The sequence below is a fragment of the Peromyscus leucopus genome, chromosome 5 (genome assembly GCF_004664715.2).
Source record: "Peromyscus leucopus breed LL Stock chromosome 5, UCI_PerLeu_2.1, whole genome shotgun sequence".
NCBI classification, from domain to species: Eukaryota; Metazoa; Chordata; class Mammalia; order Rodentia; family Cricetidae; genus Peromyscus; species Peromyscus leucopus.
This window is the reverse complement of record NC_051067.1, coordinates 13,325,259-13,396,564: the sequence shown is the minus strand read 5'-3', so window position 1 is coordinate 13,396,564 and position 71,306 is coordinate 13,325,259. Positions and strand designations below refer to the sequence as shown.

General features: G+C 43.9%; 1 protein-coding gene across 3 annotated transcripts; it reads left to right on the top strand.

Moving 5' to 3' along the window:
• Window positions 1-13,226: 13,226 nt before the first annotated feature.
• On the top strand, window positions 13,227-66,817 carry Spin1 (spindlin 1). 3 transcript variants are annotated; one of them, XM_028863812.2, is made up of 6 exons: window positions 13,227-13,332; window positions 36,854-37,064; window positions 41,945-41,993; window positions 53,513-53,766; window positions 58,092-58,325; window positions 63,222-66,817. In XM_028863812.2, the coding sequence occupies exons 2-6, from the start codon at window positions 37,013-37,015 to the stop codon at window positions 63,419-63,421; spliced, it is 789 nt and encodes a 262-aa protein (XP_028719645.1). In that variant the 5' UTR covers window positions 13,227-13,332; window positions 36,854-37,012; the 3' UTR covers window positions 63,422-66,817. The 3 variants fall into 3 exon arrangements, with proteins under 3 accessions (XP_028719645.1, XP_028719647.1, XP_028719646.1); XM_028863814.2 differs by having other exon boundaries at window positions 13,227-13,402; XM_028863813.2 differs by lacking the exon at window positions 13,227-13,332 and adding an exon at window positions 13,731-13,848.
• Window positions 66,818-71,306: the final 4,489 nt, after the last annotated feature.

The following is a 71,306-nucleotide window of genomic DNA, read 5'->3' as shown; positions in this document are numbered from 1 at the left end:
TTATTGTAGTTTTTTTTCTTTTAAGACAGCTAACCTCAAACTCACTGTTCAGCTGAGGCTAGCCATGAATTTCTGATCCTCCCACCTCTACCTCCCAATTACAGGCATGTACCACCAAACTCAAAAGATTTTGTTGTTGGTGGTGTTGTGTAGTAAAGTAAAGCTTTACATGTAGTAGGCAAGTGCTTTATCACCAGCCACAATTCCCAGCCCAATTCCTAGCCCTCTCCTCTTTGGGCATGGGTTGGGCAGGATCTGATATAGCCCCTGCAGATCTCTAATAAGCTATGTCGCCCAGGGTGATCCTGACCTTTTGATTTTCCTGTCTCCACATCTTAAATCCTGAAATTATAGATGCACACCATCACACTCCACTCTCCAACTTCTTTTTATTAAGAGAAATCCAAAGAAGATAGTTGGGGCACAGGCCTGGATTGTGGTGACACTAACCACTGAGAAAAACTGTCCCATGCCTTGCCTGCTGCCAGGGCCCTGAACAAACTGTGGACACTGTTGGGTTGATGGCCCTATTCTGCCTAAGTCAAGGTAGGCCAATTTGCCCAGGTTCCTCATCCACAGGAAAATCTCTCAGACCTTCTGGGTCTGGCAGCCGAAGGCCTATGATGTCCTGTATAGCAGCTGAAGATACAAGGCTGTCCTGCATAGCAGATGAAAACCTATGACCTCTGCCCCCAACCAAGCCATCAAGACCGCAGGAACCCATTAGGGTAATCTTCCAGGTGGCTGGTAAGTCTTTATCATTTTAATTTATACAAAGTCCATTTGGTTTTTTGTTGTTGTTGTTGGTTTTTTTGGTTGGTTGCTTGGTTTTTTTCTGCTATAATTTATCCTTCTCAGATCTCTGATGGTATTGATGGCTAACTGTAGCTTTGTCAGTTGGGCAGTGGAAGGCACCCAGCTCCTTCACCAAGGCTGCAGCTACTTTATTAGTTCATTTCATATGTAAAAATCAGGGCTTGCTTTTTCTAGAGTGACTAGGTCTATTGCTGAGAAAGATAGACAGGCTTGCCTTGCTAATAGGCTTCACATTAAAGGATAAACAGGTTTCAGGTGTAACTTTTTAGTACTCCTTTATTTAAAGGAACTTGCTTTGTAATTACTGCTGTCAATAATCAACCACCTGTGTCTCACAATAAATGATTGTATGAGAAGGTTTTAAGTTTATGTAAGTTCTGAGGGTCTAAGAAAGTGTTTTAAGGTATGTAAATGCAAGCTGTAAAGGTATAAGAAATTGATTTAAGGTAATAAAAAATGTTTCATATTTCTTCCCCCCCCCCATGACATTGTTATACTGAGATTTCAAAAGTTCAGAGGTTTTTTTTTTTTTTGTTTTTTTGGTTTTTTTTTTTTTTTTTTTTTGGTTTTTCGAGACAGGGTTTCTCTGTGTAGCTTTGCACCTTTCCTGGAACTCACTTGGTAACCCAGGCTGGCCTCGAACTCACAGAGATCCACCTGCCTCTGTTTCCCCAAGTGCTGGGATTAAAGGCGTGTGCCACCACCGCCCGGCTGAATTTTTTTTAATTATTTATTTATTACGTATACAGCATGTATGACTACAGACCAGAGGAGTGCATGTGGTTGCTGGGAATTGAACTCAGGACCTCTAGAAGAACAGTCAGTGCTCTTAACCTTTGAGCCATCTCTCCAGCCCAAGTTCAGAGTTCTGATAAGCTATTAATTTAGCCCTGGTAGAGCACTGACTACATCATAATCAAATGCTCAGAAGTTCAAATTTCCTTTGGTTGTCTTCTAAGTATAAACTCAACTTTGGTTGTCTTCTCATTGGTCTAAAAACATCTATGTTCTATCTATATATCCAGCCCTCTGGACAGAGAAAAGAATGCTCATACTTTTTAACCCCAAACCATAGCCTTTGCTATGACTTGAAGACATGAGTCTACTCCAGCTGTTTTACAGATACCTGTTAGCTGCTTTTTCTACAGCGTGGATTTCAGTACAGATTACAAACAGTGGTAACAGTAATATACCTAAAAGCTCTATTTGTTTTTGTAAACTAAAAAATTCTTGCAAGTTTAAAGAAGTTGAGGGGGTTGTAAGACATGGCTCTACCTTTCACAGGTCAACAACCTCAGTTTCCCCACCTGCCTATGCCTATTCTTGAGAGTGAGATCTCCCCCCCCCCCCCCCCCCCCCCCCCCCCCCCCCCCCCCCCCCCCCCGGTCTTGGGACTTCTCTCCTCCCCCAGTTACCAGGACTATGGACCTGGAAGTTTCAAATGTAAGATTTCCTTTAAGTTCTAAACTTTAACTTCTGTCCCTAGTCTGTATCTGGCCCAATAGATTTCTACCTGGAACCATGACAGACACCATCCAGGAGACAGCTGCGGGCTACAAACTGCTCCAAATTGTTGTGAACTCTGTACTTGCTGAAAGCTGATGTGGACCAGTCCAGCTGATATGAATGCTCCCTGTCTCTTCAGCTGGGTCAGCTAACCAGATGCTTCTGATGAATGCCTCATTGCCTGAATCCCCTCCTGGCCTTTGACTAGCATTCCAACCTTCCCAGCCCTGACAATGATGTCCTAATTTCAGCAGGAAGTAGTTACAGAAGAGAGAACAGTGCCCTGTGTCCTCAATAAAAAGCTAGACTGTTAGGTCCAAAGCAAACTCCTCGGCAAAGGGGACAAAATGACTACCTATAGTGCCTATTGGCACACCAGGACTCATGCTGGCTTCTAGGCTCATAATCAGAAAGGTACCTATTAAAACCAAATAGACCCAGATCTATCAACAGGTAGATTCATTAGCTCAAGTAGTTCTATAATATGATAGAGAACTCAGCCTGCTCTTTGCAGAACAAGGAGGTTATTGTGTGGTTTTAAGAATAAAATTGCCATTTCTAAGCAAACCACCTGGAAATCATTAGAGACAATCTGGCTGTACTCCAAAAAATCAGTGCAAAAATGGGGACTCGAGATGAAATAAATGACTGGTCTCCACTCTCATTTTCAGGATCTTCCTGGATAGTAACTCTGACATCAGCCATCACAGAGACTTTGACCTTTCTGTTTCTGCTAATTACTGGTGGCCTTTGCATCATTAATGCCTTAACTGGATACATAAATTCCTGTCTTTGTACATTAAGCTCATGATTATTAGATCCCATTATCAACAGGGTCCTACCACAGAGTCAAGGATTTGATGCAGGATACAACTCAAGGAGGGGTGGTTTGAGGCCTAAAGTTGTGCTTTAGGTTTAAATTACTGTGCTTAAGAGATCTATAAAATAAAAATACCCGTAATACCTGTAAGCCCCACCTGCCCTAGGACAGGTAACTTTCTGGAATGCTGGGGGCTGTTGTTCATGTAAGATAACAAGTCACATGTTTTGTAACTTCTGTAAACAAGCTTTGTTGCCCCAACTGCACAGAATGTGCTTGATTACACATAGGCAGAAAGCATGTAAGGATGTATGTTTGCCCCTTATTGGACAAAGGAGGGAAGTACACAGCCTTGTGGGCCATGTCTTTATAAGCTCCTGTCTAATGTAATTTGGTACCATACTCTGGGAATCCTGGGTATGAAGCTAGCCAGTATCCAGGGGACCTGGCCAGTATTTAATAAAGCTTGCTTCAAGTTTGGCTTAAAAAATTGTGGTAGTGGTCTTATTCTCACCCGGTGGGGTTAACAAATCTTCTCTGGTGAGAACCCCTCAGAAGCTTGAGGGCTTGACCTATGTCTACTGTGACGTCCTTGAGCTATGTCAGGATGGGAAGATGGCCCTGATGATGGTCCAAAGGTTCCTCAAGAACTTCAGCCAGTTGCTCGTGCTGACAGGACAGCATATGTGAGCCCAGTGAAAATGCCAGAAGTTCAGTGGTCACTGATCATGACCACATAAAAAGGACAATCTCAAGTCCTCTTGCCAATGGGTATGAACACAGTGGCCAGAGAAGCCTTGTCTTGGGAGCATGGCAGTGTGATCCTAGAGACCACTTCCAAAGTTCCAGTTTCTGTATCATTTCATTGGGCGGTAGCTTTATGCTGTAAGGGTTCACAGCTTTGGGTTGGTTAACTAACTCACATATCATTGCCACCTTCAGCATGTCAGGCCCTGTCTTGGGCTCCCTTTGCGAACTTCTTAGCAGTTCTCAAATCTAGGCTACCTTTAGATGTTACTGAGCTTGAAGGAAAGTTGTTCACAGCTAAGCCTGATCTAGGATTTCTTATATTCGTTTGTGTGTGTGTGTGTGTGGGGGGCGGTGAGTGGGTGTGAGGTAGGGGAGTCAAAGGTCAACCTTGGGTGTCATTCCTCTGGAGAGCCATCCACCTTATTGTTGGAGACATAGTGTCTCACTGGGACCTGGGGCTTGCCAATTGGACTAGGCTGGCTGGCCAGGAAACTCCAGGGATCCTCCTGTCTCCACCCCTCAAGCCCTAGAACTACAGGCCTGTGCCACCATGCCCAGGTTTTTTTTTTTTTTTTTTTAAATATGGAATTCTAGGAATTGAACTTGGGTCATCATACTTGTAGTACACACATTTTATCATCTGAGCTAGCTCCTCAGTCCCTTTTTCTTTATCTCAATTGATACGATGGGGAGAGCGAGAGAGGCAAAGTAAGTCAGGAGGACATAGCAGAAATAAATAGCAGTAGAGAGATTGAGTAGCTGGGGAAGGAAGGCCTTGCGCTGGATAAGTTTAGGGTAGGGGAGGAGGACTTTGAAATGTGTAACAGGTACTTGTGACACTGAGGGAGCCTGGAGACCAGCAGGTGCTTTGGTGGGCTAATAAGCACCACAGATAGCCAAGTGTCCCTTCTGCCTTTTGGAATCTGGGGAAATTTCCTTTGGACCTGACACATGCACACACACACATACCTAACACAATAGGCACTGTGAACAGAGACACAAAAGGTGTTCTGTACAGTGTGGAGAATGGTCTACAATAGTCACACTTTCTTTTTTGGACGAATTTATTAGGTATATAACAAGCAGAAGCAAGAGAGTAAATAACAAGAGCTAGGGAGACAGACAGGAGACAGACAGATGGGGCATCCAACAGAAATCAACAGACGAAGTCTCACTGAGACTGCCAGCTGGATTTCACAATAAAGAATCCCCAGGCAGAGCAGAGTCCCCTCAGGGAAACTTCCAAGTAAAAGAACAAACAGCACTAGACAGAGATAATATCAAACTGTGTGCTCAAAACTCGCAGCAGAAGCTGACTGGGAAGCTGAGGCAGTCAGCTGGAGTTTCTGATCAGAACTTTTCCCTCCGTGGCTGGGCTTCCCAGCTGTGAACTTCTGGCTTTTTTTTTTTTTTTTTTTTTTTAAATCTCCACTACAGGCACTTTTGTACCATGGAACAAACAATAGTAACCTCTGTTGGATGGTTCATTTTTTATCTGTTCTCAAGGACATGTTTTCAGTCTTGGGATGTTTTGTTCTTCTTTCTAGGGTTGGCCAGCCCATCCCTAAACAGGTGGCCTTGGAGGACACTTTTAGTCAAACATGTTTAAAAGTCTGGAATGGTAAGCTTCTCAGTGAGCACAAACAGCACATGACAATGACCATTCCCACCAGCTTGTTCATGGGTGCTGAGGATCCGAACTCTGGTCCTCACACTTGTGCAGCAAGTGCTTTGGCCACAGAACCATCTCACTAACAGTCTGAACTTTTGATATTTGATGTCATTCCTTAAAAGTGAATAAGTCTAACCAACCCCCCAATGTCCGCTATTTCCATAGGCTCTGTGCCCTAACAGACCCATATGACTGAGTATTCCCAGGACAATTCCCACAGTCATCTATGACAAATAGATCCCCAAGTGCTGTCTAGGGAGTAGACTGGCAATAAAATCGGATCTCATCCCTGCCCTTTGGCCTTTATAATGGGGGCGAAGGCCCAGAAAATAGGAAAGCAAATGAACCACCATGGTCTAAGAGACAGGCTCAGTGCCATCCAATACAGGTGAGAGAAGTGGGGAGGATGGTACACTCATGCGTGGTCGGGGAGCTTCTCTGAGGGTAACACTTAAAAGCATTTATTTGTGTGCTGTACAGAAAGTAACCTGATGGGTGGTGGCTGAGCACCAGGGGAAGGCTTCCTGGGAAGGAAGCCAGCTAGGTGGTTGGAAGGGTTGACCGCACTATTGCTGTGCATATCTTAGAGTTCTCCACTCAGTAAACATTCCTCACCACCATGTGATGTTCCTTGAACACAGCATAAACATGCTTGAACATGCATACTTAGTGTCCCCTCCTGGGGGATGATGTCTCCAATTCTCTTGTGGGTCACTTGATATATGTTTGGTCAGGATGTGGAAGGGCTATGGCCTCTATTCTGCAGTGATGTTGGGAGGTGTCTTAGAGTTTCTATTGCTGTGAAGAGTCACCATGACAACAGCAACTCTTATAAAGGAAAACATTTAGTTGGGGCTGGCCTACAGTTCAGAAGTTTAGTCCATATATGGCAGGAAGCATGGCGGCATGCAGGCAGCTATGGTGCTGGAGAAGGAGCTGAGAGTTCTATATCTTGATCTACAGGCAGCAGGAAGAGAACTGAGTCACTAGACCTGGCTTGAGCTTCTGAGACCTCAAAGCCTACCCTCAGCAAAGGCACACCTATTCCAACAAGGTCCCATCTCCTAAGAGTGCCAGTCCCTAGTGACCAAGCATTCAAACACATGAGTCTATGGGGCCATTCCTATTCAAACCATCACAGGAGGGAAGCCTGGAGCTGTTGGGAACTGTTCCTTGTGTCTGCAGAAACTCTAGTTGCTGACATTAAACTATGATAGAAAATGACTGTGTTGGGCTGGGGATAGAGCTCAGGGTGTGGACTGCATGAATGAAACCCTGGGTTCACGCCAGCACTGCATACACCAGGTGTGTGGTGGAATCTGTAATCCGACTCCTTCCATAGCCCAAACCATGCTGGCAAGCACACTGGGGCAGAAAACTCACTCGGTTTTTATTCTAATGTTGGCAAAGGCTGCGTCTTTTTCCTACAGGCTGGGGTCTCACAGTCTTTAATGACTGGCTAGCTTTAAAAGAATCAACATAAAGGATATGAAGGAAATGGGGAGACCATTAAATTCCAGGAGTACAGCAGGCCTAAACAAGTTTTACAAGATGGGAGAGATTTATGGATATTGGCCTTCATGACATTCTCTAGGTTCTCAGTAAGCAGGGGCAAGAGGATCCATTTCCTTCCCATGTCCTTTTCTATGGTCCCTTATTTTCTATCTTGCCTCTGCCTCTGTGAGATATGCCTGGGGATCAATTTTAAAATTTAAGGAATCCATCTATAGGTCCTAACTGGTCTTCAGTAGTCTTCAATGAGCCCTTCAGTTACCCAGTTTTTGCCCCCTTTAATTGGAAATGTGGCTCAGGATCAACTGAGCAGCAAAGAGACTTTCTCCTTGTGGTGATGTACTGTATCTCCCAATAAAATAAAACTTTCCTGGAGATCAGTCACTATATAGAAGTCAGGCAATGGTAGCACATGCCTTTAATCCTATCAGTAGGGAGGCAGGGATCTGTCTGAATCTCTGGGAGTTCAAGGCCACACTAGGAACTGAGCCAGCCATGGTGGCACATGCCTTAAATTCCAACACTAGTTAACAATGAAGGTCTGTAGGTCTGTACAGACACAGAGGAAGTGACAGAGCTGGCAGGAAGAGGAAGTGATGTAGCTAGACAGAGAGCAAATCAGATGGCAGAGCAGCAAGTCATATAGGTATGGGTAGACAGGAAGTAGTTCACCTTTTGGAAGTTGCAGAGTTGGTGAGATAAGGTTAGCTGTGGCTTTTCCCATTTCCCTGATCTCTCACGTTTTCACCCCTATATCTGGCTTCATTTTTTTATTTAATAAGACCATTTAGAAGTCTGTCTACATTTCTCAAATCAACTTTTCAACCCTTGAGATGATAGGCTATCTTTTCTGGAAATTTTCAGAACCTGTTCTTTCTCTCCTTTTAGTTCCTTCCTTGTTGTCATGGCAATTGTTGACTACTGTGACTTTGGAGGTATGTTGTCTGCATGCAGATGGGGTTATAATGAAGTTAGAGGTTGTATGAGATATCAGCCTGGCAGCCATCTTAGACTGAAACTAGTTTCATCCAGCCTACTTGAAGAGGGACTTCAGGTTCATAGTGTATCCTGTTCTCAAGGACATACAAGGTCAAGGTCAGGCTAGTTAGTGTTACTGTCAACTGACAGACTCTGGAGTCTTGGGGGATGGGCCTCTGAGCATGTCCCTGGGGGCATTAAGTTAACTGAGGTGGGAAGATCTGCCCTCTGTGGGTGGTACCATTTCTTGGTTGGATCTTTGCTCTCTATTCCTGACTGTGACCAGCAGCAGCTTCAGGCTCCCTCCACTCTGACTTCCCCATTGTGATGGAACCGTACCTCAAACTGTGAACCAAAATAAATCCTTACTCCCTTAAACTGCTTTTGTTGGAATATTTTATCACAGCAACAGAAAAGTAAGTAAGACAGCTGGGGGGAAATCCAGGGTTAACACCTTCTCTCAGCAAAGCTTTGATCTGGACAGTGTAGACACCACAGAGGACAGAAACAAGGGTGCTTTACAGGAAAAGACATGGGAGACTGAGGTAACAGAGTCTATTAATCCTACCAGGCAAGAATAAGACCACTACCACAAGTTTTGAGCCAAATTTGAAACAAGTTTTATTAAATACTGGCTAGGACAATAAATACTGGCCATGTCCACACCCAGGATTCCCAGAGAATGGCACTAAAATTACATTAGTTAGAGGTTTATGAAGGCAAATCTCTAAGGCTACATACTTCCCACCTTTGTCCAATCAGTGGCAAGCATACATCCTGACATACTTTCTGCCTATGTGTGCTCAAGCACATCCTGTGCAGTTGGGGCAACCACGCTTCTTTACAGAAGCAAAAACAGGTGGCTTGTTACCTTACATGAATAGCCCCCAGCATTCCAGGAAGTTCTTTTCCTCGGGCAAGTGGGGTTTACAGGTTAGAGGCATTTCTGTCTTATAGATCTGTTAAGCACAGTAGTTGAAACCTAACACATAACTTTAGCCATCACAAGGCCTTGGGCACACACACATCCTAACCTCCTTCAGCCTCCTATGACACCAAGTGTGACAGGCACCTGGAGAAGATCCTGCTGGCGCTGGCTGTGCTCAATTGTGTCTGATCCCAAGTTTCTTCCACTTTGGCCTTCTGACCTGTTTGATCGCCTGGACAGGCTCCGGTGGCCTGAGACCCAATGACTTCCACAGATCCCATGGTGCCCTTGTAATCAGTGTTAGAGAAACTCTGAATTGCTAAAGGTAAAATCTTTAGGGAGGCAGCTCAGTTGACAGAGAGGTTGCCTAGTATTCATGAAGTTCCAGAAGCCATCTCCAATAGTGAGTAAAATTGGTGTGGTATAATATACCTGTAATCCCAACACTCTGAGGGTAGAGAGAAGCATTTGCAATAGAAGTTCAAGGTCCTCCTTGGTTACATAATGAGTTGAGGCACAGCCTTAAACTATGAGATTCTATGCCAGAAAAGGCAATCAAGCAAGCAGCCTATGAGCAAGACAGAGGTTCTAGAACCAAGCACCATTCTGAACCAAAGTTGGTTCAGCATGTCTGGCCCTACCATACATCCAGGCTATGCTTGTGGCTAGAGAGAAGGCAATGCCATACAGAGAATACCTTAGAGTCCACTTTTGCCTTATAGAGCTTGTTGTGCTCAGTTAGTAGTCTGCAATCAGTGGAAGCTCAGCTGGGGAATGGCTGAGATTCGCTTGTAAACAGGAGCATACTCAGGTTAGGGTACACCTTGTTCACACATCAAGCTAGGGTGCAAGCTAGGCTGCTTTAGGCCAAACTTATTTATCCTTAGCATAAAGGTGGGTATAGGCCATGCCAAGTTTAACAAGAGTGTATTGGTTGTGGCTTTAAGAATTCTGTCCCTAGTACCTGTGCAGGCCCAACAGAATTGTCTCTGTTCCTGTGAGACCACTGTCATATCAAGATCCTCTTGTGAGAGGGGTATAGTTGCTGGTGCCAGTCATAGAGCTAGCAGGGATATTACTGTAGGTCATCATTTAACCGTGAGAATCCTTGTCAGCAGGCAAAACAGCCCAGAACGGCTGCCAGCAGCCCAAGGTGCGGCGAGCTCCTCAGCCAGCGAGGAAGAACGACCACCACGGGAGGATTCTTCTCAGATCACACTTTATTGGAGCGCCTCTTGATTAAGGGAGAGCGGGAGGTGAGGGGCCCCGAGGACTAAACTGCTGCTGCTTATAAAGGGAATCAGGCAAAACGTGCCATACTGTGATTGGGTCCCGCCAGAATGCAAACACGGGGAGCCACAGAATAGGCTGAGGACATAGTCAATTACCATACCCGCGCATGCGCAGGTCACAGGACACGTAGTCCCGAGAGCATAGCCAAATATGGAGTTGTTTACAACTAGGCTATCAGGAAGTCAGCGCCATCTTAGAATGGCGGCTCCCTACACCAAGGAGTTCACTTATCCCAAAAAGGCCCATAGGAATGTAAAGCAGAATCCTTGACTTCACTGGTGAAAAGAAACTTAAGAAGAGTCAGTAGGAAGCAAAGGTAGAGTTTATTAGATTTTTAGTTTTATTTTATATGGGTCAGTGTGAGTGGCAGTGATGTGTGGTGGTCAGATGACAAATCTCAGAAGCTGTTCTTCTCTTTCAACAGGTGGGTTCGATCAAACTCAGGTCTCCTCTACCTCCTGAGTGCTACCACCACCCAGCAAAAGGCCAATCTGAGTTGGATGCGGTGGTACATGCTTGTCATGCCAGCTCTTAGGAAGTGGAAGCACGTGGCTGAGGAAGGAGTTTAAGATGGTCTTTGGCAACATAAAAAAGTTCAGGCCAGCCTGAGCTATATGAGACCTTGTTTCAAAAACAAACAAACAAAAACAAAACACAAAAACCAAACCCCAAAACCAAAACCAACAAACCAACCCTGTCCCTAGATCCAGTTTAGGCATTCACAGCTCTAGGTTGTGGCTTACATATTTTTGACAGTTTGCTGAAGATCATCAGTAGAAGCAAATTTAAACCAAGGATTGGGAAGACGGGGGAAGGTAAGGCTTGGAGGGCTTGATTCGTCAGCATTGAGGAAAGTGTCTGCTAGTGGCACCTCAGGTGGGCAGGAACCAGGAATGATGCCACCCTACAGAGCACAGGGCAATCATCCTTAAAATCCAGTCATCCAGCCAGGCATTGGGGAGGCTTACACAGGAATATCTTAAGTTAAAGGCCTGCCTGGGCTTACCTAACACATCTAGGTCAGCTAGACAGTGAGAGAGACCCTGTTTCAAGCAAAACAACCCAAAACTCTAGTTCTCCCAACTACCAGGACCCAAATATCAACACTGCTAGGCAGATGTGATGTCAATTCTTGGTGGTCAACTTGACCACATCTGGAACTAACAAAAACCCCAAAAAATGGCTGGGCACATCCATGAGGGATTCTTGCTTAATTAAATCATTTGATAGGGACCTTTGAGGTGAGAAGATACAACTTTTATCTGGATCTTTTGAGGCAGGAAGAGAAACCTTTAATCTGGGGCACATCTGCTGGCAGCCTATTTAAAGGAGGAAGAAGGAAGCTTGCTGCCGTCTTTGCCTGCTTGCTCTTGCTCTCACTGGCAAGCCCACTGCCTCACTGACATTAGATCCTACTTCTTTCCGATTCCAGAGTATACTGAAGACCAGCTGAGGCAGTCAGCCTTGTGGACTGAACAACTACTGGATTGTTGGACTAGCTGGACCACAGCCTGAAAGCTATTCTAATAAACCCCACATACATATGTTCTGTTCCTCTAGAGAACCCTAATACAGCAGAGAAACCCAGGCGTTTCACCAACGAAACGGAAGTGTTCCAGACTACCACTCCAGCCTCCTTCCCATCACACCCTTCCTTGTTCCTGTCAGCCTCCACTACCAAATTTTAAACACAACAAAAGCTAATCATCTCTCAATGCTCACAACAAGGCTGGCTGTGTCTCTACTGAAATCAGCCCTCTTGTCGGTCAGTTGACAATGTTGCTTCTGCCAAGAGTGTCATCCGAGACAAGCACTTTAATTTGAGCAGGCACATATCAATCTTATTTTGAAGAAGAAGAAGAAAAAAGGTGTGCACAGAGCACTGCGAACTAACAAGCGTGCTGCAGGTCTGGAGTGCGCAAAGGGCTTTCCAATAATGTCTCGTAATTCGACCTGACAACACTCTGGCAGGAGGCTTATTACAATGAGGCAGTGCTGTAGCACTCGAGGAACCAGGTCCAGACCGCCTGGCTCCAGACACTGGGCTAGGGGAGGTTAAAAGACAGGAGCGCACCAGGCTGGGTGAGATCCAGACGAACCTCCAGGTTCGACACTCGACTCCCGCCCCCTCCCCCAAACCAAACCATTCTGGATGTTTCCTCTCTCCCTCTTTCGCACACAGCTAAGCAGATCCTCAAAAGGCGTCTTAACTGGAACCGAAGTCGCACGGATTCACGTGCGATCGTGCGAAGTCTCGGCTTGCAGCCTTGCGAGGAGCCCGGGGTGACTTCTAGGGCAGTGGCTGCAGAGAGGCCAGGCCAGGTGTTTGCAGCAGGTGCTCTCAGCCGTGTTTGCAGGAGGCCCTGGGCTCTGCAGCAGAGCCGAGCTTCCCGGCTTCTGCGCAGTGCGGCGTGCAGCAAGGCGGTGTGTCTTCGAGGGAGCTTGGGGAGCCCATTCATATTTTTAAAGGGCTCGCGTCCTGCATGCAGCCCTAAGCTGCTGCTCCGCAGGGTCGAGAGCGCACCTGCGCAGCGCACGGTCACGTGACCCAGCCCCACGCTTCTCCGCAGCTAGCCAGGCCCCGAGACAGCGGATGTACCGTCCCAGGACAAAGAGGCAGGACAGTTCCTGAAACCCGTCCTCCTGTGCAAGTGCAAATGCTGGCGCCCGGGCGCCCGCGGCTCGCCGTTCGCCTTCCTGACCCTGCTTCGTTCCTAAGGGAGACCAGGTCGGCGCGCGGCCCGCGGCTTCCCAGCGCGCACCTGGCGGCCACGGGTGCGCGCCCCACCCTCCAGGTGAGCAGCGCCAGGCCCCGCCCTCGCCGCAAGGCCCCGCCTCCTACCCGCGCCTGCGCAGTACGTCCGGCGGCGCCGGGCGCCGGGGCGGCGCGGCCGTCGCAGTTCGGCGGGCGCAGTGCGCGTGCGCCGTGGCGGCCGGGGGGCGGGCGGCGGCCGCGGCGAGGAGCGGGGGTGGGGAGGCGCCGTCTGGCTCGGGCTGGGCCGGCGGGGAGCACGAGCGAGCCACGGCTGCCCCGTGGGCGGCCTCGGCGGCCGGCAGGTGAGACGCGCGTGGGGCCGGGCGCAGGACTGAGGGAAGAGCGGGTGGGCCTCACGGCGCGCGGACCCAGGTGAGCGCAGCCCTCGGGCCCCGGGCGCATTGTCCGCGGGCGGCGCCCCTCAGCGCCCCCTGCCGGCCGGGCTCGGTGGGGCCGGGGCGCGGCGGGCTGGGGCCGGGGCGTGCGGGAGTTCCTTTGTTCGTCGCCCCCGCCCGGTCCCGTCGCCCCCGCCAACATGGCGCTCGCGGGGTCCCTGCCCCAGCCCCGCGGCCGCTTCCCGCGCGCTTTGTTCCGCGCCGGGCGGGGGGCGGGGGCGGCGGCATTGCGTAACCGGGCGGGGGAGGGGCGTGGCGGGACCCCCGCGGCGGGTCACCCTGGTGACGCCCTGCCTGCGGGGGCTCGGGGCGCGGGCCTGCGTGACCTTGGGTTTGCCTCCCGGAATGCGCCTGGATGGAAGTGCGGTGTGGGTACTGCGCAGCGCTGGGGGTCGCGGTCCCTGGTGGCTTCCTGCACGGATGGTGCGTTCTGGGCCTTTCCGGGAGGAGGGGGTGTCGGGTTGAGAAATGGCTTCAGTCATCCACGTCGTTGCATGCGCATCACAAAGTTTGTTTACGCAATTGTTTTTATATCGATTTGGTTTTTATAATCTGTGAATTGGGTTTCGGGTTTTGTAAGGGTATTTCCGTTTGAAGTCTTACTCCTGGCTTAAAGGTTTATTTATCGTGTGCATCCAAAAGCCATACAAGGTACGTTTAAGAGTAAAGGATTTCAGTGTGACCAGTGTGGAAGATGGGATCCGTACCGAAATGCGAATACCTCAGTAACTTTCCTTGGAATTTTCTGGAAGAAACTGCAGCCTGAAGGGATTGATGGAGAGTAATTGCCTTCTGCATAGCTTTTGTTAGGCAGTGAAAATGAAACCCGATCTTAGACGTTTTTACCTACACATCCTGAGCACACTTTCGAGGTGGCGAAATTTTGGAAAGAGAGAGGAGGCTCATCTTTAGCCTTCCTTTTCACCCCTTCAGCATTAGTTAATGGAAAAATAGGGGAAAAATTGGTGACTGATTTACAGGATGTTCATTATCAGATTTGACAATTATGTATTAACGTTGCCTGATACGTTTATAAAAATGTGTAGTGTTTCTTACAATAAGTAGAGTGGAATTAGCTTAAAATCCTACCAAAATGCATATGAAATGGATCAGGCAAAAGGGCTTTCAGTCTAAATTAATATGTATGAAGTCTCTTTTACTCTAGATTGGACTTGAACTCAGTATCCTGTCTCAGCCTGGAGTACAAGCTCACTATCACGAAGGGCCATCTTTTTATACTTAGGATTTTTGAAATATATGTTTATGAGTGCTTTGTGTGTGTGTGTTTGTCTGTGTACTGCATGTATGCCTGGTGCCCAAGGAGTCCAGGAGAGGGCACTGATCCCCTGGGACTGGAGTTAGACAGTTGTGAGTGCCATGTGGGTGCTGGGAATCAAACCTGGGTACTTAGGAAGAGCAGCCAGTGAGTGCTCTTAACCGCTGAGTCCTGCTTAAGATTTTTTTTTTTTTTTTTTAAATGTCACTGATTTCTGATTTCTGGAACTTGTCTAGTTAATTTCACTTTTAGTGTTCAAGGGAAATGGACTCTAAACTTTCTGGGATAGCCAAGAGAATAGTGTGAGGTTGCTGTCCTGCATTCCACATCTAGCCTTTATACTTGGTCACTCCTAGATTACTTACAATACTATCACCGGGCCTAGCAACCATAGGCTTGTAACCCCAAGGGCTGGTAGCTGGGGTTGGAAATTCAAGGCCATCTTGGGTAATTAAGATCCTGTTTCAAAAAGTCAGAAGGGGGCTGGAGGTAGAGGTTAGTGGTAGAGCAATTCCTCTGCACATGCTGGACTCCAGGTTCAGCCTCCGTTAAAACAAAGTGACTACCATGTAACTCTCTGCAGATAGTGCAGATTGTTTAGATTGCTTAGGGAATGAAGGCGTTTCTTTCCTGTTGTTGACCTGCCCCCCTCCCTGCTTGCCCCCTCCCTGCATGCCTCCTCCCTGCATGCCTCCAGTCGGTGGATAGGAGGCTGACTGTTTAGATAGTGCCTTTAATTACCAGCTCCAAGCAAGAAGACAATACAGAATTTCAGTAACACTTGGGGAAATCTGTGTGCTTGAGGTGCCTGCCGCTCTCTGTCCTGCAGTATGAGGTACCCTGTCCTTTTCCCCTTGGGGTCACAATTCACATTTTCATTTTGGAAACTCTGAAAAGTACTGCCATAGTGGGTTTGGGACTTCCTTTTATGGGACACAAAAGGGCTGAAAAACAAAAGAAGAAGGGGATTGGTGGATTTAAAGTTACTTCCCTTGCAAAGTGGAAAACTGGTTAAGTCAATAAAGAAACAGCCAGTCCCACATCAGATCACTTCAGGACAGGGTTTACCAAGCATTAAAACTGAGGATACTTATTGTCATAATGGATTGCAGAGGCCTGCTGGGGAAATTGGGTTGTTTTTTTCTGATTTTTCTGAAGGTCAGATAACAACTTAGTTTCAGTTTGGCTAACTTCAGTAGGAGTGACTCCATTTTGATTTGTAATCTGCTCTGCTGAAGCCTAATGCAAGATTGAGCTTCAAGACCATGGCATCTGTTGGTTTTTTTTTTTTTTTTTTTTTTTTTTTTTTACTGTCTTTATGCTGTATCTTAGGTAGTAGTGCCTCTCATTACTTGGGAATGGTGGTGTTAGGATTGATGTGATTTGTGTGTACCTCTTTGTTTTGGGGGTGGTCCAGAATTTCACCCTTACGGTTTGATAAGAGTTAGTCTCTAGGGAAGAACTTTTTTATATATATAGAGTTTGACCTTTGGGGTGACTGAAACAGTTACACCTGAACTAACTGCGTCGTTAATTATTTGCAGCATTTTTTCTAGTATGTTAGAAATACATGAAGGGAGCCAGGCATGGCACACACTTGTAATCTCAGCACTAAGGGATGGAAGAGGCAGGAGGATTACATTTTCAGGCAACACAGATGTATTGTGGCTTACGTAGAGATTGGAAATATGTCTGTATGTCCATTAGGAGACTCTCAGTTTGCTGAGGAACATTTAAATACAAATATTTTCAGCTTAATGTGTATTCTTTTCCTCTTTCTAAATGAGAATCTGCAAGATGCTGTTTTTATCTAGCTGTTTTGTTCAGTTTGGAAGCCTTGTGTTGTGAAAAGCATTGTACTGGAGAGTGGTGGCTGGAAGCCAGGACCTTTCCCTCTGGGTTGAACCCACCTCTGCAGTACTGGTCAAACACCTGGAGTGGAGACTTTAAAGCCTTCCGTTCTTGAGCTGCAGACTGGGAGGAAGCCTGTCCCAGTGCAGTTTCAGAAACACAGCTGGACAAGTCAGCGTTGGTCTTCCTCCTTCCTTCCCAGCTTTGCTACAGTTACTAGTGCCTGTCTTTATGATGAAGTAAAGAGCTTGCTTCAAATATCTTAATATTGAGTCTAGTTTAAGTTAAGTCCTTATTGGGTGCCTAAATTAGAATAGTCCTAAGTCAAAGCTGGAGAGGTGGCTCAGCTGTTAGGAGTACTTGCTGCTCTTGCAGAGGACTCCTGTCTGGTACCTAGCACCCATGTGGCCCCTCAAAAAGGTTCATAGTTCCAGTTCCAGGGACTCCACTGCCCTCTTCTGGCCTCCATGGGCATTGCTTGCATGTTGCACATGTAAGTATATAGAGGTAAAAAACATCCATGAATATAAGATAGAAATCAATATAGTATTAAGTCTTTTTCATGAGTCCTGTAGGACTTAAGTACATGGTAAGAGGTGTGTCTTTACAATCTAATATTTTTTATAAACTATTTTTATGTACGTTGGTGTTTTGCTTACATATTTGTCTGTGTGAGAGTGTCAGATCTCCTGGATTTGAGTTAGAATTGTGAGCTGCCATGTGGGTGCTGGGACTTGAACCTGGGTCCTTTGGAAGAGCAGCCCATGCTCTTAACCTCTGAGCCATCTCTCCAGCCCCCGCTCTAATAGTTTATTGGGAAGGTGCATATGCTTAGTGTGATGGCCTTACATGCTCACGAGTATCTGAGAAGAGAAAGATGCGCTACACTAGGACCAAGAGTATTTAAGTAGGAAAGAAAAGAAGTCCACATGGGGGGTGGGGACAGAAAGAGCAGAGTTGACATTGATAGGAGTTAATAGTCCTCTATGGGAGAAATTTATCCATCTATTCAGGCTTTGAATTGCAGCTAAAAGTTAGAAGAGGTTACCTTTTACTCTGAGGAGGCACAAGTACCTTATTAGGAATAGGTCAAAGGTCATTACAGTTCATTCTTTGTTTTTCTATCAGTTTAGTTGCTGCATCTGAATCTACTGATAGTTTAACTACTGTCTGCAGTCAGCTGACAACAACTGGCCACTCAGACCATGGCCTGGCCGGGATTTCTTGTCCTTCCGGCACTGGCTCAGCAGCCGCTGCCAAATGTAGATTTTAACATTTACCAGTAAAGACTTAGGAGTCAGATGTTGGGGTGAAATCCTGCTAGATCAGAGAAGCCAAGAGGCAACCAATAGAACTTCCTTTTTGGTCAGAGCCCCAACAAGAGAAGCATCTCTCCACTGGCCCAAAACAAAAAAACAGTGAATCTCTAAGTCCCTCCCTTCTCCTTCCTGTGTGTCTATCTGTCCCTATTCCTGGCTCCTCCCTCCTCTCTATGGCTAATTCCTGTCAGCTAGTTGCTGGCTCCACCCCCTGAGGTTAAATTTATTAACACAATCTCCGAGTTTCACAATGCCATCAAATGTCCAGCAGCAATTCCTGGCATATAGTAACTCCAGTGGACACTGTGATGTATCATCCATTACCTGTGGTTTCATGTGGCTGATTTGTATGAAAATAAATTTGGGGCCAGATTTTGAATACTGTATTTCACATGAATGTAGTTATTTGTAGTAGAATGTAGGTATTATTTGAGACAGTGACTCACTGTGCAGCCCTGGTTAACCTGGGACTTGCTATATAGATCAGGCAGGCCTTGAACTCACAAGAGTTCTGCCTGCCTATGCCTTGTAAGTGTGGGAGTTAAAGGAACGAGCCTCCACGCATTGCCAGATATTTATTAGGTCAAGAAGCCATCTTAACACTGGACTGGGACTAGACTTGTATTTTAGAGCAGTGTGGAAGGTGGGTTGACCTCTTAGAAAAGTGGTGAAGCCAGCTGAGGTCAGGATTCACTCATGTTCATGTTGTGCTGAAAGGAGGTCCATTCCATGTGGGCCTTAGCCACATTTTGGCAGAGTAAGTGGAAAACCAAAGGTTCGTTTTCTAAGTGCTGAGGATTAGGTTTTGTGTTGGACTAGTAAGTTTTCAAAAAATACTCTGGGTTTTTGTTTTTTGTTTTTTTAAAGTCAGGATCTCATGTAATCAGGTTGGTCTCAAACTTCTGCTGCTCCTGTCTCCCGGTCCTAAGTACTGAGAGTGTTGGGATTCCTGTTGGGATTCCAGGTTCGCACTGCCACACCTGGCATTCTGCCTGTAGTTACATGCTTGCAAAATCCAGGCTTTATGTTTGTAATGTTGGTTTTGTCAGTTTCATTGTATACTGAAATTGCTACTACTAGCTTGAGTTGGGTCCTGACACAGGTGATGGGGAAAGAATATTCTTTTTCCCGTTTGTGATGGTTCCCGGGAATTGTCACCATGACAGAATCTACAGTCACCTGGGAAACAGGCTTCTGAGCTGCCTGTGTTTTGTGCAAGATTATCTTAATTAAGTTAATTGATGTGGGGGAGACCCACCCACTGTACCTGGCATGGGTCCCTTACTGAGATCCTGGACTGTAGAAATGGAGAAAGGGAATAGAAAGAGATGCATTCATCTTTTTGTTTCTTGATTGTAGGTACCATGTAAGTTATGTGGGGCTTCAAGCTCCTGCTACCTTAATTTGCATTTGTTCCCTTGAACTCTGACCCAGAACAAACCTTTCTCCCTCATGTTGCTTTTGTCAGGGTATTTTATCAAGGAACAGAAAAGAAACTTTGCAACAGTCTTGCAGGGTGGTTACTTGCTTGCTTCTGGATTATTATAGACTCATGGATCTCTCTTTGCCCTCCCTCCCTCCCTCCCTCCCTCCCTCCCTCCCTCCCTCCCTCCCTCCCCTCTCTCTTTCTCTTTCCTTGTATCCAGTGTTTTAATTATATAATCACTCTTTTTCTTCAGTTTGCCCCAACTTGACCATATTGGGCTTTTACCTGGCATGCCTTATTAATCTTAGACGGTTTTGGTTTTTGCTTCCTGACATGACATGTCTGGGGTTCAAGCTGAATTCTGCCAAATGCTGTGTTGTTTTAGCTCCAGTGGTTGGGAGTGGTGTTTAGGGCTTGTCTGCTCTGTTATGTCCTTAGTGCTGCTTGCACTGCCCCACTTCCATTGGGCTGACGTGGGATGTAGATACATTTTGATGCTGTGTGGAATCCTTCAGTTCAAGGTTAGTATTTTAAGGTTTTGCATTGAATTTATCCTTTTTTCTCTAATGTTAAAATGTGTGGTCTTAGCAACATCAATACAATTGCTTTATCTACAATACAGACATAGATGTTTGAAAATATAATTAGTAAGTAGAGCAATTCTAGGTTATGTTTGACTGACAATTTTTTATGTCTTTAAAAACTTAGCTACATAGGATGTATTGTTGATATTCCAAACCATGAAGCCACTTAAAAATATTAGCATCCTGGTAGGATGACTCAGTAGTGTAAAAGCACTACTTCTTCAGGTAAACCTGACAACCTGAGTTCCATCCCTAGCTCTCACAGTAGAAGGAGAAATCACCCCCCCCATACACACACACACACACACACACACACACACACACACACACACAAAAGCTGCCTTGAAAAGAAAATTTCAGTTGTGCTACCAGTTTGATAGCTTATTTGCATTAAATCCATAGTCTTTCTTAGCCTTTGGTTGGCTTTTTGAGACAGGGTCTTGTGACCCTCTTGGCTCAACTCCTCAGGTTGGTTTTTTTTTTTTTTTTTTGTCCATGTCACATATCCCTGTGAACATTTATGTAATTCAGTAATTCAGGAATCAGGACAATTTTCAGAAGTCATAATGTCATTTCCATTGGACCTTCATCAGTCCCCTTGCCCCAGTAATCTGTTTCTGTTCTTTCTTGGGTGTTTGAGTTTTGAAAATAGAAATACATGTATTTTAATTTCCTTTTTTCAGTACTGTAGGTGGTTGCTTGATGTCAACGGTTCAGGGGACCCATGGTGAAGTCTTCTATGGCTTCGGTGCTTCTGGAGCACTGAGTTGTTAGCAGATGGAAATGCTGCTTTTGTTAGCCTTCCAGCACGGGTTCAGTGCTTTCCATTCCCGTGATTGGACTGACTTGTACAGTTTGAGATCCAGCAGCAAAATTAGCAGAAGCCTGTTTTTCTGTTACTAGTTCACCGAAGGGGTTGTGGACGCCCCTCCCCCCCCAGGGTTTCTCTGTGTAGTCCTGGCCGTCCTGGAACTTGCTTTGTAGACCAGGCTGGCCTCGAACTCATAGAGAACCACCTGCCTCTGCCTCGAGTGCTGGGATTAAAGGTGTGCACCAACATTGCCTGGCTACTGAAGATTTTTTTAAAAAGATTTTATTTTCATTTCCATAGAACTGTGTTTGTGTGACAGTGTAGTGTGTGTGTGTGTGTGTGTGTGTGTGTGTGTGTGTGTGTGTGCGCGCGCGCACGCGCGCGCGCGCGCGGTTCCTGGTGGAGGTCAGAGAGGGCATCAGATCCCCTGAAGCTGAAGTTACAGTCAGTTGTGAGCTATCCTATATAGGTGCTGGGAACTGAACTTGGGTCCTCTGCAAGAGCAGCAATGGCTCTTGGGTACTCAGCCATCTCTCCAGCCCCAGAAGATTCAGTCTTACTGTAGATCCTGACAATTTTGACATACAACTGCCCCCCTCACCCCCCCTTAAGCCTAGAACTTCTACCTTTTTGCTAAAGGAAGTATCCCGTGACTTTTTGGGGCACATTCAAACATAAAATATCACTGTATTTGTACTCTAAGTAAAATAAGATTTGAACATGAGCTCTCGAGTACTGCAGTCGTAGATCGGAGAGCCCCTGTGCTTACTAAGTGATTCATGTGTGGGGTAGTTAGTGTGCAGCATGGGTAGGTGGGAAAGAGAGTAATGACTGTTCTGGGCATCTTAGGGCGGGGTTTCATCATGCTACTCATAGCAGTGTAGAGTTTATCCTGAATGTTTTTAGTCCTCAGTTGCATTGATGGTTGAATCCATGGGAAGCATGTATGTCTTTACTGCTACCTTTGCTTAGGGGAAGTTCAGGGATCTTGGTAGTTTGGAATGCTTTTCTCTTTAAATTCTTCATCCTCTTCCTTTGAGTGTCTGCCCAAGCCTCACATTGTTGTGTATGAATTGGAGTGGAGATGTTAATTTGCCCACTACAGCCACCAACAGTTTTCTGCAGTTCTTGGCCTCTCTGAAGTAAATACTCCTGGTTCTTCAAAATTAGTGTTTGCTTGATAAAATTTACCTTAAAAAGGTGGTGCACTATGAAAGCAGAGATTGTTTTAGTTTTCCCATAATTACTTTTCTGATAGTTCACTGTGTAGGTTTTGAGTATAGTAGCTAGGGTTAAATGAAAGAAAATTAAGGCTGAGTTTAAAGGTCATAGTCTGCTGTACAGGTATTCACCATATGGTGATGGTTGAGGAAACAGTTGCAGCTTTTATTATTTTTTTCAATATTGGAGATTGACTGTGAACCTCCAATACACCTAGCACTCTGCCCCTGAGCCTGTCTCTGGTCTAGGGTATTTCAGAATCATGGTAAGGAGCCATTCAGAAGTAGCAAGCACCACTAGGCTGGGTGAGTGAGGGGGTGTTTCCAGGGTTTGTTACAACAAGTTGAGGTGACAGTGGGAGACAGCAGAGAAGCCTCTGGGAGACAGTGGTCTCTGTCTTATGTTGGAGTTGGAAGCCCACAAGGCAGGTATTTAGGAAAGGAAGATAGATGAATGAGAAGAGCAAGAGCATGTTGGAAGCTACTGGCAAACACTGTTCATGCCATTTCCGGTTGTCTCTGACCTTGCTTGTGTATGGCCTGCAGAAGCAGAACTCGTTGCAACCCAGGTAGAAGTTCCGGTGGCTGATGGGATAGTGCAAATGGAATGTTGACGGTATTACACAGCTTTTCTGAGAAGTAAAGATGGATTCATCCCAGCTAAGAAAGGGCACTAACTGACCAAAGAAAGGATTTTGTGAACCAGAGTTTATTTGGGTTTCTTTACAAGAGCGTGGGTCACTTCTGCGGCTCCACCACCAATAGATCCCACCCTGGTCATCTGTTTACCTCTTTCCTGGTTGTGGGGAGGAAAGGGTGTCTCCTGAGTCCTGTGACCAGCTCTCCAGGAGAGAATGTTACTGGCTAGGAGAAATGAAAAATAGTTAAAAACAGCATCTAATGTGCAAGAGTAAAACTCAGTGGTGGCTGGTGAAGGCCCAGGTCTCTGTAGTAGGAAAGGCATTGTCAAGGTGTTTGGTGGACTAGTGCAGAGAGGGAGCTCCTCTGAGGGGAATGGGAGTTTGAGCACAATTTCAGGGCAGAGTAGGTAAGCAGAGATTAAGTAAAAGCACCTTCTCCTCCTGTGCTTAAATGTGGCTGCCTGAATACCTTTCAGTCCTAACAAGTCACTGTTACTTAGGGGAGAAAGAATCTTGCCCTTGCTCTGTCTTGGATTGTTCCTTGTGTATGGCAAGAAGGTACCAGACAGACTGGAAGCCAGGGGGTCAGACTGCTCTCCTGTGTCCCAGTGTGGCCATGCCTGCCTTCAGAGGCACATTTTTTTTTTTTTTTTTTTTTTTTTTTGCCTTAGTGGGAACTCTCATTTTCTCTTCTCTGTAAATATTGACTTTGGATTTATCTGTCCTTTCTTCTGAAAAATTCTTAACTGTGGTGGTGATGAAATTAGTTAAATCTGAAATATTTTGTTCAGCTGCTTTATGCAGAAATCAATCTACAAAGTCCAAATGAACTGAGATCTTCAGATACTGATGATGTCTTTAGTGTATAGCTGTTCATTCTTCCCCCACTGGTGAACCTCAGTGAGTATCAGTTTCATCTTACAATATTTTGAAACAAGGTCTGGTGTAAGTCAGGCTGGCCTTGAACCTGTACCTTGTTGACAGGGATAACCTTAACTCCCTTCCTTCTGCCTCTGCCTTCAAGGTGATGCCCCCCTTTGAATATCAGTCTCTAAATCTAGTTCTTAGGTTGAGTTTTTAAGTTCTTTATTCCTTTTGACAACGGTTGGTACTTTAAGCATTTATTTTATTCATTACTAGAGAGAGTGCAGGGGTCTGTGAATTTGGGCACTTATATAGAGGTCAGAGGACAACTTTTGGGAGTTAGCTCTCTAACCCTGGTTTCCAAGGATTCAACTCACTCAGGCTTGCTTTTACCTTCTGAGCCATCTTGATGTCCTCTTTTATAGAACAATGATCTGCATGCAAATGCTGTTGGTGTTTAACTAAAGGCATTCTGAGCATCTTATTCAGTATTTCCAGTATTCTCTTTCCTAATATTCTCAAGTTTAAAAAGTTAAACATTGTTTAAATATCTAAATCCACTTGGAAGACTGTTAAATAACGGTAGAGGCCTATTAAGTTTTCTTTATTTTTAAATTACTCTGACTGAAAGCTTTATGTCATTTCATTTGTTTACTCCAATGTTATTGTTTGGTGCTATGGTATATTTTTCCTTGAAATTGATTCAGCGAAGGATTAAAATATAATTTTAAGCCAGACTTGGTGATGCTGGTCTGTAATCCCAGCCACTGGGAGGAACTGAATGAAGCAGGAAGAACTGTATTCTGAGCCAACCTGGGCAACTCAGACACTGTTTCAAAATCAGTAGTAAGAAGAAACCCAGTGATACAGCTCAGTGGGTTCAGTTCTAGTAACACCTCCCCGCCCCAAAGAATGCTAACACTGGCTCTTTTCTTCTCTGCAGTCGTTGTTTAAAATATTAATTCATGAAGTAGTGCTTACATAAATTACAGAGCCTTTAAATCTTTGGTGGGATCTTAATTTGGTGCAGAATCTTTTTAGAGGATGGCTTCACCGAGTTTGACACATATGTATGTTTGCCAGTAGCCTCACTCCTGGGCATTTGCACAAATCACAGATAAGTATGGGAAAGGTTCTTCATCATGGTCATGTTTCTGATAGGGAAGAATATTGACAGTTGTTCAGTGGTGGAGTTAAAGTAAAAGAAAAGGTCATTATATCCATTATATTCCTGACTTTGTTAAAAATGAGAGATTGGAGCCAGGTGGTGGTGGTGGTGGCGGCGGCGGCGGCGGCGGCGGCGGCGGCGGCGGCGGCGGCGGCGGCGGCGGCGGCGGCGGCAGCAGCAGCAGCAGCGCACGCCTTTAATCCCAGACAGAGGCAGGTGGGTCTCTGTGAGTTTGAGGCCAGCCTGGTCTACAGAGTGAGTTCCAGGACAAGCTCCAAAGCTATACAGAGAAACCCTGTCTCAAAAAAATAAAAACAAAAACAGAGAGAGACAGAGACAGAGACACACACTCTGGTGTGTAGTTTAGAAGATAGTGTGCTGGCCCAGCTTGTGGGTGAAAGACCCTAACCCTTCAGGCTTACAACCCCAAGCCTCAGGAAATGAGAAACTAAAAATCTAGTTCCAAGGGCAAGCTGACTCAATCATTATTCAATCACCCCTGTAACAATGTAACAATGTAAAGAGATTTCTATTAAGAGATGTGCTCAACTGTGACTGGGATAGTTGCAAGTGTTCCAGGAAGGACCACTGTGACCTTTGTGTAAACTCCACTCCCGCCCTGATACCCCCCTTGAGGTTTCAGGAAGAATGTACATGCGGATGGACGTGACTGTACCCACTCTGTGATCAGACCATGATCTTGTGAAATGAAATTGTATGGGAATTGTAATCTTATGGCTTTTGTGGGTTTTTCCTTTAAAAGCCCCCATGTGGCTGCAGTAAGGCGCACTCTTGCTCTCAGGACAAGAGTAGCCCGTCTGTACAGTCGCTTCAATAAAAACCTCGTGCTGTTGCATCAACTGGACCAGAGTCTGGGTTTTTGGGGCACCCCCTCGAGAAGGTAGTACCCTGGGTCCTGGGGTCTATCATGGGAAGCTGAGTTTGATTCCCCAGTACTAAATACATTGGGCCTGGTGGTGCACATCTATAATTCAAGTACTGGGGAGAAGTGAGAAGGATTTAGAGTTTAAGGTGACGTTGGAATATAGGGGACCCTGTCTAAAATACATAAGTGCGGTTGATGCAGAACTGTAACATGAATCTTAAATGGTCTTTCAAATAAAAAAAAAAAAAACCTCAGAGCCAGATATTGGGGTGAAAACTGAGATCAGAAGCATAGGACAAGCCACAGCCAACCTCATCCTGCCAACTCCTCAGCCGATCCTGTTTCCACCAATCCTCAGACTGAAAGCCTCTGAATCCTCACCTCCTCCCCCTCCCACCCCCCCATCTCCCGGTCTCAGTTGAACTGCTTAAAAGCCTCTAGTTCCTAGTCCTTATTCCTTATATACCTTTCTGCTTCCTGCCATCACTTCCTGGAATTAAAGGTGTGTGTTGTGTTCTTCCTAAGCAAGACAAGAGCTCTAAAGTGCTGGGATTAAAGGTGTGTCCCACCACGCCTGGCTCTGTTCCCAGTGTGGCCTTGAACTCACAGAGATCCAGACATCTCTTCCTCCCAAGTGATAGGATTAAAGGCGTGTGTGCCATCATTTTCTGGCCTCTATGTCCAATCTAGTGGCTGTTCTGTTCTCTGACCCCCAGATAAGTTTATTAGAATACACAGAACTCAATGTATTGGGTGAGAAACAACATTTATAGAGAAAAAGCAAGTTGCAGAACTGTTCTCTGTGCTAGATTCATGTGGTGTTCTGGGTTTTTGAGAAAGTCTTGCCGTGGAGCCCAGCTAGCCTGAACTTTTCCCTCCTCCTGCCCTAGCCTCACTAGTGCTGGAGTTGCAGGCACGAGACACCACACTCTGCTTGAAAATGTTTTTGATGTGTGTACAATTCTATGTTGATGCTTATTCTGCAGTGTCAGAAGACACTGAAAATTAATTGTATCTCCAGTTTCTGCTATTCTGTGAGTGTACTGTCAGTTGATACTTGATCTGTGGACAGGAACTCTTGTTTAATTTCAAGATTTTTATTTTTAATTATGAATATGTATGTGTCTCTGTATGGGTCCTTATTGTGTGTGCAGTTGCCCTCTGAGACCAAAACATGACTTAGATCCCCGATGCAGGAGTTGCTAGCAGTTGTCACCCAGCCTGTGTGCCGGGGACTAAATCAGTTCTCTGCGAGAGAAGTATGTGCCCTTAACCAGGGAGTCTTTTCTGCAGCCCTCTCTTTTACTACAGGCTTTTGTGGGGTTTGTCTCTGATTTTCAGTAGTTTTGCTATAATGTGTGTGTGTGTGTGTGTGTGTGTGTGTGTAAGGTCTCACAATAGGCTGCCCTTGAATAACTGATCCTATCGCCACCCACCTACCCCCAGTACCTGGATAAACAGACATGGCACTATACCCAGTTAAATAAACATAAATAAAAATTTTCTTGCTTGTATTTCTTTGTTTTTAATGAATCTGTTGTTATAAGAGTATGAAGTGTCCCCAGAGACTCATACATTTGAACATTGTCCACAGCTGGTACTGTTTAGGGGGCTATGGAATCTTTAAGGATGCAGGGCCTTGCTAGAGGAAAGTGGGTTGGTTGCTAGAGGGCATGGGAAGTTCCAGCTGTTTCCTGATTGGTGGAAATTTAATGCACCAAGCTGTGGTGTCAGCTTCTATAGCCAGGGGCAGAGCCCTAGTGTCCTCTTCATCCATGAAGTGTGGACTAAAAGGGATGGGATCTTTCCTTCCTTCATCTTACCTGATCTTTACCCCCCCCCCCCAAGATGTGAGAAGAGTAGCTAGTAGATGCTTCATTAGTTTTGAAGATCATCTGTTCCAGAAGTTTGACTCCTTCTCATACAGGGTCATATAACTGAACACGGGGGTGGGAAAATTTAGTAGCATCAAAAGATTTCTGAGTGTGTTATGACCAGAACTATTCAGAGTGAAACAGTGAGTGAATCTGAGGCATTTGACAGGCCTCACCTGTTTTGTGTGTTGCAGCTTCACTGTGTCCTTGGTTCTGAACACTGCCTTTTTGCTCTTGGGTTTGAGTCATCCCACACAGATCAGAGATTCTATAGGTTAAGAATCACACAGTGTTTTCACTGTACATAAAAAAATTTTCTGCTCTTGCAGAAAACAGACGCTATTTTCTCACTATCATTTTTTAGCTTGCAAGTATCAAATCATTGTAGCTTTGGATTATATTGTGTTGGCGTTTGATTTTTAAAATTGCTGTTTGAATAGTTTTATTTTATAAAAAATTATTAAGCATATTTTGGTTTAGGGTTAGGACAGAATTTCAGAAATTTCTGAAATGGTGCTATTCTTTGTACTGTGCTTTCCTGGGATGCTGCATTCTCAGCAGTGATGATTTGTGAGAACATGATGATATTCTTCATTCTGCAATCTCAAACATTTCAGCTAAGATTTAATTCTTTGAGTAAAAATGAAGTACATTCTTCTCATTAGTATGAAAATTTGTTCTAATTTTTAATAAAATTATAGAGTATATCAGAATTGTTATAAAGTAAATTTATGATTTGTTAATAAATGTGATTTGTGTACTTATATACCTTTATGCACAGAGTTGTGTAAAAACTTTCTCCCGCACAAGTTGAGGAAGTCCTGAAATAGCCTCAGCCTCCATGCTCCTTGTGTCATTGTGTTTGATGATTCGCAAAGGAGCCACAGAGAAAGCACAGTCATTCATGATTATGGCTTTGTGTCTGAAGAGGAAAGGAGGTCTTCAGGGTGAGGTTGTGAGGGGATCCTCCTGTGGAGTTAGGTCAGATGACTTCTGACACAGACCTGTCAGTCAGCAAAGCTCACGTGAGCCTGTGTGTCCACAGATTATTGATGGCTTATGTGTCATCTTCGTTGGTTGAATACTTGGTATTTCCTTTCCCTAGATGCTTGGCTGCTGTCTAGGGTTCAAAGCTCCAGCCTCTGACCCCTTGGTTGGTCTTTCTGGTGTGGTCAGCCTCCCTTCCCAATCATCTTGTTAGCATTCATTAGCTGAGAGCTCATCTTGACTCTAGGACAGTTTCAGGTTTCAGGAAGTAGAGGGTACTTGAGGACTACACAAAGGCTGACTACCTATGTGCTTTGGTGTGCAAAACTGGTGTGATCACTAGTTCGCTTCTACAAGGTAGCCGGGGACCAGGCCCAGCATTGGATTGTGGTCAGTACCTGGGCACCTGCTGCTTCTGGCACAGAGCTAGTCTGTCTGGAGAAGCAGATTGGTAGCTGTCACAGTTGTGGGTTTTAGGTGTTTTGAGGTCTACAGCGGAGAGGGTTGGTAAAATCTGTGGCTTCTTTTGAGAGTCAGGTACACGGTGTCATCTTATGGAAGAGGTGTTGCATTTCAGAAGGGGGTTAAAAATGAGTGTAGCAATTTCTCCTATCTGGGTTCCTGGTCCTTGTGATTTTTGTTCATGCTTAAGAGCTACATTGTTAAAATTTGGTGTATGGTTTGAGACTGAATGATGATTTTTGTTTAAATTGGTAGGAGTGTTTTGCACTTTGAAGAACTTGGATAACCACTTAAAAGTAAAGTGTATGGACATTTTCCCCAGCAACTTGAAATAATTGAACCATTTTTCTCCTTTTTATTTATTTTTATTTATTTTTTATTTTTTATGGAGCTGGGGATCAAACCCAGGGTTTTGCACATCAAATAATCTCCCATTGAGGTACTTTATCCCTTCCTTGACTATTCATTTAACTTTGAAGTTGATGTACAGGGACTTTTATTTAGCCTTAGGGAGCATCTGTCAGAACATTTTTACTTGGATTTTCTAGTAAGTGTTAATTCCCAAAAAGGTTCTGAATTGCATTCTCAGAATTACAGAATCTAAAGCCATTGACCCATTGACCTCTTTTGCTCTTGACTTTTCTGTTCTCCAAAGTGATGGACTCTCATCCAAGTCTCCTGGACATAGGTGACCTCTTAACTCCATCTCCAGAGCACTTGTCTTTATGGGGGGAGATTTCAAGTATGTGGGAAACTGACCTGAGCAGGTGAACATCTGTATATGCCCCCCAGATTCTGTTGAGGCACATGGCATAGTGCACATCTGGAGGCAAGAGGACCAGTTTGGAGTTGGTTCTCTTCTTCCATATTATGTTGGTTGTGGGGGTGGAAATCCGATTGCCAGGCTTGTGCAGCACATGCCCGTACCCACTGACTCACTTTGCCAGCTCCAGTTTTTAAACACTGCATTAGGAATGATGGGATGGAGATGCAGCACACTCAGTAGAGTGTACACACACAGCATGCATGAGGCCCTGGCTTCCTTTCTTCTCATTATAAAACCAGGTATGAACCGGGCGGTGGTGGCGCACGCCTTTAATCCCAGCACTTGGGAGGCAGAGGCAGGCGGATCTCTGTGAGTTCGAGGCCAGCCTGGGCTACCAAGTGAGCTCCAGGAAAGGCGCAAAGCTACACAGAGAAACCCTGTCTCGAAAAACCAAAAAAAAAAAAAAAAAAAAAAACCAAAAAAAACCCAGGTATGGTGTACATCTGTGATCTCAGCTCTGGACGGGGAGGCAGGAAAATCAAAAATCAAAAGTTCAAAGGTGTCCTGGGCTACATGAGACCCTGTCTCAAAAAAAAAAGTCTGAGTAAGTTACATACTTTAATAGCCCCTATGTTGCTGAAGCCAGTTCTAAACTTGGCTGGGTGTTCAACCTTCCACCACTGAATTTTTTCATCAGGCTCGCTGGCCCCCTTTACTGAATTTTCTTGTATTTAAAGTTTATTAGCATATGTTAATTATACACAATGGGGTTTTATTGTGTGGTGTACTGAAATGTGATTTTGATTGTATGTTAATAAATAAAGTTACCCAGGAGGGTCAGAGCTATTAGAGCCATAGACAGAGTGTGGCGGTGGTGGCACACGCCTTTAATCCCATAGATCTCTGTGTGTTCAGGGATACAGCCAGCATTGGAGACATATGCCTTTAAGACCTAGGGGGCTGTACATTCAGACAGTGACGAGGCAGTCATGTGTTTGGGTTTACAACCAATGAGAAGGCAGAACAACATACTATAAAAAAAACCGAACAGACAGGATATAGCTCTCTTTCCGGAAGCTGGGACACCGCAGGCGGAAGGGTGAGATTTTAGCTCTGAGCTCTGACCTCTCGGCTTTCTCTTTTACATTGTTTCTGTTTCTTATTTAATAAGACGGTTAGTTACATCTACATTATTGTGACATTTTTCTATCTGTATATGAGGTATCTTATTCATCCCCATCACCCTCTCTTGCCTCTCCCACTCTGTTCAATCCCCTTCACAACTAGTTTCCTTTCTACTTTTCATGTCTCTCTCTCTCTCTCTCTTTTTTTTTTTTTTTTTGGTGTTTTGAGACAGGGTTTCTCTGTGTAGCTTTGTGCCTTTCCTGGAGCTCACTTGGTAGCCCAGGCTGGCCTCGAACTCACAGAGATCCGCCTGCCTCTGCCCCTCGAGTGCTGGGATTAAAGGTGTGCACCACCACCACCACCACCACCACCACCACCACCACCACCACCACCCCCCGGCTTTTTTTTTTTTTTTTTTTTTTTTTTTTAACAACTTACTGAGTTTATACTTAAAGGAGGTGAAGGGTTATTTACAGGAGCATGGGCATCTTACCAATGGCTGTATCACTGAAGAATATTTTCTCTTCCCCGACATTAACTGCTTGTAGATACTCACTTTCCTTAGGCCTCACATCTCAAGCCTCATGAGCCTCTGCCCCTCTATGAAATAACTGGTTGGCTCTGTCTTGTTCAGATCTTAGGCAGACAGCTACTAAAATTCAAGAGTGAACCACCTATGTCATGCCTAGAAGTGTTCTATAACACTCCTCCCTTCCACTTTTACACTTTCAGCTGCAGAGGGAGTGATGGAGATGTCCTGTTTAGGGGTAAGTGTTTGGTACTCTTAATCTCAGCACTTTGACCAGTTATGGGTCCACTGCAAAAAGCAACTTCTGACCAAAGCTAACACCAGCTATTAGAAGGTCATCAGATTATCATCAGGCTTTTGCAATTTTGCAAAATAATAGCATGTGTTTCCCTACTAGTACCTGTGTTGATTTTGTTATTATGAGTGATCCAAGCTGTATACTCTTCATCAAGATTTCATTTGCTGCTGTGTACCTTTACCTTCCTTCATCAAAGGTTTTGAAAGTTGCCTTAGATTGCAGACATCATGACATTTTAATGAGTACCAGACCTAAAAAAATAACTTCCTGATCTTGTATTCAGATTTTTTAATCAGATGCCCCTTATCATGTAAATGTTTTTGATTATGTATGTTCCTCCCACCATGCTAGAAAGAAAAATGTATATGTGTGTGTGTGTGTGTGTGTGTGTGTGTGTGTGTTTCTCTGTCACTCAGCATAGAATGCTGCTGTCAATGAGTGTGCTTTTTCTTCACACCTGCAAGTTCTCTGGACATTGACTGGTGGTTGGTTTTATAGTTTTACTCAGTTCTGACACCGTCTCCATGGAGATGCAGTGTCAGATCCCTTAGACCACACACAGTGCCAAGTTGTGTTATCTATCTAGGTTATCATCATTGTTTCTAACCACAGGCTGTACCTTACTAAGTTTAATAATTTGCTAGAATAGCTTGGGCCTCAGGAAAGGTGAATTTGCTAGGTCTGGTTTATTACAAAGACCCTCGGGATACCTGCCTCAGATATATGTGTTCACCTACATGGAAACTCTCTGAAATGATCATTGAGTTGTAGCAAACCCTCATTATCTAGGCAACATTGGGTACATTGTTGGGCGTTGCTGACTGACTCAGTCTTCAGCCCTTTTTCCCTCTCTGGAGGTTTGGGTTAGAAGTTGAAGGTTTAAGTCTCTCATCCTGGTAGTTGCCATTCTGGGAACCAGCCCCCATCCCGAGGCTGCCCAAGGCCTTACAGCCTTTAGTTATCTCATTAGTGAGAAGACTTTTACCACGTCATGTTTTAACGCAAGTGGTTGATTGCTCAAACTTGAGTTGACATGTGATGTTTCTGGCAGTTAGTACACCTGTATGCTTCTCCACTAGAGGACCTGGTGTTAAGACTTCAGCAGTTATCAGATTTCTTATAAATGAATAGTGTTGGTGATAGCAGCTGGCAGAAGTCTTTTCATGTCCCTTCTTCACACATGGCTATTACTGCTTGTTAATTTGAACCCAGATTGGCCTAATACTTGAGATCTTCCTGCCTCAGCCTCTTGAATGCTCAGATTATAGGTGGCACAAGCCATCATGCCTGCTGTCTGAAAAATCGAAATACCTCTTTCTTTCTTTTTTTTAATTTAAATTTCTTTTTCATTTTACATACCAGCCACAGTTCCCCCTCCCTCCCCTCCTCTCCCCCCCCCAAAGTCCCATCCACTCCTTAGAGAGGGTAAGGCCTCCCCTGAAAATACTCATTTCTTAACCTCCAAGGTAGAATACATGTCATTTGGCTTTTGTTGTGCCCATCCCACCCACATGATCGCTGTGCAGTCCAGGCTTGCCGTGAGGGCACACTGTCCTGCCTCCGCACCCGCAGTGCTGGGCTCACAGGCTTGCTTCACCGTGCCTGCTTATGTGCGCGCTTCTTTCTCTCTCTCTCTCTCTATAGTAGAGCATTTATTTCAGCAGTACTGCTGTAGTCTGTGTGACCTTGACAAGGTTATTGTCCTTTGGCCTGTTCAGTTTGCAGTAGTGGGGTGTGGTATCTGCAGCGTGTTGTGTGGAAGGCTTGAAAGAGTCCATGGAAAGCACATACAGTAGTGTTTGCCCTGTGTGGCCAGTCAGTACACTGTGTTTTTAGAAATCTCTTCAACATCTTACAGGGGACTTTGGGTCTCCCAGAAATGAAGGCCCAGTCTACATTATAAAGCCTCTCTCTGACCCCCACCCCTCTGTGTGTGTGTTTGTGTGTGTAGGGAGAGATACTGCAGGTAACCTCTTAAGAATGTTTCCCTTGTCTGTGTCAGGATTGTCTGTTCCCCATTCCTCATCTTTTATCTTTAATATATGTATGGATATTTTGCTTGTCTTTGCACCACATGCTGGAGGACACTAGAAGAGGGAGTCAGATCCCGTGGAACTGGAGTTATAGATGACTGTGAGCTGTATGTGATGTGGGTACTGTGGATTTAACCTAGAAAGAGCAAGCAGTGCTCTTAACCACTGAGTCATCTCTCCAGCCTCCTCTTCTTCTTCAGTGGCTTATAAGTTCCGCTTGGGGACTGTTTTCTACAGCACTGGGGTAGGAGAGGAGACCAATATAGTGTCTGCTGTCCTAGAAAAGACTAGATTTGTTTAAATTTTCCTTCAGTTTTTATTTACTAAACTAACCACATAATACAATAACTTAAAGATGATCTGTGTCTTTAGAACACTTGAATGAATTGAATTAGTTCTAGTCAAAAGAGCAATTCATTTTCAGAATGCTCTTCCTTACCTGACTTCAAAGCACTCTATGGCATCTATTCGGACAAGAACAGGGCTCAGAAGCTACACTCAGTGTCTTAGGAAGCCAGCTGGATTTCTTGATGGTTTTAAACAAGAGTTGGAATGAAATTAGACTGTATTCACTAATTGTAACTCAAGAATGTAGAAATGTTGGTTGTATTGTTACTAACAGTAAATACAACTCATCTCAAAGGGAATATGAGTTAATTCTTATGGGTGGCCTAGGAATTGAGATTAAGGCTGTTCTGAACGCTGTGCTTCAAATCAACGTGGAAATGGTTTCATGGAATTTTTATAGTTTGGGAACAAAATGAAGTCATAAAGACATTTAGTGGAAACATCAGGTAGGTAGATTACAGCAAAGTGGAGGAGCCTGTTAAAGGGTTCAGGTGCTATATGAAGACGTTTTATACATTCTGAGAAGGGTTTTGTCTGATAGTTAGAAGGGTGTTAGGTCAGACACTTAGGTAGACAGTGAATGGTTAATAGAGACTAAAGATAGGCTAACATTGGATCTGTAGCATTCCAGCTAATTCCACAATCATGAAGTTCTAATTTGCAACAGGAGTGGCTTTTTTCTAGAAACTTTAATGCACATTATTTTGCTTGAAAAGTCCCCACGTAGACCTGGGGAAATGACTTGGTGGTGAAAAGTACTTGGCATGTAAACCAGTCATAGCATGAGTATCTGTAATCCCAGCAGTCCTACAGAGAGATGGGGACAGGAGAATCCCTGGAAGCTCATGGGTCAGGCACAAGTGAAGAACAACAGAGACAAGCTGGAACAGGACAGAGTGCAGCCTTACTCCCCAGGCTGTCCTTGGGCCTCTGCATGCTCACAAGTGATGTGTATGCACATTACAGGGGGAAGCAGAAGACCCCATGTTTGCAACTCCTCACTTTCTCTAAAGGCTTGTTAAATTAAACTTGAAATAGCAACAGGAAATGGTGCCAAGATAGCTAAAACCTCCTAGTGAGAAGGACACACCTACACTTCAGAATATTAGTTACCTACAATTTCAAATCAGGAATGAGGCTCTTGAGTGTGTTAATATGTATACAAGTTAAATTTTTTTCGTAGTTTCGTAAATAAAAGCAGAGAAGAGTGTAGTCAAAGTTTTCCTGTGTCCGGCCCAGTCCTGCAGCCGCTGGGACCCAATTAAACACACAGAGGCTTATACTACTTACAAACTGTATGGCTCAGGCTTCTTGCTAGCTAGCTCTTATAACTTAACCCATTTCTATTAATCTGTATGTCACTGTGTGTTCTGTGGCTTTACCTGTGTGCCATTACATGCTGCTCTGGATGGTGGGATGGCAGCTCTGCCTTTCTTCTTCCTGTCTTTCTCCTGGATTTCCCGCCTGCCTCTAAGCTGCCTTGCCATAGGCCAAACAGCTTTATTTATCAGCCAGTCAGAGCAACACATATTTACAGCATACAGAAAGACATCTCATAGCAGAAGAGGGGGGGAGTTATAGGTAGCTTTGTAGTTTGAATCCAGTCAGGGCTGGCTATACAGTAAGACGCTGTTTCAAACAAACAAACAAACAAACAAACAAACAAAAGATTTGCTTTTATTTTATGTGTAGTGAATGTTTTGCCTTCCTGTGTTTGCACCATGGGTGTACCTGGGTCCCAAGGTTAGAAGAGGGTGTCATCCCTTGGAATTGTGGGTTCTGTGTGGGTGTTGGGATCTAAATTTAGGCTCTTCTGTACAAGAATCAAGATCTCTTCAGAGCCTAGCCATCTCTCTAGCCCCAGGGGTTAGCTTTCAAAGTTGGGAACCACTCTATCATGTTTATTGTATGCCACTGATACTGATACTCTAGTGGTAAAATTCATGCAGAGAAAGATGGGAATTGGTTTACCCATTGACAGTGCATTCTGCCTTATAAGGGGTCCTGGGCAGCTGTCACTTGGGGTGGGGAAGTTCTTTGTACTGTACATCGTAAGCTGTCTGCCGAGCTGTGACTGGCAGTGCTGAATGCTGCTCAGGTTACAAGAGAATTAAGTTTGACATAAGAGCTTACGTGTTTTACCTTCATGTTTAGTGCTTTATCTCTAAGCACAGCAGAAAGGGCCAGGGGAAGACCATTGGGCTGTGATGAACCCTCCTTGTAATCTTAGGTAAAGACTGAATAGGGGAAAATGGTAAAACCACAGAGGGGTGATGGTACAGAGATTTCTGTAATTGTTTATTTAACAGTTACAAGTAACCAACTGAAATAAAAGACTGGCTACAGGAGCAGTTATCTAAGCCGGTAACACTAATACCCTATAGCAGTTGGAAAAATGTCTGATTGAGATGTATATGGATATGTTTTATTACCTGGACTGGAGAGTTCCTGGAACCAAATTTTCTATAAATGGTTCTGCTTTTGTGAAACGATTTAGCATCTGTATGGTTGGGTACCTTTTTTTTTGGGAGTTTTCTTGGGTTAGTGGAATCTTTTTCTGAGAGGTTGGGAACAGAAAGAGAGAAGCAAAATTAATGTCATCCTTTTCCGAAGCCTTGGTATGCCAACTGCATCTCCCCTTCCTGAGTGACCTGCACCATTGCCTCCCCCCAGGAAAAAGGCTGTACTCTCTTCAATCCCGATGTTTGTAGCCCTGGTGCTTAGCAGCAAGGTGCTTTAGGCTGTAACAGGAAAGGACTCTCTAGTCTCTGTATAGCCTCTTCTCTCCACTGGGTCTGCACCCATCCCAGACTTCCCTTTCACTCTGTCAGAAATTGTCTTTGTTGGGAACCACGGCATTGCTGTATGGATCAGTGCCTTTTAGCTGAGAATTGTGCTTACATTTTGTGTCATCTTTAGATGCTCATTGGCATTTTGTTGTCTTGATGTTCATTTTACAGAGTGCTTGGGATTCTACATGTTTTTGCTGAACTTGTGAAAGAGAGACCTGGATGGTTGATTAACAGGAACACTGACCTGTGGGAAGGAAGCTTCGTATCTAAAAATATTGGATTTTCACCCTAGTTCAGCAGCTCTGCTGCTCACATAAATACAGATGAATGAAGACCCCATTCGGGAAGACACCTGGCCAGCGGTCCAGAGCTGATGCAGGTAAGTATTGCAGCTCTGTGTGAATTTCAGTGTGACGTACATTTTAGAACATAGAACAGCGATTTCCATCATAGTACCTGGCAGTGTGATCTTCTCCATTCCTAGTGCTGCATGTGAAAGAAGAGCTTTGGTTTCTTGAAAAGGGAACCCCCGTGCTAAATACTGTTTTCTGTATAACCTAGCAATTTATAGGTAAGTGGTAAACAAGTGAATTCCAAGTATCTATTTAAGAATATAATAAATCAAGGCTTTATTTTTTACTTGAAGAAGCTGAAATGTTAGAATGTTAGGTTTAGAGAGATTTAGGAGATTGAGTAGCTTTGGGGCAGAAGGAGGATCTTACTCAGTTTTGAAGCAGCTTTACTGTGTGGATCTGAACTGAAGGAGGCCTTGGGGACCTGTAATTCTAGCACGCTAAGTGGAGTCTAGAAGATCAGGAATTCATTACATAGCAAGTTCCAGGCCAGCCTGGGCTATATGAAGTCTTGTCTCAGGAACAAAACTAAACCAAAAACTAAGCCTGCACCCCTCCACTGAAACAGGAACCCATTCTGATTTTTTGTGGCACATGGCTAAAAGTAACAGGAATAAAAGTGTAGGGTTTTTTTTTTTTTTTTTTTTTTTTTTTTTTTTGTGGGGGAGGGTGAGACATGGTTTTTCTGTGTAGCCCTGGCTGTCTTGGAACTCGCTCTAGACTAGGCTGGCCCCAAACTCGGAGATCTGCCTTTCTGCCTCCCAAGTGCTGGGATTAAAGGTGTGTGCCACCACCGCCCAGCTTAAAAGTGTTGATTTTTAAAACCTTCTCCTCCCAAACAAACAAACAACCTTACACAGTGTTTTATACAATTAGTGAATGAGCCAGCCAGCCTGTCTTTTCTTTCCTTCCTTTTTTTTTTGGCAACAGGATCTTGAGCATGTTGATCCTCCTGCCTGTGACTCCCAGTGTTAGGATCACCACAAGGCATTTGCCAACAAGCTACACTGATCAGTAAAACTCTTGAGTATGTAACCTTCTAGGCATTTGAACATTGGGAAAAGTGTGTGACAAAATTTAAGTGAGGTTATTAATGTTTCAGAACTTGTTGCCCACGCTGGCCCTATGCCTTTGGTTCTCTTGCCACAGACACCATGGCCAGCGTGTAGTGTTTTCAGTTTAAAGAAGCCCAGCTTTTATAGGTCTCACCATGGGTAGCCTTGAACTTGCCATGTCGACTGCTGGCCGTGGTCTTATGTGCTTCCCACTTCTGGGACTGGAGGTGTGCATCCATGCCTGGCTTCTTTCTTTGTTTGAAATGATTTCATCTCCTCTCCTACCTGTCTGGTTTTGTTGCTCACTCTTTCCATTAACTCATTCTCTGGTTCTGTGATTGGCTCAACCTCTTGGGCATGAATATCTTGTGTGATTCTCAGCCACCCTGCCTTAGGGCACAGGACAGCTTGTCCACATTATCAGCTTTTACAGGTAAACTAAAGTGTAGGCCTCTTTTAAGAGTATGCCTCAATCCCACTGTCTGACTGGGCTCTAGTAACTCCAGCAGCACTAGTTGAGGTTCCTTCTGCACGGCTTCCTGGATGGGGTCTGACAGCCTAGGTACCATCCTCTCTGTTCATCTCCTGCTTTCTAATTTATGAGCAGTTACTGTTTTGTGACTGATTCTCGGCTCAATCTAAGAAGCACTGTGGGATTTTTAGTGTTTTGCTTATGATAAGGACAGAGGAGCAACTTAAACTCTTGACGAGCTGGGCCAGAAACTGGAGATTGTCTGGTTACAATTTAATTTTCTGGAGCCTTGGGACTCCTCGCACGCCTCTGCCTCATCAGTCTCTTGACTGCACTGTGTTCTCAGTCACCACTGATTCCTCAGATCATGTCAGGCAGCCATGTTGCTTGTCCCCAGAGTGCTTACTTACCTTTTCTTACCCAGTGAGGTAGCAGGTTCTCAGTGAGAAAGTCAACACTGACATGATACATAGTACACAGTGAAGTGTTCTGGAATAGAATATCTGTTTAAATAAAGATTTCTTATATTTGTATTGCATAATACTTGTTTATGTTAAGGTGTTATGAAAAGGGGACAGACACGGAGGAAGCAGGAAAGCAGGATGGACAGCACATAGATAGATAAACAAGCCTCAGGGCAGCACATAGATTAATAGAAATGGGTTAATTTAAGTTAAAAAAAGCTAGATAGAACAAGTCTAAGGCCAGCCATTCATAATTAATAATAAGTCTTTGTGTTATGATTTGGGAGCTGGGAGTCCAAGAAAGCCTGCTGCAGAAGTTTTGCTTCAAGGATCAGAGACAATGGCCTGGCTTTGTTACATTTGACGTACCTGTTTCTAGAAGCCAGCAGGCTGTGTGCCCAGAGTAGGCTTATGGGGGTTGTGAGGAGTGGGATACTATGGGATGGGAGAGGGTGTGGAAACACCTGGTACGTTGTATGTAGTTCTAGCATACCTTGATGAATCCTTTCTTGGCACCTGTCAGAGGTGTCTAGGGACACATCAGGGATGGTTGCAGCCATCACACACTTCCTTTTCTTGTTATCTTTGCTCCTCCCTCAGTGCATCCAGGTGGCTCTCCTGGCAGTCAGGTCCCCAACATGCCATCTTTGTCTCTGATTGAGAGCTATAGTGGCTGATTAGTGCCTTTAGTTAGTGTTGAGACGCTGTAAAGGCACCTTAATATAAGGACAAGGAATGGGAGTTTGCACACAGTGAAGAAGCCTTCCAGTCTCAGCCCTGTTGCCTCCCAGAGAACCAGTCTGCCCTGTGGTGAACACTTCTTCATTCTTCTTGGCCATTTTATGTGTGTACCTGGTGGGTAAAAGTGCTGCTTCCTTTGTAACCTCTAAGCTCAATAGGTTGTGGTTTTTATTCTGTTTAACTGTTCAGAGAACTTTTCTTGTTTCTATGTCCAATTTAAAATGCTGACCTGGTAAGCAAATACATTTTGTATGATTTCAGAATATTTTAAGTGTATTATTAGACTCATGTTATGACTAAGCATATGGCTGGTACATCTGGGTGAGTGTTACTCTGGGGTCCAGAGGAAATAATGTTTTGACATGGTTTTAAGCTGTCTGTTGTGGTGCTCAGGTATCTGTGTCTTTTCTAAAGTTTTCTACCCACCTGTTAACACCAGTTGCCAAGAGAAGAGCATTTATATAACTAAGTGTGCATAATGTAGATGTGATTTCCCCCCCCATTTTCATGGATTTCGGTATTCTGTAATTAGGTTTGTGTGTATTTAAGGTTATTGTGGATTTTTGGTTAATTAACCATACTATTTTGAAGTGTATTTTGTGATCCATGGTGACATTATTTGTCCTGAAGTTAAGTCTGTCTCAGTCCTTGTTTGGTGCAGCTGGACTGAAGTTTACCATGTCAACAGGTGGGTAGCAGATTGAATCACGGTCTCTTGGCTTAAGTTGTTCCTCACAGCAAATCTTGATTCCCTGTATCTATGTGTTTAGAAGTGTTTTTTGTTTGTTTTGCACTCGTGAAAACATTACCCGTGGTTTTCAGCAGTTAGTTTAGGGGGTACTGTGCACAGCTGCCTCTGCTTGTTCACCAACCTGTGCCTCGTGTGCTTCATCACACTTCCACTTGGCAGCTGCCGTCCCTTGTTCCTCTTCTCTTTAGTACAGTCTAGTTTCCCACGTGTTAGGCCTGTGGTTGCTGCTCTGGGTCTCTAGGGCTGGTTTCATTTTCAGTTATTTATGTCTTTGTGCAGGTTTGGGAAGTTTATGTCCATGTGGATTGACCTTACTGATCTACATAGCCTACTAGTCACCCCAGTGGGTCTTCAGTGCTAGCGACTTACTGTTTCCTGGTTTGATTTGTTTTCTTGTATATTTCCTGAGTCTAGGGATTAGTTGGATGTGTCTACTTACCTTTAAATGTCCTTGTGTGCTAAATATTTTGTTTTGATTGGAACCTACTGGGTTATTGGTGTCTGGTCTGCAAAGCCAGTCCCCTCCCCCTAATGCTGGCATATGGCACCAAAGCTGGGTTACTCTGTGTGTGGGTGCGCGGGTGTGCGGACACACACACTTACCCCTTCTTGGCTAATAATTTTTAAGAGAAGTAGTTGGACATTTTAAAAGGTTTTAAGTTTGTCAGGCAGGTGTTGAGGATGGTTTTTGGTATTCTGTTTTATGTAGGCTGCTGTGGATTTCTTGAGGAGTCTTGTTTTTAGATTTTGTTTCTGATTGCCTCACTAGTCCAAGAAGTGGCTAGGTGGAATTTGAACAGCTTTATTGATTTGTGATTTCTCAGATTTACTCACATTCAGATTCCTGTTTAGCCAGAGTGTGGACCCTTGCTGACCCCTAGCTCGCTGAGGTTTGGAGTTCTCCTCTAAGTAGCTCTCCCTGTATACACTGCACTGTTACAAGTTAATGACAAACAGTTCTCTCTAACTCCAGTGTGACACTCCACCTGGTAAGGTCCCACTCCCTTCAAATACCATCCTCCAAAAATGGCTTTCAGAAATGAATTCAGGGCCAGTGGTGGGCGCTGCTTCATTGGTTGGGCAGCTTTCAGCTCCTTTGCTTCCTGGTCTCCCAAACCAGATGGTCCCTATGTTTCCTAGATTATAAGGGGAAGACGGAGTTGAGTTCTGTACTCTTGACTGCTTTATGGTCAGGTGTGCTTCTTATTTAATTTTGTATGTGTAACTGGTTTTATTTTTATGGCTGATCTGGAAGCAAAGAACCATTTGCTGTCATTTTTGTCTGCTCAGAGTATCTCCTTTTCAGAAGTCAAATAAACAAGTGGCTCTAACATGTTGGTGGTTAATGACCTATTCCAGGCTTTGTGAAGTAGGGTTTGTTTTTAGTCCACTTTTTGCTGACTGTAACTCACCTCTCTCGTAGGCCATGCTGGAGTCTCTGCAAACATGATGAAGAAGAGGACGTCTCACAAGTAAGCAATGCTCACCCCTGTTTAGATAAGCAGCACCAGGACCACCTCTTACACCAGAGCTGCTTAGCTCACCCCCACCTAATGCATAGTAATTGTATGTGGTCGCCCCTGTCCATTCCCCCTCCTTGGACTGGATGAAGTGTGTCAGGTATGCACTTCAGCTGGTAAAGCCTTTGAGTCGTGGCTATCCTCTGTCTTAATGGGAATCCACTGGATGGCGGAAAATAACTGTGTGTGTGTGTGTGTGTGTGTGTGTGTGTTTGGGGGTGGGGCTAAGGTTAAAACCTTAGCCAAGGGCTGAACAGAGATATCTGATGTAGGATCCACCTAGCCAGTTGCCATGCTCCCTTTTGTACCTGTAATTTATAGAAAACATACTCATTTAAAATAGACTTAACCAGTTTTGGTTTTTTGAAACATCATCTCATTGTATTGTCTGAGCTTGCCTAAAACTTGTAATTCTCCTGACTCAGCCTCCAAACTGCTGTGATTCCATGTGTGCAAGCATATGTCACCAGGCCTGGCAATAGTCATGTATTTAAAGTGACAAGTGTGTTCTAGTCCTGAAGTTGCTATGCAGAGGTGACTGTCTTTGATACACCACTCTAACAATGACTTGAGAATGTAAGGGATGGAAGTTATCCATGAAGGCTCTCCTCCTCCTACCACTGCATAAGCGTCCTGCAGCAGTTCTTCCCAAGTGATTCACAGGGGAGATTTGTGTCCCTTCATTGCCTCAGTGGAGCTGAAGAGAATAGGAAGTCTCTTGGTCATGGGAGGTCTGGTAAACAAGAGTTTCCTCAGTAATGGTTGATGATTGAACTAGACTTGCCTCTCATTAAGATGAGTGCATAATGTAAATATAATACTCACCTTAAGTGACCTAGAAAACAAAAATTTGAAAGTTAGGTAAGTGTGCTGTTCCCTGAGAACAGAATAAACCTTACCTTGTTTGATCATCTTCTTGCTTTTGCTGTATTCAATGATGCTGTATCCATTTATGTGGTGCCTCTACTCATTAGTGTGGCATGAATGATAAGCTGTCTCTTGTCTCAAATAGAGAGTAACAGTAAGGCAGAAATACAAACCACAAATATTAGACAGTGGGTGAGGGACAAGTGAAATACCTCCTTTCTAAGACCAAAGCAGCTTATTCAGAATAGATTTCTGCCATGTAAAAGAAGTTAAGAGTATTAAGATGCAGTGTTTTAGCACTCTACTCCCTTTTAAAAACCTATTTTTAAATGATTACCATTGGTTAACATTTCATTGACTTAAGAAGTTAGATGTTTGTTGTGGGATATTTGTGTACTATGTGAAGATAAATTGCTGTGATTGGTTTAATAAAGAGCTGAATGGCCAATAGCTAGAACGAGGTTAGGCAGGACTTCTGGAGACAGAGAGGACACTGGAAAAAAAGGGTGGAGTCGACAGCCAGGACAGGAAACAGGAGGGGAGAGGTAACACTATGTGGCAGAACATAGATTAATATAAATGGGCTAATTTACATTATAAGAGCTAGTTGAGACAAGCCTAAGCTAAGGCCAAGCTTTCATAATTCATAAGTCTCTGTGTCACTGTTTGTGAGCTGGCAGCCCAAAGGAAAGTCCAACTACATTTGCTTGAGCCCATAGTTGTGTTATGCATCTATTTTGAGCAAGTGATTTCTTGTTTCCTTTCCTGAGTAATGTTGAGCATTCACTGCCTCGTGAGTTTGACCCCTTCAGGCACAAGACATAAACACCAACTGCTTGAAACTATCAATATAATTGATTGAGATATATAGTAGACATGTATGAAATCATCAAAAAATAAATGAAAAAAAAAAAAACACCAAAAAACCAAAAACAACCAGCAGTTCAGAGTTCACAGGCATAGCAACAAAAAGAGCTCATGTTGTTTGTTCCACATTGTGGGGAACTCAATCTGTTGCTTTCACAGACTTGTTTAAGGTCATGAGTCTTGAGTGCATTGCTGTGCCCTAGAAGGTGAAATGAGAGAAGTTTCACTGCAAATTTGAAGGTGGACAGAGGGCTGAGGAGAAAGAAATCCAAAGTTCCCTTGTTGGGTGCTGGCTATTAATGTCTCGAATGGTCTTGAATGGAGTGAGCAGGGACAAGGAACTTTGCAGATTGCTTTGTGTTCTGGGTGCAGCTTGCCCATGTCTGAAGTAAATGTTGGACCATATCAGTGAGCTTTTGCTTTTCAACACAGGTTTCTTCCTACAACAGATTTTTTTTTTTTTTTAAATGAAAACCAAATACAAAACAACCTCAACTCCTCAGCTCTCATCCCTCCATCCTCCACAGTGCCTGTCCTGTTGTTGCCCACAGTGGTGGGTAGGCTCAGGGCGACCCTTAGAGTTAGATGCTGAGGTGTAGTCAGGAGAGCTGCAGTCAGCATATACACCCATCCCTAAGAGGTGCTAGGAGAACTCAGGAGTTATCTCCACCACCGAGAAATGGTATGTGTTAATTTTGATGACTATCCCTGTTGGGAGTCTAATCCAGGGCCTTAACAGGCTAGGCAGGTGCTATAGCCATGTCCTTAATTTTGTTTTTAGTGGAAATCATCTGTGTACTTGCTGTGTGCTGGGTACCTGCTGGGTTTGGGAGACTGGCGTCAAGACAGGGCTTTCTGGATTTTGTTCCATGAAGTTGTTTGGGATGCTGTAAGATTAAAGGATGTCTTAAGTGAAAATACAGTTGAGATGGCATCTAAGTGAACTTAGGTACAGTGGTTTGTTGCTCTTATTTTTAGATGTTATGTTAACTCTCCCCCCTCTCCATGTGAGTGGGTAATAGGTCTCCATTTTAAGGTACTATCTTGAAAATGGGGGGTTTCGTATGTTTTATTAATTTGCATGGACTTTATTTGTTTTTTGTTTTGTTTTTTCAAAGATATAAAGTCTCGCTAGTATGCATCCTTAGCTAGCCTGGAACTCAAATACACCAGGCTGATGGAACTTATAACAGAGGTCCTTCTGCCTCTGCCTCCCAAGTGTTGGAATGAAAGGCACACACTACCACACCCAGTTCACTAATTTGCTTTTAGAGAGTAAGTGCTGGGGATTGACGGACTGAAGTTTGCTTTGCATGCAAGCATAGGACCCTAGTTTAACTTAGAAGTCAGCTGCAGTAGTACACATCTGTAAGCCCAGTGCTGGGTTAGTGGTGGGAGTGCTGAGACAGGTAGACCCTTGGAGCTCCCTGACCAGTCACCTCACTGAATCTTCTGAGTTCCAGGGTCAATGAGAGACCTTGTCTCAAAAAATTAAGGTGGAGAGTGACTGAGGAAGACACCTGATGTCACCTTTTGACCTCCATCTATACATTCATGTACATGTAGATCACCTACAGGAATGTACATCCTCTAAGGAGTAAACTGTAAATAAGGTAGAGACGCCAGTCACTAATGGAGAGTGTCTCTCCCCCTCCTTGTTGGTCTCTGGTGTGATCTCACGTCATTCTCATGGTACCCTTGTCAAGTTAGAGCCATGAGCTCTTATTACAGATGCAAAAACTGATGCCCAAAGAGATTAAGAAACTTGCCTGAAGTTTGACAACTAATCAATAATTGAGCTAGGTCTAGAAGTGGGCTAACTACCACACCACATCCACTGAGCTTCATGCTTTCTTGTCTCATCTTGAAAATGGGCTATTTCAGTCATAACTACCCAGGTTGGACAGGTCTCCAATAGGTATCCAAAGTATCTGAGAGGCCCATGGTGTATTAGGTCTTAAGTCTGTCAGAACATGAATTAACTCCCTAATGTACTGTGGTGTTCCTTCAGGCACCATCTACCCACCCACAGTGTGTAGATGAACTGATGATGACTTTCATGGAGATACTGTTCTATTTGATCTTGTTTTTGTGTTGTCATTTCACACCAGGAAATGACAGCATCACCTAGAAATTTTATAAAATAACAGCTGCCAGCCAAGCAAGATTCTAATGTTAGTTTGTATCTTGCAAAAAGACCAAGATTTTTATTTAACTATTTTCTTCTGAATTTTGTAGAATCCAAAGAAAAAGAATCGCTTTGATGTTAACAGTACCAACTAGGCTGGGAAGAATCACTAGTAATTAATTCATGCAGCCAAGTTCAGTGTAGGACAGACTGACTAATGGTGGAACTGTGATAATTGACAGGCTTAGTGTACACACATAGTGTATTAAATATTGGCTTCCAATTGGACTTTTTTTGTTTTCCTTTTAGAATTAGTCATGGGTTTCCTTGTGGGCTTTTCATATATTCTTTATTTTGTTGATTCTTTCCCTCCCTTCCCTACTATGTTCCCCTCAGAAACCTTCCTTCAGCTTTTATGACATATGTATGTTTTTTTTCTTCTCCCCAACCCGCTCTCAAAACCTTTTTTGCCCCTCACTGTCTACTTCCTAGCATTAGCTGTACATCTTAGAGATGCAAAACTTCAAATCTAGGGACCACATATGAAAGAGAGTGTGGTCTGGGGTCCTTTACCTCTGCTTAATATTGCTCTGTTCATTGGGGATCTTTGGTGCTTCCATACCAGTTTTGGGATTGCTCTTTGTAGTTTTGTAAGGAATGCCACTGGGATTTTGATGGGAAACACACAGAGTCTATGGGCAGCTTTTGTTTTCACAGTGTGATTTTTGTCAGTTGGTGAGCACAGATCTTTCCACTCTCTAGTGTCTTCTTTCTCTGGTCTTGTAAAGCTTTTGCTGCCGGGTTAGTTATTCCTAGTTAGTTTTGGTTTGGGGGCTGGAAAGGTGGCTCAGCAATTAAGAGCACTAAATGCTCTTGCAGGAGAATGGGGTGTAGCTCCCAGCATCCACATGGCAGCTTAGGACCAACCGCTTCTAACTGCAGTTTCTGAGGAGTCTGACTACTCTTCTGATCCCCGAGGGTTCATGCACACACACAGACACGTAAGATAAATGTTTTTTTTAAAGGCCTTTAATGTTACTTGTCCCTTCCCACCCTCATTCCTTTCTCTGTCATGCCCTCCCATCCCTTACCCCATTTAATCCTTCCTGTCCCAGTATTTCCTTCCCCTTTATGTTATTACATTGTCTCACTTGAAAGATACTCTCTCCCCAAAAGTTTCTCCTTTAAGAGCTTCATAGAGCTTCCCTCTGTTTCTCTGCCACTTATTTCCAGTATTGAGAGAAATGAGTTTTCTTTAATGGGTCCTTTAGCTGTGTGTGTGTGTGTGTGTGTGTGTGTGTGTGTGTGTAGAGGCCAGAGATTGACATCAGGTATTTTATATTATATATTGAGACAGTTCTTCACTTGAACCCAGAGCTTGCCAATTCAGTTAGTCTGGCCAAATGGCTCCAGGGATGAGTGCTGGGGATGGGAACTAGTTCTCACGTTTTCCTCCTGCTTGCTTAGGAGGCTCCTCACCCACTGAGTAATCTCTTATTTCACTAGATTCTGGAACAATTGTAGAGCTGGCAATCTCAGTGTTAACTTGTCATTCCAGTGTTTACTTTTTAAAAATTATTAGTTTTTATTAATTATTTGAGAATTTCATACAATGTATTTTGATCATGTTCACTCCTCCCAGAGATCTCTCTCCACCCTCACTTCCCTACACACCAAATTTTGAGTTCTTTGTTTTCCCCCCTCTTTTTTTTCCTCTTCTTTTCTGACCCTCTTTTATTTTGTTTGTGAAATAGCCCCAGATGTTCTGGAACTCATTCTGTAGACCAGGCTGGCCTCGAACTCAAGAGATCCACCTGCCTTCATCTCCCAAGTGCTGGGATTAAAGATATGCACTACCACTGACTGGCTGTCTTTCCTATTTATTTATTTGTTTGTTTGTTTTTTCTGTCTTTCCTTTTTAAAAACTTTTTATTAATTACTTGAGGATTTTATACAATGTAGTTGTAATTAAAATATAGGTACATCACTTCCCCCTTTTCCTTTTCTTCCAGCCCCTTCCATCTCCTCTCCATCCCATCTCCCTCTGACCCCTCCCAGATTAATAGCCTCTTTTCCACTGTTGGCTAAATTGTGCTCAGTTCTTGGGACGGGGCATGACGTCCCCTTGGATCCCTTGTTTCTGCTTTGTCTGGGGTCCATTATATAGCTGACAAAGCACAGAGATGCATGGGGTTGCTGGAGCAGGGCAGTAGCTCTCCAGCAAGGCCTGCAGCAGCTCTACACATCTCCACCTTCCTAGAAAGACCCTGGAGTGCCAGCGAAGCCTGGCTTACATTGGCGTTTTTAAAACATCTTTAAATTTAAAAAGACCAAAAAAAAAAAAAAAAAAAAAAAGATAATTCAAGCAAATGGGGGAAAAAAATCTTTAAATTCTTATTTCTAATTTTAGATTTCTTTTCTTTCATGGAGTTGGTGATCAAACCTGTGGCTTGGGTATGCTCAGTAAGCACTCCACCAATGAGCTCCATCCCAGCTCTCTTTTCCTGTAATTTTAATAGCTGTATAGTTATTTCAGTGTAGTGATAGATCTTAATTACTTGGTCAGTAGGATGTATTACTGAACATTTTCTTTTAGTAAAGCCCTAGACATGCACTCCCTGAGGTATTAATTGTTCTACATGGTGAAACTTTGGCATGTGGTGCCTTACTGGTCCAGAAGGATTATTTCTGTTCTGTAAACAGATAAAAAATGGTACCCTAAATCCAGCATATGTCTTAGTTATCGTTCTGTTGCTGTGAAGAGACACCATTTCAAAGGCAACTTAAAATGAAAGCATTTATTTCGGCTTGCTTGCAGTGTCAGAATTGGTCCGTGGTTATCATAGTGGGGAGTGTTGTGGCAGGTGGACAAGGATGCTAGAGTAGTGGCAGGGAGGTGCACCAGAGCTGAGAACTTACATCTTCTCCACACGCCTAAGACAGAAAGAGGGAGACTGGGTGTGGCACCGGCTTTTGAAACCTCAAAGCCCACTCCCAATGACACCTCTCCTTTAACCAGGCCATACCTCCTAATCCTTCCAAGGTAATCCACTGGGACGCAGACATTCAAATATATGAGTGTACAGGCTGTTCTCATTCAGATGACCACAGAGTTGTATTGCACACCTGTGCTTTAGCACTCAGGACTCTGAATCATGAGGATCTTTGTGAGTTCAAGGCCAGCCTGGGCTATTGAGTGAGCTCCTGCTGGTGAGATGGCACAGCCAGAAGAGACACTTGTTGCTAAACCTGATGACTCGAGTTTTGTCCCCAGGATTCACATGGTGGAAGGAGAGAACTGATTGCTGCCAGCTGTCCCCTGGCCTCTACACACAAACCATGGCACAGATGCACCTACACATGTGCACACAAAATAAATTAATGAAAATGAAAAGAAACTAGTACCCAACCATGATTTATTTGCATTAGAATCAACATTTAGAGTGAAGTAGAATAAGGTAGAAAAGGCCTACCCTTAGATACTGACTTCCTGTTTTATTTAGTGATTTGCTTAAAGTGTGGACTGACAAATTCATACTGTAGAAATAAAAGCTGTGTACGGATTCAGACCAATCCCCATCAAAATCCCAGTGATGTTCCTTGCTGGAAAAACACCCTCAAGATTCATGTGGAGTACCAGAGTCCTGAGTAGACAAAGCAGTCCTAACAAAGAACAATGGCTGTTGCTTAGGATTTGGGAAGTAACAGAGGCTCTCCTTGAAGTTAGGAAGTGGTGTGTGTGTGTGTGATAGAATCCTGTGCATCCTTGCTTCAGTGAGCTGCCTCCCTTAGCCTTTGTGGGGACCGTTCCTATACAGGGGAGTTCACTGGGATGTGGGCTTTGTAGAAAGTGAATGAAGGCTTGTGACTGATTACCTGAAGACAGAGGTAAAAAGTATCACTGAGAAGATTCTGGTGTTCTAAGACAAGTGTAATGTGTTGGGTGGGACGGGACAGATGTTTGTTCCTAGAAACTGCACCTGTTTAGACTGGTCCTCTTTTGGGTCTGAGTGTTGTTGAGTAGTTACAAGCTTTTGATAGCTTTATGGAAGCTTCTCTTCTGTTGTGCTAGTTGTGTGAGAGAGGTTGAGAGTTGTGCCAAATCTCTGTGAGAATAGACACTTGGACGTTTTGATGTCTTCTCAAATACTGAGACTGACCCGGGGTCACACCTGAAGTTGAGCTGGGAACGTTTGGGGTGGTGATGGGGTTAACAATATCAGTAAAAAAGATCTTGTGGGGACTTCTTAGTAAGGTAGCTCAGAGGGAGCAAGTGCTTACCATGAAAGCCTGGTGGTCTGAGTTCAAGTTCCTAAACCCATGGAATGTGTAAGGACAGAAGCAACTCTGACCTCCATAAATGTATTGTCGTGTGCACATGCTCGTGTGCATATATGCTGTTTATTTTGGTGTAGCTAGAGTTTTCCTGCCTGGCCCACAGTCAGGACAAATCTTTGTCACCCGCCAGTCCCACAGCCGCTCAGACCCAACCAAGTAAACACAGAGACTTATTTTGCTTACAAACTGTATGGCCGTGGCAGGCTTCTTGCTAACTGTTCTTATATCTTAAATTAATCCATTTCCATAAATCTATACCTTGCCACGTGGCTCATGGCTTACCGGCATTCTCACATGCTGCTTGTCCTGGCGGGTGGCTGCAGTGAGTCCTTCTGCCTTCCTGTTTTTTTTATTTCTCCTCTCTGTTAGTCCCGCCTATACTTCCTGCCTAGCCACGGCCAGTCAGGTTTTATTTATTGACCAATCAGAGCAACTTGACATACAGACCATCCCCCAGCACAGCCAAGTGCAGACCATCTCAGACACCTGCACTCAGGCCCGTGGTCCTAATCATCCTCTATGCAGACCTGCTGGGTAAAGCCAGAGAACCCGAGAACGGGCTCCCACAGGACATGCAGAACATCCCACAGCATTTTGGTGTTAGAAACGTGGTCAGTGGGAGTTTCTTTGTCTAGTTCCCAGGGTAGCCTGGAGCTCCACATGTACTCCAAACTAGCCTCAGACTTGGCTTCCTCCTGGAAGACTGTCTCGGTTTGAGGTGGTTTGATTTAGGACAGTTTCTGAGTTTCGGTTTTGGTACCGTGGCCTTGACTGCAGGCTGTATGTAGACAACTTGTGGTGCAGTCCCTCCCGTTAGCGTGTGTCCTCAGGCTTTGCACCCCGCCTTCTTTCACTGCTCACTTCGCTATGCGCTCCACGCTGCCTGTCCTCAGAATCCTCCGGTTGTCTATGTGACCGAAACCCTCAGGGTGTCTGTTTCTGACCTCGCCAACCTTTTTTCACACTTTCTCATTCTTAGCTTTTCCATTCTGTGATTCATGGTCCTTCATTAGGATTCTCTGGAGCAAGAGAACCAACAAGAGATAGAAGAACATCAAGATTATGAGAAGTTGAGTACTGAGGCAGGAAGTCCCCTCAACTTGCAGTCTGTGAGCTGGAGACCTGTGGTAGCTGTTGGTACAGTTCTGATGCAAAGTCAGAGAACCAGGAGCCACTGGTGGAAGATTAGTCCAGGAGTGGGAGAAAGCCATGGTCCTGCCCTCTGTTGTATTCAGCCTCAGCAGATTGAGTGAAGCCTGTTTGCATTGCTGAGGACACATCCTTTTTCCTCAGCCCAGCAGTTCACATACTGATCTCGCTCCAGAACATTCTCAGACAACACCCAGAAACAAGCATCTAATCTGGGCACCCCTTGGCACAGTCAACTGGACAATTTCTCTTACTTGGCCTGTGTTATTTGCTTATTGCCAGTAACAATTTTATCTACTACATGGATGTATTTTCCTGGCCAGCCTCTACTACCTATCAAAACTCAATCAAGACCATTTCTTTCTTTCCTCTTTAAGCTACTTTTGTATATTGTCCAGCAGGATCCCAGGGCTGGACAGGAGGTGACCTCAGAGTTCTCGAGCTTCCTTAGCTCTGCTGTGTGTCTTATTTAAAACAAGACTTCTTTTAGCCACCTGTGTCTGCTGTTCCCCTATCTGCCTCTGGGCTTTCATTTCCTGGCTCTAGTCTGGTTAGTTAGGCTCTTGTACTCTAGCGGCCTGGGGACGTGGCTGTCTCTCCCTGGGAGGAAGGTGTGCTGCTTTTCTGAAGGTTCTGAGGTCAGGAGACTGTTGAGGAGCGTTTGGAGATACTGGCTTCGAGGTTCTGCACTTGGTCCACCACCTTGCCTCAGCCTTTAGTTGCCCCCGCCCCCAGAGTTGAGTGCTTACTGGCTTTGATGTCTGTCCTTCCTCATGTTTGCGAGAGACCATTGTTTCCAGGACCTCTGACAAGGTTAAGTGCATGTAAATAATGAATGTCCTTCTATTTATAATATATATGTATGTATAATTACAGCTTTAGCTATTGTAGCTACAGTACTTTTTAAAGAAATTATGAAATGCCCTGTATACTCTTAAAGTGGAAAGGAAACCTCTTCAGCCCTGTTTTGCTCTTGGCACAAAGCAGCATCTGTCAAGTTGGTTTGGACCAGGTTGCACCCAAGTCAAGTCTATTCTTTGTCTTTGTATTTTAGAATGTCATGGCCACTCCCACCCCCCATATCAGGAGCCAGGATGGGCACTGGGGAGATGACTGAGTGTGTGGAATGCTTGTGTGAATAAGCATAACGAGCTAAGTTTGGGTCCCCAGGTAGTGCATGTGTCTGTAACCCCAGTAGTTTGGGGGCAGGGCAGAGATAGGTGGATCCTGGGAACTCATTGATCAGCCAGTCTAGCCTAAATGGCAAGTTCTAGATTCAGTGAGAGACTGTTTTGGAAAATAAGGTGGAGAGCAGTAGGGGAAGACACTTGATAGCAACTTCTAGCCTCTACATGGACACATATATTCTTGTATGTGCATGTGTGTACATGTGCCTACACAAGTAGGAAGAGTATTAGCATTTCATGTAAATATTTAAATCACTAGTTTGATGTTACTACACTATTTTTAATATTACATTATTATCTGTCAAACTGTTAAAAGGTGCTTGTGAGTTATTCAAATGTGTGATGAAATTGTGCTTCTGAGAGAACTCTATTGCATGCACACACACAGTTCAACTCGTTTAAGGTTAGTTTATTTTCAAGGTTACTAGGGCATAAAGAGGAATAAAATGTTAAGTTGTGGGGGTTTTTATCGAGATAGGGTTTCTCTGTGTACTTTTGGTACCTGTCCTGGAACTCACTTTGTAGACCAGGCTGGCCTCGAACTCACAAAGATCTGCCTGCCTCTTTCTGCCTCTGGAGTGCTGGGATTAAAGGCGTGTGTTTGTGAGTGCCTCCATCATGTATGTATGTGTACTCCATGCGTGCCTGATGCCTGAGGAGGCCAGAAGAGGGTGTTGGAAGTGAGTTCAGGCAGTTACAAAATACCGTATGGATACTGGAAAGCTAACAGGTCATCTGTAAGATTACTCTTTGTTTTTGAAGCAGATTTTGTTATGCAGCCCAGGCTGGCCTAAAACTTGAAGTCATTCTGGCTTATCAGTAGGAATTTGCCCATGCCTTAGGGTCATGTGTAATGAAGAACATGCAAGCTAGTGACTGTATTGGGTCCAGATATGCATACTTGTGAGAATAATACATTGTATGTGTGAATACAGAAAACATCGGACCAGTGTGGGACCAAGCAAGCCTGTGTCCCAGCCCCGGCGGAACATCGTAGGCTGCAGGATTCAGCATGGGTGGAGAGAGGGCAACGGCCCTGTCACCCAGTGGAAGGGGACTGTCCTGGACCAGGTGCCTGTGAATCCTTCCCTGTATCTTATAAAGTATGATGGATTTGACTGTGTTTATGGACTAGAACTTAATAAAGATGAAAGAGTTTCTGCACTTGAAGTTCTCCCTGATAGAGTTGGTAAGTTTTTAAACTTATTCTTTTAAAAGTCTTATTATTTTAAAAAGTGGTGATTGAATACTTTTTGATTCTCATTGTTAGTGTTTTTTACTTATGTCAGACCTCAAGCACCTCTGAAACATTTACCACTTACAAACACAAAAGCTGACCCAGAGAAGATGTTCTGAAACCACAGTTGAGAGCCTTATGAAGGATATAAAGATGGATCTTTGTTCTAGAAGTTTCTGGTCTTCCAGTTGCTTGTTGTTGTCTGTGATTGTCATTGGCTCACTGACATGGCATGTTGACACCTCAGGATTGTAGGTGGTTTCAGCTTGTTGTCTATTACAAATGGTAATTGTACTTGGAACTGCAGTGGAAGCATCTGGGATGACGCTCTGCCCATTCTTCAGGACATTTTGGAAGTGGAAAGCTTTGATACTATGTCCTGTGGTCTCAGTTTCTCCTTGTAAATGTCCCTTAAAAAAGGTAATGATTATCGATGGCAGTTTTAAGTCAGACATTCACAAGTTAATGTTACTTAAAATATATGTTTCAAATGTTTTGCTGTTGTTAACTGCCACTTCTTAAAATACTGATGAATATTCTTTCAAAGTTGCCTTTAAGGCTTTGCGTCTCCAATGCATGAGCTCAAGTGAATCCTCCTGTCTCGGCCTCCTGACTAACTAGCTGGGATGGCGGGTGTACCACACACCTAGCCGATGACTCTTCCTAGTGTGACTGTGGTCAGGCCTCCTACTGGAAATGTGGATGTTAAATGTCTTACTGGCACCATAGAAAGCAGTTAACTGCATGCTTCCGTTGTGTTAACATGGTGGATGCATCTTCTGATCAGGATTGCAGTCTGTCTGCTTTCCAGGGCAAAGGCTTCTCACCTGAATATTCATAGAACAGGAGCAAACCTCGTGAGCACCATGGCTGTACGTCATCAAGGGTGGCGTGTGCTCTTTATAGTTTTGTGTGGTCTAGTTCATCAGAGGACATGGATTATAGTTGTAAACTAAAGCACTTTGAAGAGAGGAGTCCAAATGATTGTTCTGATCAGCAAGATATTGTGCGTCTAGTACACTTAGTAAATGGTTCAGTGCTCTTTATTTTGGCTGACCCCGAGCTCACTGCCATTCCCCTGCCTCAGGCTCTGGAGGGCTAGGATTATAGGTACGGACAACCATATTTGGCTAGACACGTAACTCTTAACTTTAGTGTTCACTATGAGAGTAGAATCTAAAAAGTTACTTGCTTTTTGTGTTCTGTGTAGGAGGAAAGTCTTCTAGCCCACTTCAGTGTGTACACTGAATTTTAGTTATATCGATACTAGGAATGGAGAAAAACCAACTGAAGAGCCTGTGATGTCAGTGGTTCTCAAGGCAAGGTCTGTGGACCTTTAAGGTCCTTCCGCCTGTTAGTTTCCTAACATTAAGTTAAGATTTGGTCCCCTCACCCTCATTTATTCACAGTTGCTGTGTGGAGTTCCCTCTTCTATTGGAAAAGTCTGCATAACTCAGCATGCAGACACACAAACACACATGAACCAAGTTAGATAAAGATCCACTCAGAGGGCAAGATGGACAGTGGGAAACATTACAGAAAAAGACTGCAGAATTTATTGTCTGGATCATTTTGTACATGTGATCTCCATTCCTGTCTTTGGGGATTTGGCTACTTTGGGGATTTGGCTACATTCCTGTCTTTGGGGATTTGGATACACACTCCGTAAATGGAGTCATAGAGAATTGGTTTTTCTGTGACTTATTTCATCTAGTGTCAGGTACTCAACATTCATCCACAGAGTAGCACGTGGCAGGAGTGCTTTCCCTTTGAATACTGGAAGTCATACTCTGGGACATACATATGTACTCCATTTTGTTTATCCACGACCCCTTTCTTTTCTTTTTTCTTTTTTTTTGGGTTTTTTTTTTTTTTTTTTTTTTTTTTAGACAGTGTTTCTCCGTGTAGCTTTGTGCCTTTCCTGGAACTTGCTTTGTAGACCAGGCTGGCCTCGAACTCAGAGATCCGCCTGACTCTGCCTCCCAAGTGCTGAGATTAAAGGTGTGCGCCCCACCACCCCCATGACCCCTCTCATGTTGGAAGCTGCTGTGGATGTGGCTGTCTGTGGCTTCTCTGAAACCTTCCTATTCTTCTGGGTAATCCCCCCAGAAATGGTTTTGTCTGACCCTGGGGTCTTCTAATTCATGCTTTCTTAATGGAACTGCCACAGTGTTCCCTGTGTTGTTGAGGTCTTACAGCCCCCGCAGCAGTGCCCAGGGGCTTCAGCTCTCCAGCTCTGCCAGCATTACCTGGTGATTTCTGTTTTGGTAGTAACCACCTGTAGGTGTAAGGATGACATTTAACAAGGCTGTGTGTCCCTGCATGCTTGTTGCCATTTGTATATCATCTTTGGAGAAATGTTCCTTCAAGTTTCATTTTTTAATCCAGAGTTTTGTTGTGGTGGTAGTTGTTGTTGAATTGCTGTAGTGTAACACTTTGAAGAGTTTAATGGTAATTGTTTCAGACTGTGTTACAACTGACCATTAGGGAGCTACTACTTGTATACTTTGTAGTTCTAAGGAAGTAGCTAGAATTATCTAGGGGGAAACTTTGTCACATCATTGTGAGGCTGGATCTTCCATAACTGGAAACACAATAGTGTGAATGAAATTGGTTTTTTTTTTTTTTTTTGGTTTTTCGAGACAGGGTTTCTCTGTGTAGCTTTGCGCCTTTCCTGGGACTCACTTGGTAGCCCAGGCTGGCCTCGAACTCACAGAGATCCGCCTGCCTCTGCCTCCCGAGTGCTGGGATTAAAGGCGTGTGCCACCACCGCCCGGCAAATGAAATTGTTTTTAAAAACTACACATTAAGGAAACTAGAGAGATGGCTTAGCACTTAGAATGCTTGCTGAGAATTCAAGAGACCACACCCATTGAATAGGACAGGCATCCAGCAATGCCCATCACAGCAACTCCAAGGGATCACCCTTCTCTGGCCTCTGTACACACCCAAACCTACTTGTGCTCATATATAATATCTTTAAAAAACATTTGAACTAGATATTAAGGTTTGCAAAAATGTGAAATTTTTTACTTTTAATAAATTTTTGTTGATTTCTGGCTTGAAGAAGTATGTGCTCCTATATGTTTTAAGTGTCCTGCAGGGGAGATTTTGTGCTGTTTCTGGTTGCTGTTGCATATGTAACACCACAGACAGGTTGTGTGTCGTAATTAAATTGAGTAACAGTATACTTGCCTGGAAAATCTATATTTCCTTTTGATATTACTAGAGAAACTGGATGAGTGACCAGAAAGAGATCTGATTATTTTGAAAGACAGTTGTCTAGAATGTGAGGACTGGAGAGACCTTAATGTCAGTAGGACTCCTTATAACCTGTCTAGTATTAAACACAGTACACAGAAAGGCTGGCAATTCTTCACCCGTTTTTTTTATACGAATGACTGTCTCTTGACACCACACAGGCAGCCTGAAACTGCTCTAAGTGCTAGAAACAGAGAAAGGTCCTCAAATTCATAAAATAAGACAGCTTTAGGTAACAAGGACTGTTAACTAAGAACAGAACAACACATGATGAGGCTGGTGGTGTCATTGTCCTGGCGCTCTCTGGGGACCTTGTTGTGGAAATAGCCTGTCCCCTAAAGAGGGAAGGAAGTTTGTCTGGGCCGGTGGGGCATGCTTTGAAGAGAGGAGGGACTTGGGGGGGGACGACTGAAGGATGGTGATGAGGTGGGAATATTTTAAATGACAGTTTTCTCTAAGATAGCATAGTGATCACTCTAGTTGCTATGGTGAATAGATTGTAGGCATAAGAGTAAAAAACTGTTCTCAGAACATGAAAAGAATGAGAAGTGAAACTCTAGTTTCTCTTAAAACAATAACAAGGCATATGTTAAGATAATTTTCTTTGCATTATTTGTGTGAGGGGTGGGTGGGCTCATGGAGAGTCATAGGACTTCACCAGATGTTACTAGGAAGGGGCCAGCACCATGTGCTGTGTGTGAGAACTCTGCTGTTCTTTCCTGTTTGTGAGTCTAATACCCAACTGCTAAATAAGCAATAGCAAAACCACTGAAGACCTGTGTTTAGGTGTAATACTGAGCAACTGAATCTAAAAAACAAGAACAAAACTGATTGTTACTCACTTTGGGCCAGATTTCTTCCTGTTTAGCTCACCTCTGTGCCAGCCTTGGCATTTGGTTTGGTAGTTGCTCGCCTTAGATCTCTTGGTCACTCTCACGTTCACTAATGCATTGCATAGACAAAGCTTGTCTCTGATAGTAAACATTTGCTCAAGTGTTTTGCTCTTTTAATTCCAGCCACATCTCGGATCAGCGACGCACACTTAGCGGACACAATGATTGGCAAAGCAGTGGAGCACATGTTTGAAACAGAAGATGGCTCTAAAGATGAGTGGAGGGGGATGGTCTTGGCACGGGCACCTGTCATGAACACATGGTTTTACATCACCTATGAGAAAGACCCTGTCTTGTACATGTACCAGCTCCTAGATGATTACAAAGAAGGCGACCTCCGCATCATGCCCGATTCCAGTAAGTCTAACACATCAGCAACTTTTGGTTCTGGTGATTTGAAAGGAATTAGTATTTTAACTAAAGGGTTTGCAAGTGTGTTTTGGGGTATTTTTTTTGTTGTTGTTGTTTTGTGTGTGTGTACAAACATAGTCAAACTTTTCCTTGTGAATTTTAGATGATAAAATGTTAGATTACTTGGAAAGGTTATTTTAAATTTTTAGAAATATTACAATGGAATTTTTTATAAATGGAAGTATGTGATAATGTAGGGAATAAAGTAAATCCATTCCATTGTTTTTAGCAGCTCTTTTCTCATTGTCAGTCTGCTTTTATATGGTGATGTATTGTATACCCTAATAAAATTTACCTGAAGATCAGAGAAGCAGAGCAAGCCACAGCCACCACTTCTTACCTCACCAACTCCTCAGCCTACTTTAGTTCCTGTTCCTTCACTCCTTATATAGCTTTCTCTGCCCACCATATCACTTCCTAGGATTAAAGGCATGTATATTTCCCAGTACTGGAATTAAAGGTGTGTGCCACCACTGCCTGGCTCTTTTTTCTCTCCTAGATGAGTCAATCTCATGTAGCTTTGAACTTGCAGAGATCTAGATCTGTCTCCCAAGTGCTAGGATTAAAGGTGTGTGCCACCACTGCCTGGCCTCTATGTTTAATCTAGTGGCTTGTTGAGTTTATGATCTTCAGGCAGATTTTATTAGGGTACACAATATGTCACCACACTTTTACCTACTTTTACCTGATTTATTTTGAAGCTGGTCATCTGTGGTGATAATTTAATCTGAACTGGACTTCAGAGAAAACTAGTTTCAGAAAACTTAATTAGAGGCTTGAGATACAACTCAGTGCTAGAGATGGGATGTGCCGAGCTCGAGTGGGGCCCTGAGTGGAATCCTTAGCCCCACAACAAGACAGCTGAACCGGGAGAGCACTTTGAGTAGCAGCTAGATCACAACGTGGAAAATGGTGGTGGTGGTGGTGATGCAGGGGGTGACCTGGTTTTAGGAAGCTTGGGTTTTGTTCTTTGAGAAAGTCTCATGTAGCAGAGGTTGGCCCAGAACTTACTTTATAACTCAAACTGGCCTTGAACTTAATCCTTCTGCCTCAGGCTCCAGAGTTCTGGGATTAACAGGAGTGTACCCCTGTGCCCAGGCAGGTTTTGCTTTAAGCAGAAGTTTCATTTTGCTGTCATTTTTGTACCCTAAAGTCAACCCAGTGCTCTTTACTGGGTTCATAGATATGAGTGCTCATTGAGGCACTTAGCTTCAGAGTAAGTACTGTTACATCAGAAAGGCCCGTGCTGCTTACCACCCCTCATCCCCACCCCTGCTTTTGAGAGGTACATCTTGATTTTTCTTAATTGCAAGATGACTTTGAATTCCTGATCTCCTTGCTTCTACTGTGCCCAGCTTTTTTTTATTTCTGATCTCCCTATCCTTTACTCACAGCCCTAAGCAGTCAATAATTTTACTTCCTGTATACGTCTTCCTGTTGTGGACTTCATGTGAATGTATTTCATGGGGCCTTTTGTGACTTTTTGTTTCACATGATTCCAGTGTTTCCTCATGTTGGAACATGCTTTAAGATTTTATTCTTTATAAGTAATGTTCAGGTATAAGTCATTGTATAGATTATACCATATTTCATTTGTTTAGCTGTTGATTCACATTTGGGTTGTTACTATGTTTTGGTTACTATGGATATTGATGCTTTATAAACATATGTATCCGAGATTCTCTGTGGGTGTTTGTTTTCATTTTTCCTTGGTGTGTACCTTGAAGTGGAATTGCCGGGTCTTGGTGGCAACTCCAGGTTGTATTGTTCTGCTGTTTCTCTTAACATTGCCTTCAGCAACGGGTGAGGCTCTGCTTTCCTAACATCCTCACCAGCGCTCTCTTGTTGTTAAAGTTCAGTCTTACAGTTCTTCCTCTGAGGATGAGGTAGTTTCCCATGTGGTTTGCTTTGTTTCCCTGGTGACTGTTGATGTCACAGGGATCTTTTTGTGTGCTTGCCGGACATTTGGGTATCTCTGGTGAAGTGATTGTTTAGAGTCAGCATTCTAGATACTAGTCTTTATTAGAAATCAGATTTACTAGTGTTCTTCTGTGGGCTGTCTTTTCACTTGGCAGTGTGCCAGAATTGAGGCAGAGTCTTGCTTTTTTGCTTAGGCTGGCCTGAAGTTTACTACACAGTCCAAACAGGCCTCCAACTCGCCATCTTTCTACATGGGCCCCTGGGGTGCTAGGATTACAGGTGTGCACTGCCATTTCATCCGTCTTTTCATTTCTTTGAGTTTTGACACTTGAGTTTTAAACTTTTAGGCTCAATTCATCTGTTTCTTTGTTTCTTGTGCTTTTGGTGTCTTAAGAATTACAGTTTTATATTGGATTTATTGTTATTATTAATGTGCTAAGGTATAGTGTGAAGTGAGTGTAGAAGAGGTCAGCTCACTCTTTTTCATGTAGCCCTGCTTGGACTAGGCACTGTCTGTTGAAAAGACTGGTCTTGGCTCCCTAGAATGGTTTTGGCACCTTGTGAAGTCAGTTGGCCGTGAATCTGTGCACGTGTCTGGACCCCGGTTATGTTGACCTGTTTCTGCGTCTGTCCTTGCAGCTCCCACACTTCGTTATTCCGTTGCTTTGTAGGAAGTATTGAAATCAGAAGTATGAGGCCTTCCCTTGTGCATCCCAGGATGTTTTGGCCATTCTGGGTGTCTTGCAATTGCATATGCATTTTAAAATCAATTTGCTAATTTCCATAAAGAAGTCTGCTGGGATTCTGACAGCGTTGGTGTTGTGTCTGCAGAATATACTGCCCTCTCATGTTCGCAAATAAGTAGCAAGTCTTCAGTCTGTGAGTGAGGATGCTTTTTAAAACTTTGAGTTCTGTGATGGTTTTCAATCAAATTTTATAATTTTAAGAGTCTAAACATTTCCTTTCTTTTGCCCCTAAGAATATTTTAAGCTCCTATAAATAGAATTGTTTTCTTAATGTGACTTTTGGATAAGCCTAATCATTTACTAATTAGTTTTTGTTTTGTTTTGAAATAGTGTGTTGCTATTTACCCAAGACTTCAAACTCAAGATTCCTTACCCCAACCTCTTGAGAGCTAGGACCATGAGCATAAACCTCCACATCAGGCTAAACCTGTTCTAAAAGGATCGTTTCCTCAGATACATGGACCCTTGGCCTGAGATATTGTAGCTAGCAGACACTGTTAGTGGTGTGACAGTCATTTCTTTTTCTTTTAAAAAACCTTTTTTAAAAAGTTCTTCCTATGAAGAAGCCAGTAAAGGAACTTACTGATAAGCTTATCTGGCCTAGAATGACTACTTTTTTTTTTTTTTTTTTTTAAGTTTGTGTTCATTTTTTACAAAGAAAATTGTTTGTATACTCTAGGGTTTATGTTCCAAAGAGTATTCTTTAAAAGCATTCCCCAACTGTAGGTAAAGGTCCATCAAAGCAAGTGCTGTTGAGCTAAGAATAGACTTACGTGCAAGTCCCTCACACAAAATGCTGCAACTTTTCCAGCCACTCCTTGATCTTCTCATGCCTTTCCAAGCTGCTTAATTTCCTGTCAGTTGTGTGGAAGTTGATCTCCCATTAGAATAGTGCTGACATTCTGGTATGTTCTGAAGCAGCCCCATCACTTGTGGTTTGAGTCCAGAGCCTTTGCTGGCTCAGTAAGCCCCAGTAGACGTTTAGACTTGCAGAGCTTGTCACCTGCTGGCATGATGCTTTGGAATTCCTTGATAAACTTGGAAGTTTCTGTGGAAGTGTGTGTAATAGGACAGTGCCGCCTGAAGGAAGAGAATTTTTGAGGAAGAAGTACTTCTTTTTTCACTTTCTGGTTTAAAAGAACTGATCGTGTGCAGGGGTTCAGTTTCTGTTGTGTGTTTGTACCAGAGATCGCTGTAGTGGGTCTCCGATTGTCATTCAGTTAGAGACTTGCTATAGTTGGGAGCAAACATGTTCATGTAGATATGTTGCATGAGCCACACTAGGAAGCTGTGCTAGTAAACGCCTGTGCTTCCAGTTACGCTGTGGTCACAGAGGCTGTTTGTACACCTGAGACATCTGGTCAGCCTGAAGACATCTGTTCCTCTAAAAGCTTGGCACTCTTCTGAACCTCCAAGGAATGCTTTAAAATAGTCTTGTGACTGCTTCGTGCCCCCACCCCACTTAGTTTTGTTTTGGTTAGTGGTGGCTTGTTGTCATTCTGTGTTTTCCCAGAGGTAACTGCAACCTGAGGCTCCTGTGGATGGATGGTACAGATACCTGGGCTGTCCTCAGGGATCTGTTCTCCTGGTCTGGGTGGAGTTTACCTAGTGCTTACTTATAAAGTGTGAAGAATTTATTTCTTTTATTCTGAAACTGGGTAGAAGATGGTTGGAATGCATTGAAATTGAGGAGGAGCAGGAGCTCTCAGACTCAACAGGTAAACCCCAGTGATGCCTCAGCATTTTAAGTGAGCCTCTTGTTCTCGGGAAGCCCTGTAGGAAAGTATTTCAGAGGCATTTAAACTTAATTTTAGATCATTGCAGTTAGAATTTAATGTGATCCCTACAAGTTCAGGTTATAATTTTTAAGTCATTCACACATCTGTTTGGATGAGGTTCGGCAAACCACGTGAGTGGTATTTTGCTGAAGTACATTTCGACTGTTAATTTCTGGATCACCCTTGCCTATTTTGGTGCTATATTCTCATAGGTGACTAATTGGGACATTGACCATGTGCCTGAAATATTTACAGAGTGGCCCTTTAAGAAGGTGTTGACCAGATCATGATGAACTCAGGATATCTTAAAGTCTTTGTATTTGCTGCTAAATGTGGTAGTAATATATCTAAATATTGACTTGATTTTTTTTTCTTTTTCTTTTTTCTTTTAAATACAGATGATTCTCCTCCAGCAGAAAGGGAACCAGGAGAAGTTGTGGACAGCCTGGTAGGCAAACAAGTGGAATATGCCAAAGAAGATGGCTCGAAAAGGACTGGCATGGTCATCCACCAAGTAGAGGCCAAACCCTCTGTCTATTTCATCAAGTTTGATGATGACTTCCATATTTACGTCTACGATTTGGTGAAAACATCCTAGATGTCATCACAAACTTTGCCAAATTTGTGGAACTATTAAATGTATAATTTGTAGACATAAAGACTCGATTGCTTTCCAGTTTAATGAAAGCTTAGATGTCCCTGCGAACCCACAATCTCCACCAGCGGAGCTGGTGTTGTTCTGAATAGTGCAGACTGATTCGAACACAAGGCATCTCTGAGGGGAGTCCTCCCTCTTCAAAGCATCTGTGTGAGGGGGGGTCTTCCCTCTTACAAGAAGGCTGTCTGTTGGGGGTTACAAGCAAGGTGGTAAAAGTTAAGCTAGTATCATAGTCATTTAAATCTGGATAAGTTGTAACCATTTTCCCATCACTTTGACACACTGTCTTATTCTGCTGCCACAATGCAAGCATAGTTTGTTATTTTTGTTACTGCCTTTTTTGAGAGATTATGTATCTATAGCTACCTGTCTAGATCTGCATCTGTGTGCCTATGTATATATTATACACACACACAGGCACTCACCACTGGCACTCCTTTCCTTGTGGAGTGGGGTGGGGGGTAATAATGTTTTCTCCAGTTCAACAGGAGTGCTTGACCCAAGTCAGTCATATTTATAATATGCCTGCTCTTTGTTTAAAATTAAATTTGGGCACGGGAAGCACACAGGGACATTTAGGTTGTTTCAAAGGTCAGAATTCAGAGTACCGTTTCAATCTGGAGGCTTTTAGTTATGAGTCCAGGTATAAACTAGCCATAAACAGTCAACGACCCACAGTAGAATTTAGTAAACTGTTGAGAAATCTGGGTAAAAGGCTGCCTTCAATTCTAAGCTTTGTTTTCTGTGTTTTGTTTTTTTGTTTGTTTGTTTCTTGTTTTTTTATGGTTGTTGTTGTTTACTCTTTAATCTTAAGTACTTTTAAAATAAAGCCCAGGTCCTTGGTTCACATGGAATAATGTAGATGTGCTTTTGGATGGCACATTGGTCCATTTTTATGCATCCAGTCATCAGGATTTTAGTACATGGATTTAAAAGGCAACAATATATCAGTGGTTTGTATATGTGGTAAATTCCTGCAAGAACAGTGCATTGGTATTAGAAATGTAAGTTTTAAGTATGGCATTGTTGCCTTCGATTATGTTCTCTGGGGCTTTTAATTTTTATTACTATTATTGTTGATAAATGATTATGGTCAGAAGGCCTCTTCTCCCCTTCCCTACCTGCTCCCTCTCCTCCTGGCTTTTCCCCCATGGTGAATGTTGAACAGATATGGCTTCTTGCCTTGACCCTGATGTGGCAGTGTGTTCTTGCTGCAGCTGTGCTGTTCATGCGGGTTTATTCCCTCCGTGGCCCTGGGCTTTGCATGTACATTATGTGTCACTGTGGAAGGCTGTCACGCTGTCGGGCTTGTGGGTGACTAGCAGCTCTTGGCCACTGGGTGCAGCCGTGGTTTGTTCTGTAAGGTTGTTTGAAGCTGAGATGGAACTGAGAATGTGCTTGGTTGACTAGCCAAACATCTGCTTGCTTGTACTTGGTTTTGGAAGAGACCTGGTGGCCTGTCAGCTGGGAAAAAAGATGGTTTGTAAAACCAATCTCTTGTAGAGATTGGAAATCCTCTCTGGGGCTGGACGGATTTGGATACTGTCGAGCACACACCAGAGCTTTGGCCTAATTTAGGTCTGCTTATCTTGTTGGGGCTCTTCCTGATACAAGAAATCATTCCGTGGTTCAGGGAGCATGGTTATTGGATACCCATTTAGTCTTCACAGAGGCTGACTGCCTCATGCTTCTGGATGGTCACAACTGCTCACCATGTGAACACAGTACCTCAGTTCTGTCCCTTGCTGCAATCACCCTGTGCTCAGTGTTTTCCCAAAGGGACCCAGGGACAAGCTTCTCAATGCAGTGTGATATACCCTAGTCTTCGGTGCTTCTAGCGTATGTGACCAGGTAACGTCCTGCATGTAAATCTCAGAGCCGAGCCTGACTCGGATAGCTCATACTGACATCTGTAGCACAGGTGGGCAAGTGTGTCCTACAGACTGACAGTGCAGAACATGGCATGGTGACTAGGACGTAAAGCTCCTGCTGCAATGTCCCAAGGGCTGGGTCTGTTAAGACATGCCTGCCATTATCTGATGACTTGCATTGTGGTTTTCTGCAAGCAGCCCACATTACTTTGGTTACCCGTGAACTCCTGGTCCAGAGGATGCAACATGATGATGGTGATGACTTTGATCACTGTTCCATTTATTGCCTTTACGTAAGGCTGAGGGAAGGGGAAAGTTTATGTTTGTTTGTATTTTTATTGTTTTTCCATCCCTCCCCCACTCTTTTCTTTTGGTGGCTTTCACCACCCTTAATGGTGACGGACTCTCCTCCTGAGCCTGCCACCTTGGGCTTCCCTTAGGCTCACAGTTCAGATCTGCATGCATTGCTTGCATTGTTCTGGTATCTGAATGTTGATTCCTCATTTTGGATTCAACATTAATTTCCAAAATTATCATGGGACTTGTGGCAACACAAGACGTGGATCTGTGTATAAAATTTATTGGCCTTCCTCACTTACCTGCTCTAGTATCGTATCGTGTGTGCGTGCGTGTGTGACGTCAGGCTGCCACGTAAACTTCAGAGAAGAACCTTAAAGCAGACCATCCTTTTTTGCATGCTCTCTTCTAAGTAGAATGTTCAATGTAACTAAGTAAAATTGCATGTTAAAGAGACTTAGGTTCTTTCTTTCTTTCTTTCTTTGAATTTGCTTTTGGTTTCCTGTATATTTGCTTACTGTGCTGTTCTAGTGGTTGTAGGGTAAAGACGCACTGGTGAAGCAGTCGTAGCGCCGACAGAAGGTGATTCCAGTTGTATATGTCACGCAGCATTCGAAGGGACTGTGCACGCTCTAAAAATCACAGTTGCTTCTAAGCCAGATTTCATTTCTTTTGTTTTATGTGCCAAACCCCGAAGTGCATTGGGCCTGAATCTTTGAACACTGTAGACCCATTAGAAAGAAGACTGCTCTGGTTGTCACAGATTGTAGTGCCTGAAAACATTGATTGTCTAAGAGATGAAAGTCCTCCAAAGATGACACAGGAAAAATTACTCACAAATAACCATGGTTGAAACTTCTGTGCTCCTTGGGAATGCTGCGCTCTCTGTATTCTCCATCATTGGTGCAGTTCGAATGGATGAGTAGAGTTCAGAGGTCTTCGTGTTCACATTTAAAACTAGATAAACGACCTCATTTTTTGAGCTTGAATTCATTTTTAATTTTAACTTTATTTTATACAACGTGTAGACAGTTCCCTGTTCTCTGCATTTAGAAGTATACACAGTACAACTCTGTTAATTCTGTAAGTAATTTTTATAATTATGATGTAACTCTATCCTTCCTTAAAACATTCAAAATAAACCCTTTATGTGCAACTTCTGACTGAACTTTGTGCTGATGTGTTGAATCTCTTTCTGAAAGGGTTCCTGAAGTCGGATGACATTTCCACACATGATTTGATAGAAACAGAAGAAAATGTACATGTGCTTGAATGGTGACAGAGGAAGGCACAGTTGTCCGCATTCAGTATATCTTAACTGTGGGTTTCTGGGTCGATATTAATGAGAAATGTTAGTTGTGACTTTTAACTCTTTTACTGTATGTAGAACTCAGTAATGTGTGTTGAATATTTTCATACCTACCCATCCTTTGAATGTTGCCTGTAGTACTTTCATTCACACTTAAATACCACTCAGTGAGACTCAGTAGTGCAAGATGTCATTGCTACCTGTGTCTGTCTCTTGGTGATTTTAATCCACGTAGTAAGTAGAGAATTAATGTTCTTAAATAGATTTTTTTTGATGTCTCTGTTACTTATTATGACAAATGTAACTTGTGCTTAAGGCTCGGTTAGGGAAATTCATGCATTCCTCTGCTGTCAGAATAGTTGGTACTTGGTAGCTTCAGGGATTGATGCTGCTGGAGCCACAGTGCTTACTGAGTGGCTGAGGGCCAGGCCTGTCAGGCTCTGGGGAGGATGGACTGCAGTGAGGGAAAGGAATGGGCCCTGGGACTCAGTCTGGCTCTCATAACTTCCCTTGCTGAAGGCACATGACTCACTGTGCTGTGTACTGAAGATACAACTCAGTAAATATTTTCTGGAAAAAAATAGCAAAGAGTTTAGCCTGAAGGTTGGGCGCTGATGGCCAGTGGATCAGGTCTGCATTTAAGTAAGCTGTAGGAGCCTTGGAGCCTTGTTCTCCTTTGTTTTCTCTTGGTGCAGCTAGGACCTGTGGGTAAAAACATTTGACACTAATGAGACTTGAGTAGATCCTTAGGAAGGGCCGTGCTGATAGCTTACCTTCGAGTTTTTTGCTGTTGTTATTTTGTTACTAATAGGCCTTTTCTCCCTCCTTTGCAGTGTGGAGGATTATAGGGGAGTGCAGACTTAGCCTGTTTTGTCTAGGTCTTTCTTAATGCTGGTCACTTCAGTAATCAGTGGTGTAATATCCTCAGAAGTATGTTTTTGTAGACATAATGAGTTGATGGCTAGAAAGCTCATACATGCTTGTATGTATTTTGAGGCAAAGATTCACTGTAGCCCAGGCTGGCCTCAGATTGATGACGATCTTCCTAAATGCTATTCGTACAGGTGTGAGGCACCACCACCCTGGCAAGAAAGTATTTTGAACTTAATCCAAAGTTTTCTTGGTCTCTTGAATCCAGGCCTTTGCTTCTCTACATTAAGAACTAGTTCCAAAGTTGCTTTTAATTCGTTTGCTCCCCTGGTGGGTTTGTGTGTGTTTTATGTGTACTTGTTAGTGTGGATGCACCTGGAGGTAGGAGTCAGGGGGGTCTACCTTGATTCTCCCTGTTCTCTTTGAAACAGAGGAGAACCTTAAAGTCACCAGTTCAGCTAGGCTGGCTGGCCAGTGAATGTCAGGGCTCTACCCCGTCCCCCCCCCACTGTTGGGGTTACAGATGTGTGCAGCCATCTCTACACCGTCCCCTCCCTCATGTTGGGGTTGCAGATGTGTGTAGCCAGCTCTACCCCGTCCCTCCCTCACTGTTGGGGTTGCAGATGTGTGCAGCCAGCTCTACCCCGTCCCCTCCCTCACTGTTGGGGTTGCAGATGTGTGCAGCCAGCTCTACCCCTGCCTCCCCTCACTGTTGGGGTTGCAGACGTGTGCAGCCAGCTCTACCCCGTCCCCTCCCTCACTGTTGGGGTTACAGATGTGTGCAGCCAGCTCTACCCCGTCCTCTCCCTCATTGTTGGGGTTACAGATGTGTGCAGCCAGCTCTGGCTTTTTGCATATGTTCTGGAGATCCAGACTCAGATCCTGCTTGTATGCTAGACACTTGGCAGACCAAATTATCTCACAGTGTTCCCTCCCTGACATCTTTTTTTTTTTTCTTTGACACGGGGTCTCATATAGTCCAGGCTGGCCCCAAACTCTAATCCTCCTGCTTCTACCTCCTAAGTGCTGTGATTGCAGGCATGTACCACCATGCCTGGTCCAGTGTTTTTTAAAGAAATTAAATTAAAACATGCAATTGTCTTTATACAATAAAGTGAATTTCTTAGGCCTAGCATATGTTTTCTTACACTAATTGTTATGCTGAGTGGTTTGTCCTGTGTCCTACATCAGTTTCCAGCTGCGGCACTTCAGAGAACCAGCCATTCCAGATCGACAGCTGCCTTTAGATTGGTGAAGACTGGATTCAGTAAATCACGTAGCAGGTGGGTCTGATGTTTCCTTGGCACATAGATTGCCTAAAAATGATGGGTTCTCTACTTATTTGAGTGAGTGAGGTGTCACAGTCCCTGCCAGCCCAGCATGGAGGATCCTCTACCTGCATGGCCTCACACCCATTGGCTGTCTCAGTAATTGAGTAGGCTTACTCCTTTCACTTTGTACTTCCGCAGAGAACTAGGTTTTAGGTACTGCATGAACTATCCAACCAAATTCCATTAAAAGAGTGCCTGATTATATACATGACTTTAGAGTGCTGTTTATACATTGGGACTGATGAGAAAGGGCTGGGGCTAACTTTAAACCTTGAAATTCACAGACAACTTTGCTGATGACTTGGGCTTGGGCTGCAGCCTTCTGAATTGTCTTCATACACAGATTCAGATCTGCAGAATAGTTTTGAAGTTCCTGCCCTGAACTTGTCTCTGACTTTGTAAGATTTGACATCCACTGTCTGCTGTTTTCCCTAGGACAGCCAGGCAGAGAGACAGCGCCTGCCGCTTGTCCTTGCGGTTCTTCTTTGTCTTGGTGCTGTGTTAACTCTGGGTGTGTGCTATTTACTGGGGACCTGATGTTTTGGGGTTTTATTTTTTAATGGGGGGGTGGTATTCATGTGCTAGTGTGTAGAAGTCAGAGGGCAGCTGCTGGTTCTTTTACCATATGGGTCCCAAGGATCAAACTCAAGTGGTTGGGCTTCACGGCAAGCACCTTTACCTACTGAGCCATCTGGCCAATTTTGGAGTGTAGGCGGAATTTTCTTTCTCATCTGCCAGTTCCCAAATAACTGACACAGAGACTCAAATCTGCCAATAGCTCAGGCTTGTTACTAGCTACCTCTTACATTTAAATTAACCAGTGTTTCTTATCTATGCTTCACCACATGGCTTGGTACCTTTTCTCAGCATGGCATCCCTACCTGTCTGCGTCTGCTTGTGACTCCTCTCTCCACTTCTCCCAGCATTCTCACTTTGGTTGTCCTGCCTATACTTCCTGCCTGGCTACTGGCCAGTCAGCTCTTTATTAAACTAGTTCAACTAGTTTACAGTGTACAAAAGGATTATTCCACAGAACTGGAGACCCGTTTTTAACAAAGTGATGCTCAGAGTTTTCGTCTGACTTCTGTGTGAAATGGTTTCAACCATGGATTTGTTTTATTTTTTTATTTTATTTGTAATAATAAATAATCATTTTATTTGTTATAATTAGGATGGGGGAGATAGTGTCTGTCTGTGTCTGAGTTGGAGTGTGTACATGTGAAAGTGGGTGCCCACAAAGGCCGGAGGAGAGTGCTGCTTCACCAGAAGTTATACATGGTTGGAGGCAAGCTAATGTGAGTGCTGGGAACCGAACTTGGGTCCTCTGAAAGAGCCCCAATTAACCACTGAGCTATCTCTCTAGCCCCTTCTTAATCCAAATTTGACTCTTAACATTAGGAAGAATGAAATTTTTCATTGTCAGATTCTAGTTGCAGAAGAGAGCTGTACATTAAATGCTCGGTGTGCCTGAGATGTCCAGTCTGCACTACCCCAGGACTGCAGTCCTCTATCTGCACAGCCTGGGGTACAGGGAAGAGTGTCCTGACAGTTTCTGAGCAGGCTAGCCTCTTCCATGACATGACATGAGAGCTTCAGTTAGCAAGCTTGCAAGGTCAGTAAACTGTTATCATTGTCTGCTCTGTTGAGGCCCAGGAGACCTCAGATCCAAGATTTATGGAAGAAGGTGCATTTGTTTCATGTTTGAGCCAGAAAATGCCACCTCTCCATTTGTAATGTGTGGTGAAGCGGACAGTGGGGGCATCTGGCCAGATGGCAAAAGGCAAAAGCCTTTCAGGGTGGAATTCTGACCACTAGAGGAAAACCACATCCTTGAGCTGTGAAGCAAGAGCATGGCATCCTTGACCTTGTCGTGTTCTTCCTGTGCTCCAGCCCTCTGTAGACTCCAAATGGCTCGTCTTTGTAGAGGTTTGAAACATTGGTGCTCCTAGAACATTTCCTGAGTCAAAGTTTACCTTAGGCTTGGATACTGGTGGTTAAACATCTACGGTGTGCGTTTATCATGGTGGTTTTTCTTCTTCTTCCCAACTGGAAAAGCAGCTGCTTTGTTAGAGTCTCTTTCTGTTAGAATGGATACTCAAAGTGCTTATGTTTTTTATTTTAAGATTCTGAGGTGTAATTGTAAAACT

What these genes read in the sequence shown, in the direction of transcription:
- Spin1 (XM_028863812.2), top strand. Translation starts at nt 37,013, where the DNA reads ATGAAGACCCCATTCGGGAAGACACCTGGCCAGCGGTCCAGAGCTGAT. An exon ending in GCGGTCCAGAGCTGATGCAG is followed by an intron (nt 37,065 to 41,944) that starts GTAAGTATTGCA and finishes CCTCTCTCGTAG; the next exon opens with GCCATGCTGGAGTCTCTGCA. An exon ending in CCGCATCATGCCCGATTCCA is followed by an intron (nt 58,326 to 63,221) that starts GTAAGTCTAACA and finishes TTTTAAATACAG; the next exon opens with ATGATTCTCCTCCAGCAGAA.